Source organism: Cornus florida, unplaced genomic scaffold, assembly GCF_030987335.1.
Source record: "Cornus florida cultivar Cherokee Brave unplaced genomic scaffold, ASM3098733v1 CherokeeBrave_3.0.0_Hap2_Chr10, whole genome shotgun sequence".
NCBI classification, from domain to species: Eukaryota; Viridiplantae; Streptophyta; class Magnoliopsida; order Cornales; family Cornaceae; genus Cornus; species Cornus florida.
In genome coordinates, this window is record NW_026775580.1 from 91,516,864 (window position 1) to 91,587,460 (window position 70,597).

At 35.5% G+C, this 70,597-nt stretch overlaps 3 protein-coding genes across 11 annotated transcripts; 1 reads left to right on the plus strand and 2 right to left on the minus strand.

Annotated features, from left to right (window-relative positions):
• The first annotated feature begins 11,984 nt into the window (after positions 1–11,984).
• Positions 11,985–16,487, plus strand: LOC132280188 (uncharacterized). Of its 5 annotated transcripts, none has more exons than XM_059782338.1 (4): positions 11,985–12,321; positions 12,550–12,685; positions 15,598–15,852; positions 16,082–16,487. In XM_059782338.1, exons 1-3 carry the CDS (start codon positions 12,076–12,078, stop codon positions 15,627–15,629), a joined length of 414 nt encoding a protein of 137 aa, XP_059638321.1. In that variant the 5' UTR covers positions 11,985–12,075; the 3' UTR covers positions 15,630–15,852; positions 16,082–16,487. The 5 variants fall into 5 exon arrangements, 3 of the variants coding, with proteins under 3 accessions (XP_059638321.1, XP_059638320.1, XP_059638322.1); XM_059782337.1 differs by having other exon boundaries at positions 11,986–12,321; positions 15,647–15,852; XM_059782339.1 differs by having other exon boundaries at positions 11,987–12,321; positions 14,562–15,852.
• A 1,300-nt stretch (positions 16,488–17,787) lies between these two features.
• On the minus strand, positions 17,788–19,517 carry LOC132278125 (E3 ubiquitin-protein ligase ATL42-like). The gene is made up of 3 exons (XM_059779943.1): positions 19,394–19,517; positions 19,224–19,288; positions 17,788–18,704 (listed from the first exon to the last, which is right to left on the minus strand). Exons 1-3 carry the CDS (start codon positions 19,515–19,517, stop codon positions 17,838–17,840), a joined length of 1,056 nt encoding a protein of 351 aa, XP_059635926.1. The 3' UTR covers positions 17,788–17,837.
• A 2,376-nt stretch (positions 19,518–21,893) lies between these two features.
• LOC132280189 (uncharacterized) lies at positions 21,894–37,795 on the minus strand. Of its 5 annotated transcripts, none has more exons than XM_059782341.1 (11): positions 36,662–36,983; positions 34,871–34,953; positions 34,688–34,765; positions 33,876–34,321; positions 33,678–33,756; positions 33,128–33,544; positions 25,752–25,849; positions 25,573–25,610; positions 25,387–25,466; positions 22,510–22,770; positions 21,894–22,240 (listed from the first exon to the last, which is right to left on the minus strand). In XM_059782341.1, exons 2-10 carry the CDS (start codon positions 34,883–34,885, stop codon positions 22,522–22,524), a joined length of 1,500 nt encoding a protein of 499 aa, XP_059638324.1. In that variant the 5' UTR covers positions 34,886–34,953; positions 36,662–36,983; the 3' UTR covers positions 21,894–22,240; positions 22,510–22,521. The 5 variants fall into 5 exon arrangements, with proteins under 5 accessions (XP_059638324.1, XP_059638323.1, XP_059638327.1 ...); XM_059782340.1 differs by having other exon boundaries at positions 25,387–25,469; positions 36,662–36,981; XM_059782344.1 differs by lacking the exon at positions 22,510–22,770 and having other exon boundaries at positions 25,387–25,469; positions 36,662–37,795.
• Positions 37,796–70,597: the final 32,802 nt, after the last annotated feature.

Consider the following 70,597-nt stretch of genomic DNA (forward strand, 5'->3'; position numbering starts at 1 on the left):
TGGCGATTAAATTTTCTACTAAAGGTAAAGATAAGATAGAATATAGGCTATATTACTTCTATTATTTTTTCCTTTTTCAACAATAAATCCCTATCCCATAATATATTATTACACAATGGTCAAGTCATATTAATGGGTGGGTCATGATTTGTAGCTGTTATGGCCAATATATTTATGTAATTATTATTATGTATTGTAATTATATAATTAAAAAATATATATACATATATATATATATATATAGATTACATATAGTATAATTTGTTCTATTTCAAGGACCGAAGTAAAACGCAAAAGTTCCACAAATTTAAAAACTGAAACCGAAATTATGCTAGCGAGGAATCAAAACGTTTCAGTTCTATTTCAATTCGTCGGGTTTCACCGACTCTTTATGTATCATTAGGTTTCGTTTGTGTTGAGGCTAAAATTCGCGCAGTCCGATACGATACCGTTTTCCTGCAAGGAAGAGAGGAGAAGATCGATGAACCTTGACGGCACCGGTGTGGTGCCTGCCAAAAGCTCTCAACGATTAAATTAGTCACGGAGGTTTAAAAAGAAGGTAGGGATTAATAATAGTTTTTACGTCGTACCTTCTTTAATGGCTTGGTGCCCTATTTATGGCTGTCGATTGGAATCAAAATTGTTCCGCCGATGTCGATGGTTGATCTTATCTCCCGCTTGTGTGAAATCATGGGAGATTTGTTGCCAGATTTGTCGGGATATGATTTAATCATTTTGACATCCTCCAGTTATAATAGGATTATTCTTACCTGTTGAACCACGTCAAATTTCATTATCTTTGATAATGAAATCTAATCAATCTTATCGAGGGTAGGGTAGGTTTATATTTTTCCCTATCAGTTGCCCCCCATTCCCAAGCTTGCACGTCTAGCTTTGGAAATGTAATAAATAATAATAATAATAATTTTTTTTTTTCAACCCCAGTGAACAGTCCCCGCGGGTACTATTCGCGTGAATAGTAACTCATGATTTTTTTTCAACTCCTATGAACAGTACCCGCGGGTACTATTCATGTGAATAGTAACTAAGGGAATTTTTTTTTTTTTTTTAAATACCCCTGTGAACAGTACCCGCGGGCACTATTCACGTGAATAGTAACTCGGGAAATTTTTTATTTATTTATTTCGCACCCGAGGGAACAGTACTCTTCCTTCGATAAGGGAATAAATTGTATGAGTTTTACTCCTTTAATAAGAGAATTATACTTTACGAGTTTTCTCAGCTCGTCCCTTTAGTAAGGGAATTGAACTTTACGAGTTTTACTCAGCTCACTTCTTTAATAAATGATTTTTATTTACTATCCCTTATTGTAAAGAGATATTAATTACGGGATTCATCCAACCCGGGTCCTTGTAGTACAGGATATTCATTTATTATCCCTTATATTATGGGGATATGGATTACGGGATTCATTCAGCCCGGGTCCTGATAATACAAGATACTTATCCTTATAGTCTGGGGATATGGATGACGGGATTCATTCAGCCTGGGTCCTTGTAGTACAGGACACTCATTTACTATTCCCTTATAGTACGGGGATACGGATTACGGGATTCACTCAGCCCGGGTCGGACACTCATTTACTATCCCTTATAGTACGGGGATACGGATTACAGGATTCACTCAGCCCGGGTCCTTGTACTACAGGACACTCATTTACTATCCCTTATAGTACGGGGATACTGCACGTATAAACTAAAAGGAATTTTATTAAAGACCATCATTGCCTCAAGGCTTATTAAAAACAAAAAAAACATGTGACGAAGCTACCCTCCATTTAAAATGATTAACTAAGATACCCCCAGTCTTTATTGTGAATGACTTGATAAGGCTAATTCCAGCCGTGAGACAATTTCTAGTCGGTATACTCATCTGAATCCTTCTCATGATATGTGCTGTTGCTCTGGCTGAAAAAAGATTTCTTATATTTGGTATTATTTTCATCCCTTGCGAGAGGGGCTGGCCTCTTCTTGTCTTCTCCTTTCTTCTTTGCACTCATAGTGTCTTCAGCGTTGATGTGTTTTTGCGCTTTGACCAGCAACTCTATCATGCTGGTGGGAGGTTCTTTTGATAAAGAGAACAAGAATCTGGAGGTTTGGAGTCCTCTTATGAAAGCGGTCAAAGCTACCTTGTCGTCCACCTTTTCTATCTGCAACATCTCTGCGTTGAATCGGGTGATGTATTCCCGAATCGACTCTTCCTTTTGTTGCTCCACGGTAAACAGGTAGGTAGCCGGCCTTCTATGCCTCTGACCTGTAATAAAGTGGCTCATAAACTGCTTACTCAATTCTTCAAAGGTGTTGATGGTTCCTGGCTTCAACTTGTTAAACCAAACTCTCGCTGATCCCGTAAGTGTCGTGGGAAAAGCTCGGCACATGATTTCATCTGGCACAGTGTGTAAATGCATAAGAGCTTGAAAAGTTTCCAGATGATCGAAGGGATCTTTGGTCCCATCAAAGCTTTCAAACGAGGGCATCCTGAACTTGCTAGGTAGTGGACATTTCATAACGGCGGGGCTGAAAGGCAGGTTGGTCCTTTGTACCAGGTCATCTACCGCAGCATGACCTTTCCCTTTCATAGCCTGCATTACATCTTCCGTTTTCCCCTTGAGATCCTTGATCTGTAAGTCGATATGGGTAACTTTCTTTGTCTTTTTCTTAAGACAAAAGGCTATGCTTTCAGGAGGTCGGGAACTCCGTGGGAGAGATGGGTGAACCACTTCTCTACGTCGGGTTCCCACCTGGCTTTGTTCGACTTCAGTCTCATTTTGGGGGGGATGATTATCCTTCTCTTCAAGATTCCCATTACCTCCGTTTGGACTTGAGAGATCTTGTCCTGGAAAGTTTTGTTGAACTGGTGGAACAAGGTGTTGCAAGAGTATTGCATTTTGCTGGATCAACTGGTTCATACCCTGACTCAGAGTTTGAACCTGCAGTTCCGACGCTGCAAACCGTGCCTGGTCGTTTGGGACATCCAGGTTTTCACCCGACTCTACCCTTTGACCAGATCCCTGCGACGGTGTTCCTTCGGTAACCATACCGGACTACAAACTTATATACCCAACGAGTAATTAATTGATTCAAGGGAATCGTCGTTCCCACAAACGGCGCCAACTGTTGAGGCTGAAATTTGCGCAGTCCGATACGATACCGTTTTCCTGCAAGGAAGAGAAGAGAAGATCGATGAACCTTGACGGCACCGGTGTGGTGCCTACCAAGAGCTCTCCGACGATCAAATTAGTCACAGAGGTTTAAAAAGAAGGCAGGGATTAATAATAGTTTTTACGTCGTACCTTCTTTAATGGCTTGGTGCCCTATTTATGGCTGTCGATTGGAATCAAAATTGTTCCGCCGATGTCGATGGTTGATCTTATCTCCCGCTTGTGTGAAATCATAGGAGATTTGTTGCAAGATTTGTCGGGGATATGATTTAATCCTTTTGACCTCCTCCAGTTATAATAGGATTATTTTTACCTGTTGAACAACGTCAGATTTCATTATCTTTGATAATGAAATCTAATCAATCTTATCGAGGGTAGGGTAGGTTTATATTTTTCCCTATCAGTTGCCCCCCATTCCCAAGCTTGCACGTCTAGTTTTGGGAATGTAATAAATAATAATAATAATAATAATTTTTTTTTCAAACCCTATGAACAGTACCCGCGGGTATTATTCGCGTGAATAGTAACTCATGATTTTTTTTTCAACTCCTGTGAACAGTACCCGCGGGTACTATTCATGTGAATAGTAACTAAGGGAGTTTTTTTTTTTTTTTTTTTTAAATACCCCTGTGAACAGTACCTGCGGGCACTATTCACGTGAATAATAACTTAGGATTTTTTTTTTTTTTTTTTTTTTTTGCACCCGATGGAACAGTACTCTTCCTTTGATAAGGGAATAAATTGTATGAGTTTCACTCCTTTAATACGGGAATTGAACTTTACGAGTTTTACTCAGCTCGTCCCTTTAGTAAGGGAATTGAACTTTACGAGTTTTACTCAACTCACTTTTTTAATAAATAATTTTTATTTACTATCCCTTATTATAAGGGGATATTAATTACGGGATTCATCCAACCCCGGTCCTTGTAGTACAGGATATTCATTTATTATCCCTTATATTATAGGGATATGGATTACGGGATTCATTCAGCCCGGGTCCTGATAATACAAGATACTTATCCTTATAGTCTGGGGATATGGATGACGGGATTCATTCAGCCTGGGTCCTTGTAGTACAGGACACTCATTTACTATTCCCTTATAGTACGGGGATACGGATTACGGGATTCACTCAGCCCGGGTCGGACACTCATTTACTATCCCTTATAGTACGGGGATACGGATTACAGGATTCACTCAGCCCGGGTCCTTGTACTACAGGACACTCATTTACTATCCCTTATAGTACGGGGATACTGCACGTATAAACTAAAAGGAATTTTATTAAAGACCATCATTGCCTCAAGGCTTATTAAAAACAAAAAAACATGTGACGAAGCTACCCTCCATTTAAAATGATTAACTAAGATACCCCCGGTCTTTATTGTGAATGACTTGATAAGGCTAATTCCAGCCGTGAGACAATTTCTAGTCGGTATACTCAACTGAGTCCTTCTCATGATATGTGATGTCGCTCTAGCGGAAGAACGATTTCTTATATTTGGTATTATTTTCATCCCTGGCGAGAGGGGCTGGCCTCTTCTTGTCCTCTCCTTTCTTCCTTGCACTCATGGTGTCTTCAGCGTTGATGTGTTTTTGCGCTCTGACCAGCAACTCTATCATGCTGGTGGGAGGTTCTTTTGATAAGGGGAACAAGAATCTAGAGGTTTGGAGTCCTCTTATGAAAGCGGTCAAAGTTACCTTGTCGTCCACCTCTTCTACCTGCAATATCTCTGCGTTGAATCGGGTGATGTATTCCCGAATCGACTCTTCCTTTTGTTGCTCCATGGTAAACAGGTAGGTAGCCGGCCTTCTATGCCTCTGACCTGCAATGAAGTGGCTCACAAACTTCTTACTCAATTCTTCAAAGGTGTTGATGGTTCCTGGCTTCAACTTGTTGAACCAAACTCTCGCTGATCCCTTAAGTGTAGTGGGAAAAGCTTGGCATATGATTTTATCTGGCACAGTATGTAAATGCATAAGAGCTTGAAAAGTTTCCAGGTGATCGAAGGGATCTTTGGTCCCATCGAAGCTTTCGAACGAGGGCATCCTGAACTTGCTAGGTAGTGGATATTTCATAACGGCGGGGCTGAAAAGCAGGTTAGTCCTTTGTACCAGGTCATCTATGGCGGCATGACCTTTCCCTTTCATAGCTTGCATTACATCTTCCATTTTCCCCTTGAGATCCTAGATCTGCAAGTCGATATGGGTAACTTTCTTTGTCTTTTTCTTAAGACAGAAGGTTATGCTTTCAGGAGGTCGGGAACTCCGTGGGAGAGATGGGTGAACCACCTCTCTACGTCTGGTTTCCACCTAGCTTTATTCGACTTCAGTCTCATTTTGGGGGGGATGATTATCCTTCTCTTAAAGATTCCCATTACCTCCGTTTGGACTTGAGAGATCTTGTCCTGGAAAGTTTTGTTGAACTGGTGGAACAAGGTGTTGCAAGAGTATTGCATTTTGCTGGATCAACTGGTTCATACCCTGACTCAGAGTTTGAACCTGCAGTTCCAACGCTGCAAGCCGTGCCTGGTCATTTGCGACATCCAGGTTTTCACCCGACTCTACCCTTTGACCAAATCCCTGCAACAGTGTTCTTTCGGTAACCATACCGAACTGCAAACTTATATACCCAACGAATAATTAATTGATTCAAGGGAATCGTCGTTGTGATACCCCTAATTTTAAAAGGATAGTCTCGGTATTTATTTATTTATTTTTATTGTATTTTTTTAATTGTTTAATTGATTATTTGACTAATTGTTTATGTGTTTAATTGAATTAAGTGTTACTTGATTAATTGGCTACTTATCTATGTGTTATTTGTATTTTGTCTAGGTGTTATTTGTATTATTTGTTTAATTAGATTGTGTGCTTAAATGATGTATTTGATTAATTGTAAATTAAATGATTAAATGTTTTATTTTATTTTATTTTATGGTTATGGTTAGTGGTAATGGGCTAACTAATTGGGTCCCATGAACTACTTGGATAGGAGGTTGGATGGGTATGGATAATTACCCATGGATAGTTATATATGTATATATATAGATATATATGTATATACATATATATAAAAAGGAAAGTAATTTATTAATATTATAGTAACTTTAGTATTAATAAATAATCTGATGTATATATTTTATATATTTATATAATAAGGATATACATATATTTTATATGTAACATGTTTTAAGTTACCTTTTTTAATATTATGGTAACTTTAGTATAAATAAATAATCGATGTATATATTTTATTTATTTAATGAGGATATAGATAGATTATATACGTAACATGTTTTAAGTTACCTTTTAATATTATGGTAACTTTAGTATTAATAAATAATCTAATGTATATATTTTATTTAATTAATAAGGATATACATAGATTATATACGTAACATATTTTAAGTTACCTTTTTAATATTTTCATTTTTTTTATTTTTCTTTATTAAGTTGACTTGGATTGGAAAAAGGAATAGGGTTATTATTTAGCCTATAAATACACAACTATAGGTTGAAAAAGGAGTGGAACATGTAATATATTCTAGAGAGAGAGAGAGTTAGAGAGAGAAGGAGAAAGAGGAAGGAATGAGGAGAAAACCCTTTAGAGAGAAGATCAAGGAAGAAGAAGTTTAACTTTCAGTCCGAAAGTTTAAGGCAAGTTCTTCTTCTATCTCTTTCCCTTTGATTCGTGTTTCTATACATGCCTAGGAAATTCCAGAATTTATTAAACACATAAAATTAAATAATTATGCATGTTTAATTGGGTTAGAACATAGGTTTTATGAAATTGGTTCAAATATGTTCTTGTGTTATGAATTGATAAAATGCATGATTTTGATTTGATTTCTTATGTGAATTTTTACATGTTTAAATTATGTATTTTTCATATCTGTGGAATGATGGAACGTAGAAACATGCCTAAGATTCCTGAACATTAAATAGGGATTAGGTTTGGGTTTTAATAAATTTAAATAGACTTAATCATAATGATGCTTGCTATTTGAATGTTTTAAACAAACGAATGGATTTAATCTTTTAAAATATTTTAGCAATTGAGATTAAATGTGTAGGATGAATTGGATATGGAGAATCCTTATTTAACGGTATAATAAAATATCATCATATATAAGATTCAGTTTGTGTAGGACATATGATATAGGAAGTTTAAAGAAATAATAAGTCATTCCTATTATGTGATAACTTGATATCATATTTATCATAGTTATTTATGGAATATTTGATGTATTTCCTTAATTGTTACATCAATTGTTGGATTGTGTGGTATAATGCACCGGTATGGGACGGTGGCATTCTAGGGATGGATTAACTTATTAGTTAAGTCCTACCTATTTTATATAAGGGAATGGATTAACTAAAATGTTAAGTCCTACTTATATTTAAGTCAGGTCAGCTGAACAAGTTGAATGATTTATCGATGATTAATTTATTATATAAGGGAATGGATTAACTAAAATGTTAAGTCCTACTTATATTCAAGTCAGGTCAGCTGAACAAGTTGAATGACTGATGGAGGATTAATTTATACTGGATAGGATGGTTACTAGATTATATATATATAAGTATGGTGCCATAATATGAGCTTGAGTCTCAGGATCAATGGTTAGGGCGCGTATATCGCCAGGGATGTGTAGCTAGATATAGTGTAGTTGTGTACCCTGGTAGGTCTAGGTACTCATGCCCACTATATGTGCGTTTTGCATGTTGCCTACTATTCAGGTTGAGACAACCCTATAGTTTAGTGAGGTTCCTTTAGTGTGTATATATATATATATACGGACTACTAGTTACTGTTGGATTGACTAGGATGTATACGTGTATCGGATCTCTGCTTGGACTGTAGTAGAGTAGAACTTGTTTGTGGGCCTGACCCACTATTATTTTTCAGGTGTTCGTCACGAATAGAGGTTGTTCGTGCTGAGTAGGGATCAGTCTACTTCATTCTTCCGATGCTACATAGGAGTTCCTTTATGATTCAGTTTCCTGTTTTAGATTACTGTCATTTGTTTAGTTTGGATTTTCTAGGGGTCCACACAATATGGATTCCCGAGTTGTATTTTGGAGGATCAGTTGTATCAGAAGAGTTTATTAATTAATGGAAATATATTATGAGGTTTATTATTAGATTATCATTTTAGTTTCTTGTCAGCATTTTATTTATTCTTCTTTATTCTTTTGTACCCTTTGTTCGTTTATTATCAATTTGTTTTGATATCCTCGGGTATTCAGGCATGGGCCTGGCCAACCCGCATTCTGAAATCCGGGGGTATCACAGTCATTCTCACAGACGGCGCCAACTGTTGAGGCTGAAATTCGAGCAGTCCGATACGATACCGTTTTCCTGCAAGGAAGAGAGGAGAAGATCGATGAACCTTGACGGCACCGGTGTGGTGCCTGCCAAGAGCTCTCCGATGATCAAATTAGTTACGGAGTTTTAAAAAGAAGGCAGGGATTAATAATAGTTTTTACGTCATACCTTCTTTAATGGCTTGGTGCCCTATTTATGGCTGTCGATTGGAATCAAAATTGTTCCGCCGATGTCGATGGTTGATCTTATCTCCCGCTTGTGTGAAATCATGGGAGATTTGTTGCCAGATTTGTCGGGGATATGATTTAATCCTTTTGACCTCCTCCAGTTATAATAGGATTATTTTTACCTGTTGAACCACATCAGATTTCATTATCTTTGATAATGAAATATAATCAATCTTATCGAGGGTAGGGTAGGTTTATATTTTTCCCTATCAGTTGCCCCCCATTCCCAAGCTTGCACGTTTAGCTTTGGGAATGTAATAAATAATAATAATAATAATTTTTTTTTTTTTTCCAACCCCTGTGAACAGTCCCCGCGGGTACTATTCGCGTGAATAGTAACTCAGGATTTTTTTTTCAACTCCTGTGAACAGTACCCGCGGGTACTATTCATGTGAACAGTAACTAAGGGAATTTTTTTTTTTTTTTTTTAAATACCCCTGTGAACAGTACCCGCGGGCACTATTCACGTGAATAGTAACTCAGGAAATTTTATTTTATTTATTTATTTATTATTTTTTTTTTGGCACCCGAGGGAACAGTACTCTTCCTTTGGTAAGGGAATAAATTGTATGAGTTTCACTCCTTTAATACGGGAATAGAACTTTACGAGTTTTACTCAGCTCGTCCCTTTAGTAAGGGAATTGAACTTTACGAGTTTTACTCAGCTCACTTCTTTAATAAATGATTTTTATTTACTATCCCTTATTGTAGAGGGATATTAATTACGGGATTCATCCAACCCGGGTCCTTGTAATATAGGATATTCATTTATTCTCCCTTATATTACGGGGATATGGATTACGGGATTCATTCAGCCCGGGTCCTGATAATACAAGATACTTATCCTTATAGTCCGGGGATATGGATGACGGGATTCATTCAGCCCGGGTCCTTGTAATACAGGACACTCATTTACTATTCCCTTATAGTACGGGGATACGGATTACGGGATTCACTCAGCCCGGGTCGGACACTCATTTATTATCCCTTATAGTACAGGGATACGGATTACAGGATTCACTCAGTCCGGGTCCTTATACTACGGGACACTCATTTATTATCCCTTATAGTACGGGGATATTACACGTATAAACTAAAAGGAATTTTATTAAAGACCATCATTGCCTAAAGGCTTATTAAAAACAAAAAAACATGTGATGGAGCTACCCTCCATTTAAAATGATTAACTAAGATGCCCCCAGTCTTTATTATGAATGACTTGATAAAGCTAATTCCAGCCGTGAGACAATTTCTAGTCGGTATACTCATCCGAGTCCTTCTCATGATATGTGCTATCGCTCTGGCTGAAGAACGATTTCTTATATTTAGTATTATTTTCATCCCTGCGAGAGGGGCTGGCCTCTTCTTGTCCTCTCCTTTCTTCCTTGCACTCATGGTGTCTTCAGCGTTGATGTGTTTTTACGCTCTGACCAGCAACTCTATCATGCTGGTGGGAGGTTCTTTTGATAAGGAGAACAAGAATCTGGAGGTTTGGAGTCCTCTTATGAAAGCGGTTAAAGCTACCTTGTCGTCCGCCTCTTCTACCTGCAACATCTCTGCGTTGAATCGGGTGATGTATTCCCGAATCGACTCTTCCTTTTGTTGCTCCACGGTAAACAGGTAGGTAGCCGGCCTCCTATGCCTCTGACCTGCAATGAAGTGGCTCACGAACTGCTTACTCAATTCTTCAAATGTGTTGATGGTTCCTGGCTTCAACTTGTTGAACCAAACTCTCGCTGATCCCTTAAGTGTAGTGGGAAAAGCTTGGCACATGATTTCATCTGGCACAGTATGTAAATGCATAAGAGCTTGAAAAGTTTCCAGGTGATCGAAGGGATCTTTGGTCCCATCGAAGCTTTCGAACGAGGGCATCCTGAACTTGCTAGGTAGTGGACATTTCATAACGGCGGGGCTAAAAAGCAGGTTGGTCCTTTGTACCTGGTCATTTACGGTGGCATGACCTTTCCCTTTCATAGCTTGCATTACATCTTCCATTTTCCCCTTGAGATCCTTGATCTGCAAGTCGATATGGGTAACTTTCTTTGTCTTTTTCTTAAGACAGAAGGCTATGCTTTCAGGAGGTCGGGAACTCCGTGGGAGAGATGGGTGAACCACCTTTCTAAGTCGGGTTCCGACCTGGCTTTGTTCTACTTCAATCTCATTTTTGGGGGAATGATTATCCTTCTCTTTAAGATTCCCATTACCTCCGTTTGGACTTGAGAGATCTTGTCCTGGAAAGTTTTGTTAAACTGGGGTTGCATTTTGCTGGATCAACTGGTTCATACCCTGACTCAGAGTTTGAACCTGTAGTTCCAACGCTGCAAGCCGTGCCTGGTCGTTTGGGACGTCCAGGTTTTCACCCGACTCTACCCTTTGACCAGATCCCTGCGACGGTGTTCCTTCGGTAACCATACCAGACTGCAAACTTATATACCCAACGAGTAATTAATTGATTCAAGGGAATCGTCGTTCCCACAAACGGCGCCAACTGTTGAGGCTGAAATTCGCGCAGTCCGATACGATACCGTTTTCCTGCAAGGAAGAGTGGAGCAAGGAAGAGAGGAGAAGATCGATGAACCTTGACGGCACCGGTGTAGTGCCTGCCAAGAGCTCTCTGACGATCAAATTAGTCACGGAGGTTTAAAAAGAAGGCAGAGATTAATAATAGTTTTTACGTCATACCTTCTTTAATGGCTTGGTGCCCTATTTATGGCTGTCGATTGGAATCAAAATTGTTCCGCCGATGTCGATGGTTGATCTTATCTCCTGCTTGTGTGAAATCATAGGAGATTTGTTGCCAGATTTGTCGGGATATAATTTAATCCTTTTGACCTCCTCCAGTTATAATAAGATTATTCTTACCTGTTGAACTACGTCAGATTTCATTATCTTTGATAATGAAATCTAATCAATCTTATCGAGAGTAGGGTAGGTTTATATTTTTCCCTATCAGTTTGAATGGAGGGAATTGAAGGGATCGTGAATGAAAGGAAATGACATGTTGGAAAAAAGTTAATTGCTTTTGGATGAGTTCAAATAATAATAAATAAATAAAAGAAAGAATAGGCTCCTTATTCATCCTGTTCTAATATTTTTATAATTCTAAAACTCCTCTCAATAATTTTTAAAAAAAATTATTAATCTACTCATATCTTATTTATTTAAAATAGTACATAATAATTTAATTAGTATTTGTTTTTTCAATTACAATAAAAATTATTGCTACGTAGTATCTTTTATTTTCTCTTCTCTGTAACTAAACTAAGCCTTAAAAAAACCTCTACCGCTCGTCTCTCTCTCTCTCTCTCTCTCTCCCCAAAACCCTAGATGTAAGAATGGCATCAAGAGATCTCATCACAAGCCACTCGAAGCTCCTCTCTCGAATGGCTGTTCGTTCCCTTCGCACCTTCGCTTATTCCGACTCCAATTCCGAATCATATATTCCAACTAACAATTCGGATTCGGACTCGTGCTCCAAACAACTTCCTCACGCTGAAGGTAAGAAAAACAGAGCATTCAATCGATTCCTAAAAGAAGGACCAGCATATCCCTGCAAAGATGATGATCAACACTTGATCAATGTAATTATTTGACTTGAATAAGATTGCCCTTTGCTGCGTTCTTCGCATAGTATATATAACAATTTTTTGTATTTTTTTTTTTCTTCATAGTGTTGTGGAAGACTTTTGGTTTACCTTTAAATTTGGTTTGGGCTTGAATTTGGATATTCTGTAGGAGTTCAAATTCAAATGGAAATTACATCTTCATCTGTCATATCAGATTTGGCTGACTAATTCTTGCATTGTTAGCCGCAAATGATGATGAGGAACACTTGCGACAGCCGGCAATGGTTTATAAACTTAGAGCCTGATGCAGTTAGAGATGTTGTGAGTAATACCTTTTTTACTAATGAAGCTGGTGATGCAATCAACGGTGAGGGCCCAGGTAAGTGTGTTTATGATGCATGTTCCCTCATTTTTCATAACTTTTCCATTCGAATGATATAATTTTGTTACAAGTTATGTGATCCAAAAGCTCTATTTATAGCTTATGAGCTTAGAGCCTGATGCAGTTGTATATTTTCATTGTTTTAACCTCTACTTCTCTGTTCATTTGCATTATCCTCGTAATATGGTGCACAATTTTTTTTTTTTTTTTTTTTTTAATATTTGTCATTTTTAAAAAAAAAAAAAAAAAAATCCATTTTGAATTTGGGTAGGAGCATCCTATAGATTGATACCCCATATTTAAAGAGATAAAAGGAAAAAGAAAAATATGGAGGGGGGAATTTGTAAATCTTATATCTAGGTATCCTAGTGGGATTCAAATGAATACGTAAAACATGGATATTATTTGTTCGGAGATTCGGAGATTTGGTATGTTCAATCTATAGTTGTTACATAACAGTACTTACATTTTTCACAAAATTCATCTTCGATTCTTAATTAGTTATGACCAAACCTGGACTGAGAACAAAACTCAAGTCATGGTCATGATAAGAGCATGAATTTGAGGTTGCAGTTTACAATTATGAAAAAATTGAACCAGAAAGCAATGCAAATATTAGTTGAAGTTACATTTCTTATCCATTATTGAAGTGCTAATGCTGCTGCTTCTTATTCTTCTTCAATTTTTTTTTTTTTTTTTTTTGGTGATAACTAACATATCATAGAATAGCGCTTGAACGCATCCCAAATACAAATCTCACAGCCAAAACAATATGCTATTTCCTCAAACTATCCTTAAAAATCATCGTATCCTCTGCAAATTTATAATTTCAACCATTTACAGTAACAACTAACAAAATAAGAATAGAGAATTTGAGTGCCCAAATAGGAGTCTCCTCCCCATCAAAAGATCCCCTATTACTCTCTCTCCCAAATACCCGACCATGAGCAAAGAGGAGCAACCATCCAAGCATCTCGAGTTTGCTTCCTCATTGTACATCCTCTCCAAGCTGTAAGCATGCTTTAGGTAGAATTAGGCATGACCAAAGAAACACCAAAGCAGACAAGAATAAAGCCCCATTCCAGTCACCGGGCAATGCAAGAGTAGATGGTTTACCGACTCTCATCCATCTTACGCATACAACACCAATTGACGATCAGATACGCAGCCTACGCCTTCTCCGGAGGTTATCTATTGTCAGAATCCTCCATAAAGTTCTTCACCCAAAGAAAGCTACCTTTAAAGGGGTTTTGGGGTGCCAAATTGCCTTCCAAGGAAAAAGGCAATCCCTCCATGTTCAATAATCACTTATAAAGGGCGAACCTCAAAAGTCAAATCTCCAATGAGAAGCCACTCCCATGCCCACTCATCCTCCTCCCCACTACCTATCTACTGATTGTACAACATCCCCTGGAGCTCAACAGAGTCCTCCACCTTCCAATCTTGGGATGGTCTTATGAATTGTGTTATACAAAATCAGTCTCCTGTTATGAAGGCAATAGCAATCGGCTATTGCAGGAAGTTTATGTGCTGCAATCCGAAACAGTCTCAGAAAAACCACCGGAATGTGAGTGCATGCATAAGATGCCCAGTGAGTGTTAAAGAAGAAATAAAAGAGGACATTAGAAAGAAATAAAAGAAGAAAAAGAGCAAATGAATTTGTTCCGAATGATGATATTAATATCATTCATGGAGAGGATAAGGAAAGGTCAAATTGCAATCATTTATTGCTATAATTCCAGAACATCAGTTCCATGCTTGTCGTTGCTAGTTTTAAAAAATGAAGAAAAAAGTCCGTAATGAAAGCATATTGCCCAGAGTTTGAAATGGTTTTGAAGATCTAATTCAGTTTGAATTTTTGCATTGTGTTTAGGTATACACCCTGCCTAATTGTACAGCGTGGCTATGCCACACAGGCGACACCCGAGCGGTAAGGACTTTACATGATGACTACTACGTGGCATGAGGCAAGTGGAGTGCTAGTGTATTCCAGCTTAGTGTAGAGAAATATACAGTATTGTAGAGAGAGTCGGAAGATTTTAGAATATTGGAGAACATGTAAATATGTAGAGAAGTAGAGAAGAGAAGATTCTAGATGAGTAGGGAATTTTGTTGAGTTTGTAAATACGTAAAATATGTATGAAGTTAAAGAGAGTGGTGAGGAGGCCTATAAATAGATGACTAGTGTCATATGTAACCAACAAGTCCTAGAGTGTGAGTTGAGAGCCAAGTGTCATTTGTAACCAAGTTCTAGAGTGTGAGTTGAGAGCTAAATAGAGAACTTGAGCTAGCCTTGTACAAAGCATTCTTTGTAGTAATAGAAGTGTTCATTCCTTGTACAAAGCATTCCTATACAATATGATTAACTGGTTTATAATTACATGTTTAAGCAGCAAATTTATGTTTTGGAGAGTTGTCCGATTAATTTACCAAGAGACGGTATATTTGCATGTATTTGGCGTCCGCCACCTGTTGGTTGGCACAAGTTAAACGTTTCTGGGTTTTTTAAGGAAAATCTTGGTGGGACTAAAGAAGCTTCTTGTGGAGAAGTATTCCGAGATTGTAAGGGAATGATTTTGGAAATTTCCATAAGCCACTTCCTGATGCAACGTCTAGAGATGAAGTATTCTTACTTGGAGTGCATCATGGGATTGATGAAATTCTCCGAAGTAAATCAGAAGTAAAGGAAATGATATTTGAGATTGACCATAAAACAATTGTCAAGGTGCTAAATGATGAGAAGCGTATACCAGTGGAGTATTTAGAACTTTTTAATTACGCTTTTTGTATAAAGTTTGGGTTTATTCTTTAAATTTAGATTTCTGTTTTCAATTATATTGATATAAAAACTATTGTTTTGCACAAAAATTATTGATATGTTGAAAATTTTTGATGTTTATCACATAAAGTTTCTACATCCTCAAGGAAATGCTATAGCTAATAGAGTTGCGTATATAGCTTCACGTTTGACCTTGGGAGTTGGGACAAAGTTTTCCGAAAGGCAAAAAAGGTTTTGAGACACAAGTCATGTGTGATCAATTGAAGATTCCACGACATGAGATCTATCCGAAAAAAGGAATTGAAGCTGAAGAATCATCGGATAACGAATCATCCAATGGCGAATCGTCTGATGAGGAATTGTCTTTAGACAAATCTGAAGTCAGGTACTTTTACTTTACTTTTTAAAATGTATTTTAAATTCCTGAAAAGAAAAAGTTATTAGGCGTGATCTTTTGTTGTTCACCTGGCATTGAAAACAAAAATAAATAATAGGGGGAAATTTAAATGGGCTCTATTTCATTAGTATCAAAGTAATCCTAGTAAGTTTGTGTTTTCTATATATTATAAACTCTACATAACGACAATTACACTTTTTTCTGCTATTTTTTCTAGGTTTTAGGGGCAACATGGTATTTGCTGTCAGTTGACGTGCTGGAAATCATACTGCAAGAGGGATTGCAAAAAAGATTCTGGCCCTACAAAATGCCGCCTTAATTATTTGGAATGTGATGCTCTTGACCATGAGGATTGCAAGAATTGTGCAAATTGTAGAAATTTTATTAAGGGTTGGATCCCGAGAATGTTATCAAGTACGTAATATTTAAAAAAGCAGTGACAAAAATTGTGTGGTCTCCCCAAAGTTTCTTGAAAAGTAAATTTTTTATTGTTTGTGATTGGGTTTCCAAAAATTTAGGAATGTTTTATCCAATGGGTATCACTTGCATCCACAAACACTTCGTTGTTTTTATTTCATTACTATTACTAAATATTAGCGTCAGTTCTCTGTGGATTCTGTAAACATTTTATTCTAATGGGGCTCAACCCATAATTGAAATCTTAGTGCTTAGAGATAAAAATGGAAGAATATTAACAAACCAACTTGGTGAGATTGATTTTTCAATCCTTGAAGCTGGTCTAATAATCTCTCTCATTACCTGTTCCAAAACCTATATAAATTTGTTATACATATAAGGCATGGACCATTTGTTCCGGTGAGAAGACCGAGCATCAACGACCCAATGGTAGTGACCAAACCAGACGGTGAAGATGAAGAACTTTGAATTCCGTCAAGAAAAAGATGAAGAGCTTCAGTGACCCATCATCTCCGGCGAGTTGCGGACCCTTGCCCAGATCAAGTGTCCATTATTACACAATGGTCAAGTCAATATTAATGGGTGGTCATGGTTTGTCACTTCTATAGCTCTTATGAAAAAAAAAAAAAAAAAATTATTCAATGTCCAAATTTAGAATTAATGAATTATAAGTTTTCAAGGTGATATGTAATTAATGTATTGTTTTCTTTTAAAATTATTAATTTGTCTTAGTTTAAGGGCTAGTTTGGTATGAAGAAATGAAATAAGGTAGGAATAAAATTAACTAGGGAATGAAATGAGAACCCATTCATTCGTTTGGTCATGACTTAAGAAGGAAAATTAAACTATTTATATATATATAACTATGCGTAAATATATATTTTCGATGTATATTTGGAAATTAAAGAAGAAATATCAAGAAAAAATTGACTTTTGTTGGATCTCCTAAGTAAAGCCATTTTTAATGTTATTTTGGGCGAATTACAAAAAAAACGCTTGACTATTACCCATTTGTAAGAAACCCCATTGTGAATGTTTTTGGCAAGAAACTCCCCTAAACTATGAGAAATGGGTGATTTAACTTATCTCCGTTTAACAATCTTGTGAGACAATTTTTTTTGAACAAATTACCCTTACATTTGGGTTAGTAGCTTCAGTTGGGTCTTCACCAAAAAAATAAAAAAATCTCCCACACTTTCTAATAACTGTAAGAAAAAAAGAGAGCAATATATATTTACCACCCATTAATCAACCAAATGGAGCGCAGTTCAATGACCTAGCTTAAAAAACAATATATCCCTTAGAGAGAGAGAGTGCTTCGGAGTTTTTTGCGAGCAGCATACTGGAGATTCCTGTGTGTTCATTTTCGTCGCTGTCATGAAACAGGAAACCAAAAAAAAAAATAGTATCAAATAGTAACACAAAGGGTTTGTTGACTTGGATCACAATAACAAATTTATGAAATTTAAGAACTTCAATATAACATTATGGATTTTGTGCGTAAAACTTGCATAGTGTTTCTACTAAATCTATTTATTACAAAAGTTAAAGTGAAATCATGGAAATGTGATCAATATATGATGAGTTTGAAACAAGCTTGAGATGCACAGAACAAAATTACACATCGAGTGTCTTGTGTTGCGAGACTGTTGTGTCCTTTCCTCTCTATTGGCAAACCATTGAACTGTTCTTCTTGCAATTGGCAACCAAAGCCTCCTCAATCTTTCCTCCTTGACATTATTTTCAGGAAGAGAAGTGTCTCTATTACTATTTCTCATGCCCAACTCTGTGAATCTTGGATGAACTGTTATATCTGACATCGATCTGTGTGTGTTGGGATTCAAAAATCTTGATGTTTGACTTTGATATATTTTGGACTCCAAAGTGTTAGGAAGATCTGAATCAGTTTGGTTGATTTTATTGACCCTGCTCTCAAACACTCTCTCCCTCTCCATCTCCTCCTTGATCTTCAAAATTTCTGTGTCTTCAACCCCACTTGGTGTCGCGGATTGATCATTATTTACATCCAAGGAAGAGAATCTATTGCTTGACATAGCATTAAGGATCTCCGAATTCAGGCGCATGAGGTCAGAAGAACTCACACTGCTCCATCTATTCTTGAGGACCACATCAGACATAATGATCCTGTGATTGAACTTATGTAGAGCTTTTTCATTTTCGTCGCTGTCACAATCTACTTGGATGGGAAATTCTTCTTCTTTCTTACCCTTTTCAGATTTCCTAAAGCTGCTTCCAATGCTAAATCTCGAAGAACCATGATGGTCTTCCTCTCTCTGGACAAAAAGCTCCATGGTTGAGTACACGAAGTATGTAAGGTCATCAGCACTGACCTTAACCCTGCAAAGAGGACAGCTTGAGTGCTTCTCCAGCCATTGTCTTTGAACTTGGATATGTAAGGGTAACTTGGTCAGAAAAAATTGCCTCACAAAATTGTTAAATGGAGGTAAGTTAAATCACCCCCTCCTCATAGTTGAGGGGATTTCTTGCCAAAAACATTTACAAGGGGAATTTCTTACAAATGGGTAATAGTCAAAGGGTTTTTTTTGCAATTCGCCCTATTATTTTTGCTCCGTATTTTTTTTAAGTGATCCTCTTGTTGGAAATTGAATGATTTTGATGAAATGACCATTCCGAGAAAGGAGGGGAATGAATATTCCATCTTTAAAATTACTTTGTGAATGAAATTAAAAGCATTGCATTCCACTTTATAAGGAAAAGTGCACGAAAAACCCCTGTACTATGGGAAAATCTACAACTAACCCCTTGAACTACCAAAAATGCAAGAAACCCCCCTGAACTATGCAAAAAAGTTACAGATCACCCCATCCGGTGACCAGCCGTCCAGTAATGAGCACGTGAGAATCACGCGACAAACAAACTGAGTTTTTCGGCCAATAATGCCCTTCCATATATATAAATACCAAATTGTCCTCTAACCACCACCACCACCGTCTACGACCACCAACATAACCACCACGAAACCCCCCTGAACTCATGCCAAAACACACCGTTAAACCAAATCAAACCCACCACCATCACTACCATCTCCATCGGCATCTCAACGGCACACCATTAAAACCAGTACACAAACCGACTACCACCCCAATCCCGCCACCCATCTCTGCAAACCCAAAACCACCACCGCACATCACCCTATTCCAGTAACCAAATGACACATCAAACCCATAACCACCACCACGTTCAACCAAAAGCATCACCGCTCCTCCACCCAAAACCTCCACAATCACCACTCATCCCCATCACAAAGCCAACACCAATTGGAATATATATATATATATATAGTTTGGCTTTGGTTGTATCATCAGCTTCGGCTCTGATTCTCTCTCTCTCTCTCTCTGTGCAGAAAAATGAGGCCCAAAGACAGGTCGCTGTGGATAATTGAGGGTAATGTTGTCTTTTGGCTTTTCCAGCATTCTATTGTTAGTTCAAAGGGGTTAAATGCAACAATTTGTTAGTTCAAGGAGGTTTTATGTAGTTCAACGGAATTAGTTGCAAAACCCCAATAGTACAGAAGGATTTTTTGCACTTTTCCCTGCTTTATATTATATAAGGGGAAAAGTCTGAAAAACATCCCTATAGTTTTAAATTTGTGCGAATTACACCCCCATAATTTAATTTGGGTCAGAATTCCGAAAAAAAATAGATATTAGTTGGTCATGTGCATGGTACATAACCATTTTAAACCCTTTATTCCCAAAATTACCCTTCTAATATTTCTTTACTACCCTTAATCATATATATATATGATTGTACTGATTTTTCCTGAAGTATGATTCAATTGATTTTCCTTTCGATTAATTTATTAATTTGTTATTAATATATTATATATAAAAAAAAATGTATTTTTTTAGGAAAAAAATGTATTTTTTTAGGGTAAAAATTTGTAAATCGAGTATAATAAATTTCATTATAAATAGTTAAGTTTCATATTAATGATTCCTTACTTTAATACAATAGGTTTTTTTTTTTTTTTTTTTCATAATTGATACTCACACACGCATGCCACTAGGGGTGTTCAAAAAATCCAGTAAACCGAAAACCGGACCGGGCCGTACTGAATTGGGCGGTTTGGGCTAGTTGTATAGCCGTTTGGGCTAATTGTATAGCGGTTTGGTCCAGTCCTGGGCCCAAAATTATGGAACCGTAATTTTTCGGTCCGGTCTTGGTTTAGGGTCGTGCTGGACCAGACCAGCTCGAACCGAACCGTTATTATGTTATTTTTTATGTATATACATAAAATCATATCCTAAACCTAAATCAAGTAAAGTTCTCACGTGCTCCATTTATTTCTTTTATTCTTTAAATTTCTTAATTTCTTTAAAAAAAAGTCAAATTTCTCTTTTCAAATATATCTCAATTTTCTTTCCTTTATTTCTTCTTAAAATTCTTCTTTTTTTTTTTTTTTTTTTTTTTTTTTTTTTTTTTTTTTTGCGTATTATATCAATGTTGGTTGATTTTTTAGGAAAAAAAAAAAAAACTTTGCCCCCTTTAAATTAAAATAAAATAAAAAGAAAATCTACCGAAACCGACAAACCGAACCGAGCCGAACCGATTTTTCGCAGTTTGGTTTGGTTTGGTTCAAAATAGTGGAACCGTTATAAATAGTTTAGTCTCAAAATACAATCAATCTGGTCCAAACCGGACTGTGTGCACCCCTAGATGCCTCTTTGGAGGCTAGAATTCTTGACATTCCTCTGAAAAGTAAGGGCCAATACTACTAGGCCCGTTGGTAATACAATAGGATTCTTAATAGGCATACGCAAACCCAAATGATTTAAACCTATAATAAACTCACACTAATTCCATTTTTAAGCTTATACCCTTACTATTGTAAACATTGACACTCCTTAATTTGTCAAAATAAATATTAATAATAGATTTTTATTTTAATACAATTTAGGGTACTAATCAAATATATAATTATATAATCTTATTAAAAAAAATTAAAATATTATTAACTACAATATTGTATTTTCCTTACTTTTTTTTTTTTTGAATTATATTACACTCCACTAACATTGCACGTGCGCTTTACGGGTGTGATAATAAATTGTATGATAATATTGGGACATCCTAATTCTAAAATTAATACTTAACAAATTCTACCAAAAATTGAGTGATTCAAGCTAAAGTAACAATACAATTAATAAAAAGATATGAAAAGGCATAAAATGTCATAATTTATTATTTTTTAGAATAAAATGTCAGAATTTGTTCCTCCTATTTATTATCGTGGTCATAAATCATAAATAATTAATTGAAGAAAAAATACATAAATTTCAATTATTCATCCTCAGTTAGGCATAAAATGTCATAATTTATTACTTTTTAGTACATAAAATGTCAGAATTTGTTCCTCCTATTTATTATCTGCGTCATAAATCATAAATAATTAATTGAAGAAAAATAAATAAATTTTAATTATTCATCCTTGGGCATAAAATGTCATAATTTATTATTTTATTTCTCAAATAGTCCAATGAAAATTACTAATTCATGATCATATACAAGTAACCTTTATGCTAGACTCCAAATACAATCAATTTTAGTCTTCGGTTAAGTACATGAAATTAACAAACCGGAACATGCATTTAAAATTGTTTAAATATTTTATTGAGTTAGTATGAACATCAAACAAATTTAACAATTGAAAACATAGAGTTACAAGACTAACTTACTAAGGCTTCCTCTCAGCCAAAGTTGAGAGATTAGAACTCAAATAAATAATAAAATAACAACTATAAAACACGGCATCATGAGTAGAAGAAGGATCTTCTGTATTTTATTTGTCACTTGCATAAGCCTCCCAGCTTTGCTTCTTAAGAAAATGCACGGCCTTTAGTGCCCTTATAACAGCTTCCATTTACAATTCAAACAGTGGCCAAGTCAACCCCCAGTGCAATCATGAGTCCATTGACTACAGTAAGACAGTATAATTTTCATTATCCATAAAGATCCAATCCAAACAGGTAATAATTCAATCACCAAAAATTCCATATGCACACTAATCAAATCAAAATCAAAACATATTGTAGAAGTAATTATTTGTAAAAGCTGAAGATAGGGCAGGAGGTTATGCCAAAGTTGAGTTGTCGATCATACAATATTGATCAACAAATGAAACTCAAGGAATAAATTTGAAATGAAATAGAAAAAAATTCAGAAGGCAGGAAAAGCAATCAGTACCTTATTTGCCAATCATATGCAAGTTAACCTCTTCTTGATTGCTAATGCCAAGGAGGCAAACTGATTTCTTGATAGAAGATATGCCGCAGATACTCTCATTGCTGGGGGTCTAACAGTTCTCAAATATCTAAAACCTATAGGAATAGTAAGCGTCTTTTTTTTATCCATGAGCGGGAATGTAACGTATGACCGTGACGAAGGCATAAAAACAAGGGGCCCATATTCGATGAATGTTCTTCTAGTTTTACATGTGACTGAACTCTGTTAAAAAATACACAAAAAGCTTACTAGTTAAGGCTCGAGGCATACACTAAAGCGGTCTCCTGGAGCCCAAGTGCAAGACACAATACAAGGCAAGAGACTGATCAAAGGGGCATGTATGATAATGATGCATATTAAAGATTAATTTTTTAACAGATTATTGAACCATGCAACACATACTAATCAATATCAAGATAAAGAAATCTTTCCAACATTTCAATGATGTGCATAAATCATATCAAAATAATAATTCTCTAAAAATGGGATTTTTAACCTATCAAACTAAGAGGACCCGGTAAATTGATGTTGCATAAATCATTTCTTAGGCTTATACATTTAGTAAATTAGATGTGATTACAAACGTAAAACAATAAAAAAGCTATGATCAAGTAAACATTAAACATATATAATCATGTTTATTTAGAATCAAAATGAATGCAATTAATGTAATAAGTCAACCATAAATCTATGAATCTGTCAAATATATCATAAAGTCGAACTATATGATCCATTAAATATGATCGTGATATTATACAAAACATTTTAATTTAATGGTCATTAAATAAAGGACGTAAAATGCGTGAGTTTGAGGGCTTGGGCTTGGGCTTGGCCTTGGCCTTGGCCTTGGGCTTGGCCTTTAGTAGGTCGAAGCACTCTTAACTGAGCCTTGATAAGCCTGGGGCTTTTTTGGATACCAGGCACACTTTTAATGTTGATCAACATTCCCGCTTTGTTACTTTATCCAAGAAAAAAAAAAAAAAAATTAATGAAACAAACAAGTACACATACCAAGGTACCAATGTTTCTCTAAAAGTGAGTCTCAACTCATTGAATGTTTGGCATTTTACTGTTGTAAGGACTTAATTGGTAATATTGTTGAAATAAAGAAAAATGGAAGAAAGACATCCTCAACATCCCCGATTTGCTACTTCTTTATCCCAAAAAAGAAAAAGAAAAAAAAATACATTTAATGAAACAAGAATTACAAGTACACGAGGGTACACAAATTTCTCTAAAAGTGAGTCTTACTCATTTAATGTTTGACATTGAATTGTCGTCAATAGGCTATCACACATAGAACCTTTGGATTAAATGAGGTTGGAAGGAAAACAAAACACACGACGTTTGGTGCTCATATATAGCCAAAGAAATTTGCTAATTGTAGAAGTTATATATATATTTTTTCCAGAATTTCAAGCAAATTGTATAAAACAATAAAATGTAAAAAGTGGACAAGTCCACCGGATAAGATCTCTAAGTGAGAGACCAGGCCCAATTAGAAACCATCACTTACAAATGGGAATAGGATACAAAAAAAGCCCAAAACAAACCCAAGCCCAGTAACAATTCTCAAGCTGACCTCAAGTCAAGAGGCTTCCTTGGAGGATGGCAGGAGGAGGGGGAGAGACCCCAGCTGAGCAAAACGCGACAAGAATGGGGTGAATCTTTCAAAAACCCACCCATGAGCCTCTCTATGATGGAGGAACAGATTTGGTCCAAAACATGGTTCAGGGAGGAGATCTTGCCTCTAAAAACGCAAGCATTTCGTTTGATTTCCCGTGGTGGGATGACGCATTTAAAGACCTATCAATATTGAACTCATGATGTTGGCTGACTTAGTAGACTTCGTAATATGCTACCCACAAATAATTTTATGGTGTTCTTTTATCAACAAAATCATATAGAACCATCGCTCTGAAAGGTAGAGGAACATGTATATGGTTTATAGATGAAAGGGGTCAGAATTAGCTTGGTTTGGGAAGTGATCGATTGCTAGATTGTAGATACAAAAACTTTTCTGCACTAATGAAGTAATGCAACCCTAAGGTTACCTAGATTCAGATTATTAAGAACAATTTTTTGGGGTATAAATAAAAAATTGTGGAGAATATCGTGGAACAGCTCTTAATAGACAGAAGACCAAATCTGAGATTATGTAAAATGCACCTCTAGCCTTGAAAGCTTCATGCTTTGATTGACTAAAAAAAAGGGATATAATAGAGGATGCAGAAATGTACGTAAAAGTATGAAAGTAAAGAGTAGATTCAATAATATTGTAATGAGAGCCTGGAATAGTCAGGACTACGCAAATCGCCACATAAGACACTTCCAAAACCCAACTGAACATACGGGAAGAAAGAGAGTAATGCAATATAAGATGAATAGAGGGAAGAAGAAGAGTAGAGAGAGGCAGCAAAAACATTTGGAATTTTTCCTATCAACCCAACCATAGTTTTTGGGAATAGGTAAGAAAAAGATAACCCACGAGATCATCACCCTCGTTTTCCAAACCTCCAGTGCTAAGATCCTATGTAGGTAGAATCAATGCATCATATAACCAACCACACGTAGGTGATCCTCAAATGACACATAAAAAAGCTGATAATATAGTAGCATCATCCTCGGATACGAGAAACACCAAAAATGCGTGTTTGCTAGGTCGGGAGGAATGATAAGTGGATGGGAGAGATATGAGTTGCTCAAGTATTCATGAATATAATTCTTAACAGCACACCAAAAGATTAAAATTTATACTTCAAAATATGTGAAGCAAGAATTTACCATCCCTAATGAGAAAAACATCAGCAAGGAAAAACTACTGTCTATGTCTCTTACCTTTTCCTTGGAAAAACTGTTAGACAGTGAGGGAGGTGGCATGCAGAGATCCTTTGAATAAGACCTCAATGTTAAACTCTCTTCTGTGTAAAACAAAAACATAACAAAATCAGCCTAGTTTAATGGATTTTTTCTGGAAAATTCCTTTGAAGCATGAGTCACTTGAAGTGGAAATCAACCAATCACCTAATTCTTCCGTTGCCTCTTTGATACTTTCACTTTCACTACAGCATTTTAATGTCACGAAAAAATAAACATGCATTAGAATACTAAAGCTTTTTCACAATCAAATAACCTAAAGAAAGAGAGATAAGAAGATACAAAATTTTCACTGATCAACTGAACAAAGTAATTAGGTGCCAAACCAGTCAATGTCACTTAAATCAACATCTTTGTCGTTTATAACAAACCCAGCTCTCTCAAGCAGCGCCTTAATGTCGTTGGCCACCTTTTCTTTTGGCATCTATAAGAAAACATTAAGGGAGTAACTTTGTGGAAGTGTTGGGTCAAAACTTAAAACATGAGGAAACTGGTAGTAATACGAGTTGAAAGACGACCATTTTCATTCAAAAGGAAAAACAACTAGCATTCACAACACCCCTGTGGTTTGCCTCTTTGACACCCAGTTCTTTCATAGTGACACCTCCTCAGGTTCGCTCCATTAAACAAAGACACTCCATGGACGCTCTGGCACATGGTAAAATGACCTGAATGCCCTTTTACTTGTGAAGTGACATTTTGAATAGTAAAATTACCAATTAACCCATTCTAACTAATTTTAAATGTCCAAAATAACCTCTTCATCTCAACCACCTACCCACAATGCTGCCACCACCACCACCCCCACCCCCACCCCCACCCCCACCCCCACCCCCACCCACCACCTCTTCTTTCTTCTCTTCCTTCTCTCTCTAAAACACATGCATTGCAATCCTCTGCAACCACTACTCCATGGTCGAACCATCAAGGTCCAGACCACCCTCAATCACCCCCAATTGAAGTCTTCACCATTCAAGATGGCCCCATATAACCCCTTCACTGACAAAACAAATAACTAATGAACCAATGAAGGCAAGTCATGCAATTTCATCAATTTCATTCCACCAAACACCTTCTCTAAAACCTCCCTATGCCTTCCCTTATCAAGAAACAAAAAGTTCTCTCAAAATGACACCATCTTCACCATCAAAACCTTGAACCAATCACAACCAAAACACGAAAGAAACGAAAATTCTCCAAAAATTGACGCCATCTTCACCATCAAAACCATAAACCAATCACAACCAAGCAATAATCATGAAATACGGTAGATGTGGCTCGCCAAAGCCTACATCCACGATGAAGTTCCGGCGAAAGTATTCACTATGCAAAAATCTGGTAGGTTCAAGTCTCAACCCCCAAACCCTAGCTCTCGCTCTATGTTCTACGATTTTCAGTGTCTATCTATATCCCACTCCAAACCCTAAACGCTCATTATGTATCGGGCTACAAGAGGGTACTAAACAGGGTATAGTTGCGACCCCAGAACCAAACTCAGGCCACATCACAGATTCTAAGTAATTGAGTTGTCAATAGTGGTATAGGCTAGGGTTTCAAAGGTGTGTAGTGGTTGGGTGGTTAGTGTGGTGGAGTATGGCAAAGGGAGTGATGGAGGTGGGCGGTTGGAGTGGTGGAGGTGGACAATTGAAAAAGAGAGTGAGAGAGAGAGGAAGGGTGGAGGAGAGAGTGTCCCAATTGAAATGTGTATAGAGGGATGGTGACAGCTGATTGTGGTGGTGGAGGAGAGAGAGACCTAACTAAGGTGTATAGGGGTGATTGTGGTGGTGGAGGAGAGAGAGACCTAACTAAGGTGTATAGGGGTGTTTGCGGTGGTGGAGGAGAGAGAGACCTAACTGAGGTTTATAGGGGTGTTTTTGTCTGCCTCGGTTTCGAGGTTGAGCAAAGCTTCAATGGCGGACGAGTTGGACTCAACTGAGTTGGGGTTTGGGTTGGTACGTGATTGATGCGAAGCTTGTTTTAATGGTGGTAGTGGGGTGAAGGTTGCGGTGGTGAGTGGGGAGAGAGAAAAAGAAGGGGCAGGTGGTGGTGGGTGGCGATGGTGGGTGGTGGTGGAAATGGTCGGTAGTGGGGTAAGCTGAAAATGTGAGAAAAGCATTAAAAAATGGGTCTTTTGGTTTTAAGGGCTGTAGACAATAAAATTTTAATGGATTGTGGTTTTGACAAATTGACCCATCAAATATGGGTTTAATGTTTAATTAAGTTATTTAATTGCCCAAGCTTGGTCCACTTAATTATTTAATTAGTCCGGCGCAGATGATTAAATGAAAAAGATATTTATTCCTAATAAAATATATTTGGAATAATTATTTTTAAGGATAATTATCATAATATGACCGGCCCGGCCAGTTATAATTTTGTTCTTATCAGGAAAGAATACATGTCATCATCCTATTCAAGAAGCCTATAAATAGAGGCATGAAGAAAGAAGGAAAAGGGTCCAGAAATTCAGAGACTCAGAAATCCAGAAGATCCATAAATTAAGAGACTCAGAAATCCAGAGTGCCGAAATCCCATAGAGAAATACAGAAGCTCTGTCAACATTCATTCCCAATACCCAAACCTGAAGACGAAATGCAACAAGCACATCAAATTGTGCCGTTCTTTATCAATTCCACGGTGATCAACAACAAGCACATCAAATCATGCCGTTCTTCATCCAAATTCCACGGTGATTCAAGATCAAGCTCGTGTAGCCCTTGAATACCAACAAAGGAGATCGAATTAGAGGACCTTATTCTTTGTAAAGAATATTACAGAGGATTGTACTCCAATTTTTTCAAATTAATAAAATTCTATTATTTTTGCTCCCTATTTTGTTCTTTATTTGCAGAAAACAAAATTTGTGTATACAAATTTTTGGCACGCTCGGTGGGACATCCTCTGCCTCTCATCTCTTTCTCCTACATCAAATCCTCAATAAATTCATCGTTAGACTCTATGACTTCCAACAAGATTCAGACGAAGAGCAAGAATACCCCCAAGGACATCGCAGTCGTAACGGACAACATCATTACCACCACAAAAGGTGGCAGGAAGGTTGCAACTTCGTCAAGTGGTACAAACATCTATGCAAGTTCAATGATGTGGAGCATGATCAAAGCATCTGTTCCTGCCAAAAGACAGCACGATGCAATGAGAATCAATTCCGCCAAATCTGCCAGAGTAACAACTCAAACTCATACTGCCTTCACCTCGCTGGGGGCAAGGAGGAAGGTTCCTACAACCTCAAAGGTTGCTCCAGTCACAAGTTCAAGTTCAAGGCTGGTCCACCTAAGGCCAAAGATTTTTTCTGACTCCATCACTATGCTAGTCATGATGATGAGTACTACCTCGTATGAAGAGCAATTGACGAGTATGGCCAGTGCAATTGAAAGATTACAACACTTTCTTAAGGAGCAAGATCTGAAAATTGTCTCGCTGACAAAAAAAGTTAAAATTGCGTGACGACAATACTGAGTCAAGCAAATGTCGAATTCCTCATTCTAATTCCATGCCAGAGATCACTCTAATTGACAATAAAAATGACATGTCCGCCAATCCAACAATTGAAGCTGCCTCCGTCACCTCACTTTCTGTCCAACAACTTCAAGACATGATAATGAATTACATAAGAGAACAATACAGTGGCGTCCCTCAAAGTGCTCGCATGCCTTGCACAGAAAGAATTGACATCTTAAAAATGCCAGTTGGATATTAACCTCCAAAACTTCAACAGTTTGACGGAAAAGGCAATCCCAAGCAACATGTCGCACATTTTATAGAAACTTGTAGTAATGCTGGTACAGACGGAGATCTCCATGTCAAACAATTCGTTCGTTTCCTCAAAAGGAATGCATTTGATTTGTGCACAGACCTCAAAGCTGGAGGTATTGATAGTTGGGAGCAGATGGAACGAGAATTTCTCAACCGTTTCTATAGCACTTGTCGTACTGTAAATATGCTGGAGCTTACAAACACAAAACAGATGAAGGGTGAACTCGTAGTTAACTACATCAACCGTTGGCGAGCTCCAAGTCTTGACTGCAAGGATTGTTTATCTGAAATTTCTGCAGTTGAAGCATGTATGCAAGGCATGCGCTGGGAGCTTCTTTACATCCTACAAGGGATTAAGCCTCGCACATTTGAAGAGCTTGTTACTAGAGCCCATGACATAGAGGTTAGCATAGAAAATCATAGTGCTAGAGAAGATGTTCCTGATATATCCAACAACCTTCAAGAAGATGAGAAAAGTGAGTCCGAAGAAGAAGACAATATACTTCTTAACTCGAATGACGAAATAGATCCATCTTTCATTATAAGCATCATCTCGAAAGACTTGCATCAAGAAACGCACCATACTACAACAATAACTTCAACCAAAAGTGCAAAATCACAGGGGGCATTAAGTCAAAGAAACTAAGAAGAAAATTCTCAAAGTGACGACGAGATAGTCCGTGCCCTCCAGTATAAGCTTGGATTGTTGTCTTATTCTTGCAAAGTTTAAGAACAATTAAAGTTGAAGTACTCCCAGATACGAGCCTAAACTGTTGATGACACTCCTTTGACAAGTGTTTAAACTGTCTACCTAGAACAAAAAAAAAAATCAAAAACTCCTTGACACAAGTATAAACTGTCTACCTAAAAAAAAATCAAGAACTCCTAGATACGAGTTTAAACAGTCACCCAAAAAAAAAAAAAAAATTACATTCCTTGATACGAGTTTAAACTGTCTACCTGGAAAAAAATCAAGAACTTCTTGATACGAGTTTAAACTGTCTCCCAAAAAAACAAAATGACACTCCTTGACACGAGTTTAAACTGTCTACCTTAAGAAAAAAATCAAGAACTCCTTGACACCAGTATAAACTGTCTAACTGAAAAAAAAATCAAGAACTCCTTGATACAAGTTAAAACTCTCCCAAAAAAAAAAAAAAAAAAAAAACTGTTTGACACGAGTATAAATTTTTTTCGGAAAAAAATTGAACTACGTGATAACTTGATCCCTGTTCAAGGTACGTAGGCATCTTGAAGGCCTGTTCCAAGTGCATTCCACCAAAAAAAAAAAAACTCCTCAAAGTTGCAAAATGGAAAAGTGTGCTCGTCACGAGATATCAAAAGGACTAGTCACAATTAATCAACTTGGCTTACTGTCAAAATATTGTTGTCGCTCGTCATAAATTTTCAACTTGGCTCGCTATCAAGATGTTGTCACTCATCATGCGATATCAAAAGTGCTCGTCGCACCTGTCAACTTGGCACGCCACCAAAGTATAGCTGCAAAGAAAATTTTAGTCCGTCGCCAAATTATACCTGCAAGGAAGAAATTTGGCCCGCCACCAACGTGTAGTTGAAAAGAAGAATTTTGGTCTATCGCCATAATTGTAGCTACAAAAGAAATTTTGATCCGGCAAAGTGTAGCTGCGAAGAAATAAATTGGTTTGTCGCCAGACTGTAGCTGCCTAGAAAAATTTTGCTCCCCGCCGAAGTATTGATGAAAGAGAAATTTTGCTTTCCACTGAAGTGTCGCTGAAGAAAAAAAAAATTATGCTCGCCGCTAAGGTATTGTTGAAAGGTTGATCCGTCGGCAAAATGTCATTGCAAAGGAAAAAGATCTTTGCCTTTCCATTAAGCTGTTGTTCAAGAAAAAAAATTTGCTCGAGGTATTGCTGAAAGGAAGAAGTGGCTTTGCATGCCCAATGAAGTTAAGAATTTAATATCAAGTCCAATGGATTCTTCGTTAATCTGATCAAGACCAAAGTTGGTGGGTTCGCATGTAGCCTTGCGTGTCCAATGAGATGAACAATGTTCATTGTCAGAATCAAATAATTGAATGCATGTCTAAAGAGATGAACAATGTTCATTGTCAGTATCAGGCAATTGAATGCGTGTCCAATGAAAAGAACAATGTTCATTTTCAGGATCAGGCATTTGAATGGCATTGGGACTGAGAAGTGAGTCAGATACACTTAATGTGGTTCCTTGGCCTCTTTGACTACTTTCGTTTTCTAAGATAGTCATCTTTTGCTTTGTAAAACACTTGAATACCACCATATTGTGACAACAAATTTGAAGACTCCATCGGTGTTGTCTAAAAAGAGGAATTCCATTTCTGCTACAGTTGACAAATCAAGTTGCTATACCCAATCAAGCCGTTGAAAAAAAAAAGAAAAAAAAAAAAAAAAAGGTGAAAAAAAAAAGCGTAAAAAAAGGAAAAAAGGAAAAAAAAAATGCGTGAAAAAAAAATAAAATAAAAAGAGAGAGAGAGAGAGAGAGAGAGAAAAAAAAATGCTTGAAAAAAAAAGGAGAAAAAAAAAAAAAAAAAAAAAAAGAGAGAAAAATCGTACTAATTATTTGTTCGAGCAGAGGCCACAATCTAACAAGTCTTCAGAGGCTTTGGAATTGATGTCTAACCCTACAGCATGGATAGGTATATATAGATATTAAAATATCTTCTATTTGTACTGGGATTTGTATAACTCAGATCAAATGGGAAAGTAAAATTATAATCCAAAGTTAGATAGGAAAGCCTTTTATAATTCAAAGACCAAGTTGGATATTTCAAGTCTCACTTGAAAAAAGAGACAAGTCCTATCAAACATGGGACTCGAAGTGGAGGCAATTTGTAAACACTAAAATTTTAATGGACTTTGGTTTTGACAAATTGACCCATCAAATATAGGTTTAATGTTTAATTAAGTTATTTAATTGGCCCAAGCTTGGTCCCCTTAAATTATTTAATTAGTCCGACCCAGATGATTAAATGAAAAGGATAATTATTCTTAATAAAATATATTTGGAATAATTATTTTTAAGGATAATTATCATAATATGACCGGCCCGGTTATAATTTTGTCCTTATCAGAAAAGGACATATGTCATCATCCTATAAATCTAAGAAGCCTATAAATAGAGGCATGAAGGAAGAAGGAAAGGGGTCCAGAAATTGAGAGCCTCAGAAATCCAGAAGGTCCATAAATTGAGAGCCTCAGAAATCCAGAAGGTCCATAAATTGAGAGACTCAAAAATCCAGAAGCTCTACCAACATTCACTCCCAATACCCAAACTTGAAGACGAAGAGCAACAAGCACATCAAATCGTGCCGTTCTTTATCAAATTCCACTGTGATCAACAACAAGCACATTAAATCGTGCCGTTCTTCATCCAAATTCCACGGTGATTCAAGATCAAGCTCGTATAGCCCTTGAATACCAATAAAGGAGATCGAATCAGAAAGCCTTATTCTTTGTAAAGAATATTACAGAGGATTGTACTCCAATTTTTTCAAATTAATAAAATTCTATTATTTTTGCTCCAGATTTTGTTCTTATTTGCAGAGTACAATATTTATTTGTGTGTACCGGGGCAAAGTGGTCTTTTGGTTTCTCTATTTTTTTTTTAATAAAAGAGCATTAAAAAATTAGGGCAATTTAGACATTTCACACATTTTTAATGTGGAAAAGCTAACGGGAGGTGTGACTTTCAAAAACATTGCCAAGTTCTATCTGGGTGACAGAGGCAAACCACATGGGTCAGTGTAATTTTTAATAGGTATAAATATCATAACCAAATAAATCTCTACACAATTTCTGGCAGAAAAGAAAAAAAGTTTAATTCTATGCATGTTGCAAACAATATGAGAATTACAATAAATCGCAAGAAACAAGCACAAAAACCATAAAAAACACGGATCACAACTACTTACTTCACTTTGTATTAACCGCCTGTATTTTTCAAGAGCAACACCAGCCTTCTCAAACACTTCGAGCAACAGTATTCCCCGTGTCATCGCTGCCTTAATATCGTTAAGCGACCGAACCAACTTACCAATCTTATTAATTCCGAGCAACTTGCTTTCATCTTGAGTTAGTCCTACAATCTCTTCAACCAACTTATCATTCTTGTGACTTCCGATCAATTTGATTTCATCTTCAGTTAGTCCTACAATCTCTTCAATGATGCTTTTGCGTATTGACATGCTCAAAGGGATTAACTTTTCTCGAGCAACCATCAGTAGAGTAGCCATCTCAATAAGTTCTCCCTCCATAGCATAATGACTAAATATTTTATCAACCTCCTTTGTGTTCCATGCCAGCAACCTATTAATTTCTAATAGTACCTTCTGCCATATTTAACCATAATAAGCAACAAACAGAAAGGAAAAAAAAAAAAAAAAAGATCAGACCTCTCAACCCATTCAAATGTATAGAAAGTAAACACTATTTGTAATACACATAAATTTTGTCTAAACAAACCATTTGAGGCAGACAAAGAACAACGATCAACTTGAAGATAGATTGTTTTGGGGTCCAATCAATCAAGGATCGATGATAACTGCATCAACCACATTAAAAATCCAATCAAGAAAAAGGGGAAAGAATTAAGTAGTTAAGAATGATGTATTAAACCTTGATAAGAAAGAATAATTTTATATTATAATATCTGTCTTCTACCTTACTGTTTCAAGTGATACGTTGAGAGGAAACAAGTCGCCCCTAAATTCACCCTCTATGGTTCTGACATCAGTCCGAGCTCCATGGCAAAGTAATGTCGCAATCATTTCATATGATAAACTATTAGCTGCTAAATGCAATGGATATAATCCATTGTTAAAGGGAATATTGAGATCAGCGGTGAAACCAGTCTCCCCTCTGAGAAAAGCAATGGCACAACCTATTATGCCAAACTGACAAATGTGACGCAAAATTATTGGTGGGCAATATTTAGCTTGATAATCAAATGATTCCTTCTTTCTAACTTCTTCTGTTTTTGGTACTTCTCTTTGAAATAGCTCCTTCATAAAAGAGAGAAATAAAGGTTTGTCATCATACCAAACAATCTCTGTCAATGTTTCTATGACATCACGACCAATTTCTTCCTTTAGATGAGCATATCCAAACTGTCATTATTTGAACAACACTAACATCAACACGTGAAGACAACCACAATAAGATAATAGCGCTTATCATTAAAATAAATGTACGAACATTAATATAAGTAAGAAAAAGTAAGCCCCGATCTTCTGCTGTAATCTCCTATGCTGTAGTGGTGCCATAGGGTTTTTCAACACAATTACACCTGTTTTCAACATATTTACATCTACTTATTTTTATTGCGTTGAGAAACAGATGTAATAAGTTGAAAAATCATAGTTGAAAAGCAGATGTAATGTGTTGAAAAACCATCAGCACAGCAGAGGAGATTATAGGTGAGGATCTGAGTGCATGAAAAGGGAATGTGAATGTATTCAAGTTTAAGTAGACACCTCAGACATCCTTGCCCCAATTACAGTATCTGCTCTGAATTCTGACCTCCTTAAAAGGCGCTCCAATATCAGAATAACCTTCAGAAGGAAAAAAAAAAACATAATCGATTGGAATCCCAACATTCATCGAATACACAAAAGGGTTTATGCACTTGTGTATAAAAAACATAAAAGCTCGCATACGAAACAAGAGGCCATTACTGGCCTAGTTGATAGAGCAACCAGCTCCACGAGCAGGTGTGCCCGAGTTCAAATCCCCACTCCACCTAGTTTGCGAAGGAAAAAAAAAAAAAAAAAAAAAAACAAAACAAAACATATGAAACAAGACAAACTTAATCCCTACTACTCACGCCTGTTAAGGCTACATAAGCCGACGCTATGTATTTGCTAGAATCAGATCTATACCAAATCAAACTAGGTAGAGAATATCTGAATCCAAAAGCACAAATATTTCCAATAGAGATGAAATGCAAATTGATCCAATATAGTCAGGGGCATAAAACTTCTGCACAACAATCATACAATTTCGGAAAAAATATTGAAACAAATACAGGCCAACGAAGAGATATCAGAGACCAAAGGAACGCCGATATGGGTGTGGCGGACTAGTTTTGATCTGGTGGCAGTGGTGCTCATGAAATTTCAGCACAACAATCATACAATTTTGGGAAAAAAAATAAAGAATACTGCCCAACGAAGAGAAATCAGAGACCAAAGGGGACACTGATATGGGTGTGGGGGACTAGGTTCGATCTGCTGGTGGTGGTGCAGTGGGAGCGAAGAAACCCACCTGGTGCACAAGGTCGATCACTCTTGGGGGAGAGGCACGTGAGATAGAAGCTGGGGATGTAAGTTTTGAAATAAAATAAATAGCCACCTTTTATGAGCTGACATACTCTAATGAGGTTATTTTTTCCAACATAAAAATTTGGGGGAGAAATCGTCCCCTTCAAGGAGGGGAGGTCAGCTTTGCAGTATATATCCGATTCATTGTTAGGGTTGATAAGTCGGGTTTAAATATAGTTCAGGATCGCCTCAGGTTAGGCTTCGAATTGATCCACACAGTAACTCGAGCTCCAATCAAAATGAAATGGGGTTATTACTTTTCAAACCAAGCTCGGACCAAATTGCAAGTTAAACAGCCTGCCCAAAAACTTTGGAACTAGGCTCGAGTTTGTCCGAATTGGGCCCACCCAATTTGCACCCCTAGCTATATATACTATGGAAAGCTAAGTGACCTCAGTGAAATTTAGATATTTGATCGGTAATTAGTTGGTTATTAACAAGTGAAACTAATAGAGAGTGTGCTCTTACTACTACCTTTCTTCGTGATTATCATTACAACCTTTCTTCTTCTTGATTAATTACAACGTACATAGGGATGGCAAAGGGGACAGGAGTACCTTCCCCCTCCCGTTTAAGTCTCCCCACCAAACCTGTTTAGCAAAACCCTCCTCTCACCGTCCCATTTAAGTTTCACTGCCCCACCCCATTTAAGTTTGAATTTACTGATACACTAACATATAATCAAAATGAATGATCAAGTATGCGTTCTGTGAGCTTAAATGATAAGTGAACTACTGTAAAAATAAAGGAAATATATAAATGATATGTGTTCTGTTAAAGTAATTTTATGAGATCAGAATCATTAAATCTGTGTAAAAGATAAAGGAATTTCATAAGATCGGATGTATATTCTGTTCTAATTGAACCCTTAGATCATAATCAAACACAAATATCTGAAAAATAAAGATTTACCCATTTCTCAAGTAATAAATTGGTGTAAATCTATACGCCCTTTAGACATATAATATATATACAGCCACTGTCAGTGTCCACCCACAGAGTAAGTTCACTGAGTTTTACTTTATGTATACCACACGCAGCAAGTTCACTAAGTTGTACTTTGGTTATACCACACACAGCAATGGATCTTTAACTTTGAAGAAAAAAAGAAAAAGAGAGAGAACTGACCGTAGGCCGTAAAACCAGTGGGTGGTCAGTGAGGTTGACGAAGCCGGCTTCGGTGGCAGGCCGTGAGGTATGAGAGAGTGAGGGTTTTTGGTTATCTCTATCTAGAACGGCTGTACCCTGAAGCGATGAGATATCGGTACCTAAGCGATGAGATATCGGTACCTATTAGTCTATTACCATATCGTGTGTGTGCATATGTATATATATATACACATACACACATATGTATATCTATATACACGGGGTAAATTATCGTGTGGGTGTACATATGGGTAAATTAGACAGACTTCCTTTGAGTTCTGGGTAACGAAAGACTTCCGGTCCGGATGAAGTTTATCCGAACTGGACACGTGGCCCAATCACACGTGGTTACTTAATATAAAATTAAAATGAATATTACCCATCAATTCCCGGGTATAACCCGTTCTTACTCTCCATCCCCAATTTCCAGAACTCTCCACGTCAAACTCATCGTTTTTTTGGCTTGCTGCATCTTCAATCCCCAAAACAAGAACCACCCAATCACAAAGTTGGCCTGCAAACACAAAATTCAGCCACCCATGGTAATCAACACCCAAATTCAAACTCCAACAACCAAATCAAGCAACCAAACAGCAGCCCCAAACCACCAATTCGCAACCCCAATCATCAATTTAGAGCACCGTGACTGCCCCAGCCTCCATTTTCTTTCCCCAAAGCCTGAGATTTGTAGAGCTCGAGCTTGCCGTCGGCTACAGTTCGAGGAGCAAAAAGGCGACGGCAGTTCGAGGAGCATCCATGTAACTATCAGCCATGCTTGATTCATCGCCGGACTGAACTTCGCAGGCCAGTCGCCGTCACGCGCACACGCCCCGCTTCTTCTCCGGGCAACGAGGTCTTTGTCAACCTCTCCATTCTCTGCGCTGTGAAGTGGGCGACTGTTCTCTCTTATCTTGTCGTCTACCTGCCGGGATTTTCGGACTCGGCCATGGCTCTGCCGAGTCAACTCGGTCTCCAACACCACTCGATTTATCCTCTCCATGCTCTTCTTAGGCCACCTCGGCGACACTGGACTACACCACCGACCTCAACTCCGGTTACTTCTTCGCCAACAGCCACCAAACGAGAATCGGATCTAAGGCAACCGAAGGTGAAGGACTTGAGAGGAGGAAAGATTGATGATGAAATGATAAACGGGTTATACCGGAAATTCATGGATAATATCCATTTTAATTTTATATTAATTGCAGCGGCGTGCTGTAATGTGATTGGGCCACGTACCCAGGTTGGATGAACTTCATTCAATCCAATCTGGGTTGGACCCAAGTATTATCGTTTGTGGTCAATGACACTTCTCTTGTTTTGTTTTGGATACCAAATTTTATAAAATAATATTTTTTTTTCCTTTTCTTTTATAGAATAAAAATTATATTAATTTTTTTTAAAATTTGTCATAATTACGGAACTTTTCTTAAATTTTAAAAATTACTCTAACCTATTAAAAACAAATCTTGTGACATGGGCCTCCCTACCACTAGTTCATGACGAAAATTCAATTTGCTTCCAAACATTTTGAATTCTATCTCACTCCTAATCTATACATACATCCATATATGTATGTAAATCACCTCTTAAAATTCAAGTATACCTTCTCCAACACCATATTGCAACCCAACAACACAATGCTATAATTAATGTCTGTAAGAAGATGACTTATGAAGTTGAAATTATAGAAAAGAAAAAAAAAATGTTTGTTGCGAGGGTGGTGTGTGTTACAAGGTTTAGTTTTTAGGGGATGTCCAAGTAATTTAAAAAATGGTAGGGGAGATCCGTGTAATTATGGTAAATCTAGAGGAATTCAATGTAATTCGCCCTATATTATAATATAAGGGCATTACTAACTTTCATATTTTTCAGCCACCCGTGAACGAGTTTAAGAGAGATTAAAGTAATAAACGCTGAAATATTCTTCACATTTGTAATTTGTTCAAACATCAAGGGAGGTCAGTGTAATTTATCACACACACACAATATTGTTCAACAATGCAAATATTCTTACTCACCTTAATTGTGATACCCCCAATTTTCACACATAAGTTGATCAGACTTACACACAAAAATCGGGTGATATCAGAGGCAATAGATAATAAGCAAGCACGAAGTACAAAATGATAAAAAATAAAAAATAAAAAAAAATTAAAATTAAAAGCAAAAAGAAATTACAATAAATGATAATAATCTTCAACCATCCACAAAATCGATAAATGTTTAAATCTCCAAAAATACAACTTGGGAATCCCGTAAAACAAGGACTCCTAAATCCATATTTAATTGTGTCCAAATTGTTTTACCACTTTAAGTGGGTATTCGCTTTTTGAAAAACGTTGCATTGGTTACGTATTGGTAAATTATATCGTACATTAAATAATGTATTGGTTATATATTTTATCTCAATTGTTGTAACCAATTTGGATAATGTTGTGTTGATTAGGTGTTGGGTGAATAATTCTAAATAGTTATATAACGTGTAACGTGTTATTTAAATATTTGTTATAACCACTTTTTGGACAATATGGTAGTGGTTGGTCGATTTTACCACTTTAGTGGAAAATACGTGTTATATATTGTTACACGTAATTAATATTAATAAATGGTTAAATTAAGTAATAAGTTCCAAATTATTTTGTGCTAATACGTTAATTGTGCAATTAATTTCATAATCTAATTTATGGTTTAATTATATGTGTTGATGTCCTTGTGATCTATAAACATGATCTACGGTTATATTATTTATTATATCTCTAATTTATACCTTGTGGATGAGATTAATGGATGTATGTGATGTAATCATTGAGATAACTAATAAGATAGACTCATTGTTAAATATGGTTTTATATATAACGAAATCATTGAGATAGCTAATGGGACAGAGCCATAATTTTTTTTTCTTCGGGGGACACATTATACACTAAATACATATAAATTAGTATTTATGGAGTATATATACATAAAGAGACATAGGTGGATATATATAGAGATTGATATTTTTGGGATGAGATAAATTAATAAATTACATATATATAATATAATGAAACAATTTAAGAAAAAACATTTAAGGAAACATATATAGTGTATAAAAGAAGGAGGAAATTCAGGAGGGCATTTTTACACATTTCCAACATATATATACATATTATAGGAATATATATATATATATATATATAAGGGAAAGAAAAAATATAGGGGGGGCACGTGCCACCCGTTCCTATACTAGCTCCGTCCCTGAATAGCTAATAAGTTAGGCTTCATGATATTTTATGTCATTGTTAGACATGTTTTTGATGATTCGATTTATAAGTGGACTGGCTAATAAGTCGACACGCTACTTGTGCTGATGAGCGCTGAAAAGTACGTATTTAAACCCCTTAAGCTCGATTATTTTAGGACCTTTATCTATCTTATTTTCCTGTTTTAGACTAATTTCGTGTTATTGCCCTTTTCAAGCGCTTATCCCCAAAATAAGTCAATTCAGCCAAATTAGAGCATAAAAGAAGCAATCTTAAGCTAAATGGAAGAAATGATCAAAAAAAGGAGCAAAGTGGTGGAAAACAGCAAGTTTCGATCGATCAGACCAATCTTCGATCGATCTCACAGTGATCGATTCAGCCTCACCAAGATGGATCAAACCCCTTGTCCTTATCCTCAAGAATTTCTATCTTCGATCGATCCAACTTTCTTTTCGATCGATCCAACTTCTTTGATCTTATCCCTACCTACCTCTTTTGTCTTTTTCCTAAAATATCCCAAAAATATCTCAAGCTTGTCCTGTTCCAAAAAGGCGCCACCAAGGTTTAATCGATCTAGCCACACTTTGATCGATCTAAACATTCTTCGATCCATCGAATCTCCTCAAGTTCGAAATAAAACTGAGTCCAGCTCATTAAAAGATGGCTCATAGTACAATCATTGAAGGAGCCCTAATACACGAGACCTGACCATTAGGTGTGACATTGGAGCGACCTATATAAGGATTTTGAGCCGTTTTTACACAAGAGATACATGTGAGGGGTGGAGACACACAATAGATAATCTACAAGAGAATAGAGGAGAGAGCTTAGAGATTAGAGAGATACACGCACCATTTGGGAGTTCTTCCATTTATATAGGGTTTTCATTAAGGAGAAGAAGATCAATCTTACCATGGAGATGGCCCTTGAGGGTTGGATGACTACATCAATGAGTGGCTAAACATCTTTTTGGGGCTAGAGTTAGCCCTAAGCATGCCTTCTAGATCTTGATGTTTTGTATTATGAGGGGATTTGTGTTGTAATCTTGTATCGACATTTGATTTATATATGAATCTTGTTTCTACAATGATTTATGTTGTTTAATGCTTCCAATTGATCATTTCATTCTATTCATATGTCTATGTATACTATAATAGATGTTTATGTATTTATCTCTTAGTTTTGTGATATTGATGCATGTCTATGTGTGTTAATGCTATGAATCTAGAGATTGTCAAGGTATGGTGCTTTAATGGAATACTCTTGTAGCTTGTTTGATGGTTCATACTCATATTTTGATGGATTGTGCCTCTACCTTAGTTTAATTAGTTTAATTTGCATGTCCTTAGTTTAGTTGTAGTGTAGTTGCCTTTATTTTATTAGATAGAAGGACAATCCATACTTGTTGTTTGATGTTCCATGCTTATGAATGCAAGTAGTATAATTCTTTATTTTGTTAAAGTGTTGATTGCGAGCTTAAAGGAAGGAATAATGACTTGGTTTGATATATTGTGTTATTCATTAAGTTGCTTAGACTATATATACTTAATTAGTCATCCATGCTTGTTGATTCAATCAATCACACATTTTGGTGTTGCAACATATATTTCCCCTCATTCATTGCACATTGAGTATCAAGAACGGTGGTGTTTAGTGGTGACCTATAAATCCCAAGATCCATCTCTCTTGTTTTCTACCCTTTACTTACTTTAATTGTTTTGCATTGAATTTATTTACATTGTAGTTTAATTAACTAATCAAACCATCTTTTGATCACTCGACCTACTAATCCAAACTTGTTTCCATATTAACATTGCCCCCAATCCCTTGGGACGATCCCTACTCACCCTAACTATATTAGTAGTTAGAGGTAGTAGTGACACTTTATAAATTCAAACTTGGCCACTCTTTAACACATTTCAATTTGGAGTGTCTCAACGACAAAGCACACCAACCATTGTTAGATATGGCTTTGCTTATTGATGATGTTATATACATTTATGTATATGCCCTGATACGAGTTGATTCGTGGCCTCCGGATTAGTAGTTAGGACTGAGGTGTATATTGCCGAAAAGATAAGTAACTGAATATAGGAGATCTGTGTGCCTGATATAAGGGGACTCTTAACCACCCTGTGTGCGAATTTTCATAAGATATCCACTATCCGGTTGAGTCTGTCCCATATTGCAGTGAGCATCTTATTGTGTGTGTGTGTGTGTGTATATATATATCGACTATGTAGCTATAATGTGAGTTTGATTAGGGATGTATCGTTTATCGGTTCTCTATTTGAATGTAGTGAAAATAACTTGTTCATGTGTCTAACCCATACTTATTTTTCAGGTGTTCATCAGTTCCAACCTTAGAGGTGGTTCGTGCTGATCAGAGAGCATTCATTTTCATTCTTCCAGAGTCATTGACATGTGATATTAACCTTGTGTAGTTTATTTAGTAGTCTTACGACATTTATATTTTAGTTATAGTATTTTCATCAGGGGTCCATGAGACGGGTTCCTAAGTTGTATTTTGGAGACTTATTAACTATTGGTATTAGAGGTTTATTATTCATCAGTTAGTTTTATTTTGGCGTTATTATTTATTTTATTATTTTCTCTTGTATTATGTGCTTGTTAATTACCAATTATTTTTTTATATCCCCGAATTTTCGAGTGTGAGCCTGTCCAACCTACACGTGGAAATTCGGGGGCACCACACATGATCAAATATCACATGCCCTGTAGTCCCCAATATTAAAATGCCATGGAAACAGGTACAAATGGCATCAATGAACATACATGATATAAAGACTAATAAAACTTATTCATATTAACATTTTATTATTTACAGCCTACTACAGCTTAAACAGTCATCTACTCACATATATGAATTCATACTCAAATATTAAACAACACTTCCATAAGATCAAATATAAACCATATACTAATCTCATGAAATAAGATATATAGATGGGAGTATAAATGTCAAGTATTCTAAAAACATGTTTCATCTCATAACCACAAGGATACCTCCATGAGTATACCATTTATAAAATTACTTATACTCATGATTTAGAACATTAAAGTATATATTAGTTATAACAAAAAATGATGAAAACTCTTACAACTCAAACTATACAATCACAACATATAGCATACTAACAAAAAAATAAATAAAAAAAATAAAAAACACTAGTTAAAAGTTATACTACACCATCCACCTCACTCTAGGATAACAACCTAGAAAATTCGAAAATAAAGATGTTTCAAATCCAAAATAAAATGGAAGGTTATGTTGGCAATGGAGTCCACGAGCTTTTCCCCTTTAATGACAACACCAACATTCAAAAGGAAATGATGAGCGCTGAATATTGCATATTCAAGCCCCTAAACGTGCGTATGTTAAGACCTTAAGTAGTACTTCTATCTAGTTTTAGACTGGTATGAGTTTATTTTGCTTTTGTAGGTACTTTCCCAAAGAAATGGATAAAACCTAGATTTTATAATGAAAAACTGATATCGAAGCTTATAGAGTTGTCATCGATCATCTAAAGCAAGTTTAGAGTCAAAATGATAATTTTGAAGAAGTTTAAGTGCCAAAACTCGAACACAAAGTTCCTAACTCAAACACAAAGTCAACTAAAGCAAGAAAAACAATGAAGTCCAAAAGGCTCGAGCAGAGGCTCAAGGTGCTCGATGATGAGTTCACGTTTTATACATTTTTTATCCCCAAATATATATTAGTTAGTATTTTATTTTTATTTATTTTAATTAATTAGTTAATTAGTCAAAGACTAAGCCATAATCCATTTACGGTTGGCGTGGACTATTTATGTAATGACCCGGTGTGATACCCCCGGATTTCCGAATGCGGGTTGGCCAGGCCCACGCCCGAATACCCGAAGATATCAAAACAAATTGATAATAAACGAACACATAGTACAAAAGAATAAAGAAGAATAAATAAAATGCTGACAAGAAACTAAAATGATAATCTAATAATAAACCTCAGAATATATTTTCATTAATTAATAAACTCTTCTGATACAACTGATCCTCCAAAATACAACTCGCGAATCCATACTGCGTGAACCCCTAGAAAATTCAAACTAAACAAATGACAGTAATAACTGTCTAAATCAGGAAACTGAATTATAAAGGAACTCCTATGTAACATCGGAAGAATGAAGTAGACTGATACCCGCTCAGCATGAATAACCTCTACTTCTGACGAACACCTGAAAAATAATGGTGGGTCAGGCCCACAAACAAGTTCTACTCTACTACAGTCCAAGCAGAGATCCGATACACATATACATCCTAGTCAATCCAACAGTAACTAGTAGTCTGTATATATATATATACACACTAAAGGAACCTCACTAGACTATAGGGTTGTCTCAACCTGAATAGTAGGCGACATGCAAAACGCACATATAGTGGGCATGAGTACCTAGACCTACCAGGGTACACAACTACACTATATCTAGCTACACATCCCTGGCGATATACGCACCCTAACCACTGATCCTGAGACTCAAGCTCATATCATGGCACCATACTTATATATATATAATCTAGTAACCATCTTATTCAGTATAAATTAATCCTCTATAAGTCATTCAACTTGTTCAGCTGACCTGACTTGAATATAAGTAGGACTTAACATTTTAGTTAATCCATTCCCTTATATAATAAATTAATCCTCCATAAGTCATTCAACTTGTTCAGCTGACCTGACTTGAATATAAGTAGGACTTAACATTTTAGTTAATCCATTCCCTTATATAAAATAGGTAGGACTTAACTGATAAGTTAATCCGTCCTTAGAATGTCACCGTCCCATACCGGTGCATTAAACCACACAATCCAACAATTAATGTAACGATTAAGGAAATACATCAAACAATCCAGAAATAACTATGATAATATGATATCAAGTTATTACAAAATAGAAATGACTTATTATTTATTTAAGTTTCCTATATCATATGTCCTACATAAACTGATTCTTATATATATGATGATATTTTATTATACCGTCAAATCAGTATTCTCCATATTCAATTCATCCTACACATTTAATCTCAATTGCTAAAACATATTAAAAGATTAAATCCATTCGTTTGTTTAAAACATTCAAATAGCAAGTATCATTATGATTGAGTCTATTTAAATTTATTTAAACCTAAACCTAGTTCCTATTTAATGTTCAGGAATCCTAGGCATGGTTCTACGTTCCATCATTCCACAGATATAAAAAATACATAATTTAAACATGTAAAAATTCACACTGGAAATCAAATCAAAATCATGCATTTATCAATTCATAACACAAGAACAGATATGAACAAAATTCATAAAACTTATGTTTTAATCCAATTAAACATACATAATTATTTAATTTTATATGTTTAATAAATCCTGAAATTTCCTAGGCATGTACAGAAACACGAATCAAAGGGAAAGAGATAGAAGAAGAACTTGCCTTAAACTTTCTGATCGAAAGTTAAATTTCTTCTTCCTTGATCTTCTCTCTACAGGGTTTTTCTCCTCCTTCCTTCTCTAACTCTCTCTCTTTCTCTCTCTCTAGCATATATCACGTGAATATTTCTAACCCCCTTTTACAACCTATAACTATATATTTATAGGCTAAATAAAATAACCCTAACCCTTTTCCCAATCCAAGTCAACTTAAAAAAAATAAAAAATAAAATATTAAAAAGGTAAGTAAAATATGTTATGTATATAATTTATGTATATCTTTATTAAATAAATAAATTATAAACATTCCATTATTTATTAATGGATTATCCAATAATACTTAAATTAACATAATATTATAAAGTAACTTTAAACATAATACGTATCAAATCTATGTATATTTTTATTATTTAAATATAAAACATATACATCAGATAAAATATTACTACCCAGGTTACCATAAAAGTAATTAATAAATTACTTTCCCTTTTATATATATTAAAAAGGTAAGTAAAATATGTTACATATATAATTTATGTATATCTTTATTAAATAAGTAAATTATACACATCCCATTATTTATTAATGGATTATCCAATAATTCTTAAGTTACTATAATATTATAAAGTAACTTAAAACATAATACGTATCAAATTTATGTAAATTTTTATTATTTAAATATAAAACATATACATCAGATTAAATATTACTACCCAAGTTACCATAAAAGTAATTAATAAATTACTTTCCCTTTTATATATATTAAAAAGGTAAGTAAAATATGTTACGTATATAATTTATATATATCTTTATTAAATAAATAAATTATACACATTCCATTATTTATTAATGGATTATCCAATAATACTTAAGTTAGTATAATATTATAAAGTAACTTAAAACATAACACGTATCAAATCTATGTATATTTTTATTATTTAAATATAAAACATATACATCAGATTAAATATTATTACCCAAGTTACCATAAAAGTAATTAATATATTACTTTCCCTTTTATATATATGTATATAATATATATCTATATATATACATGCACAACTATCTATGGGCAATAATCCATACACATCCAACTTCCTATCCAAATAGTCCATAGGACCCAATTAGTTGGCCCATTACTACTAACCATAACCATAAAAGAAAAATAAAATAAAATAATAAAAGAAAAGAAAATATTTAATTTACAATTAATCAAAACACCATTTAAGCACATAATCTAATTAAACAATTAACACATAGACAAATACAAATAATACATAAACAAATAATCAAATAATCAAGTAATACCTAATTCAATTAAACACATAAGCAATTGGTCAAATAATCAATTAAATAATTCAAAATACAATTAAAACAAATAAATAAATACCGAAACTATCCTTTTAAAATTAGGGGTATTACACCCGGTCATTTTCCTTCCTTTCATTTTTCTCAGATTTTTACGGATATTTTTTTTTCCGTTGATCTTTTCTTTTTTGAATTCAGTTTCTCGTCACTTAGTGTTGACTTGAGAGCTCGAGAATGGTTTTCGAGACTCTTTCTTTTGAATTGACAACTTCCGTTAAGGACCGAGTCATTTTCACATTTTTATTTTTTTTTTACACTATTCACTTTTCGTCTTTTCTCGTTTGTCACTTTGTTAGCACAACCTCACTTTTCATGTTCAGAGTTGAGTTTTGACTTCATGAGTTTTCATTCCAGTTGATTTCCTTGAAACGCGTAGCTTTACTTTTGGAGAAAAGCTTGCCGGTTGTGTTCTTTTCCGTAGGGGGTTGATGAAATGATTCTTCAGAAATATTTTTATTTCTTGGGGTGTTTTTTACAAATATCTTTTTGAATATATTTATTTTAGGGGTTTTTAAGAAAATATCTTTTGGAAGATATTTTCATTCTGGGCTAGTTTTGTAGTTATCGCTTTTTATAGACCATTGTGCAATTAATGAAAGTTATTGCAAAATGCCTTATTTTGAGCCTGGATCCTCGTACATGATTTATTTTCACTTTTCGTCGAGTCGCGTACTCTTAGAATTGTCTCTGGTCGTTTTCCACAGTTCTCGGGTTTCTGACCCTGATTACCGCCAAACTTGTTTGGGGCATATCTTTCTGCTCGGGATTCGGTTTTCAACGCTGTTTTTTCTGTTATTTATTTTTTCTTATTGCTATTCTTTATTGTTCATAGTGTTTTACCGTTTGAGCATGTCTGCGCAAATTCCATTTTTTCGGACCTGGCGGGGCCCGTTCGGGACACTTTTTAAGTTTGTCTATAAATAGGGGGTCTAAAATGAAAAAGTCATATGTTTTTTTCTTCTCACCTCTCTTAGCGGATTCTATGGCAGCCCAAGGGGCTGCTACCTTCTATCTCCTTTTTTGAACCTCCTTCCTTTAGTGAAACACCGTAGTGCCTTAGTGTTTAATGTTCGTTTTGGCGAGGCCTTCGATTGCAACCGATTGGAATTCCGTTTTAGCCATTTTTTGAGTTCAGGTTTGAATCCAAGTTTGGATTTTGGTATGACCTCCTTAGTGTTTAATGTTCACCTTGTTGTCCCCGATAAACCCCGAAGTATCGTCGGATTCAAGGCGGTTTCCATTTGGTGGCTTTTGAGATTTTCATCTCAAATTGACGTAGGAGATGTTATAGGTTTATATTTTTGTTGTCTTACATGCTATTGATGCTTATACAACTTGTATACATGTCTTTTTATTAAATCTAGAAATTTAATTTAATTATTTCTTTGTATAAGATTCAATTCACATGATTGTCTATAGCTTGGAATCAAATTGTGGTATGATATTAAATTAAACCTAGATATGTTCATTAACATATTTTAAATTGGGTGGACTTGAATAAGTATTGAGACTTTTATTTAATAATTTTCTTTTATAAAAATTTAATTCACATGGTTGTAACTAGCATGAAATCAACTTGTAATGTGATATTAAAATAGGCCTTGGTATGTTCTTTAACCTATGTTAATTTGAGGACATTTGAAGTTGTTTAAAAATTTAGAGGAAATTAATTAATTAGCTTAATTAATTTTATTTTAAGTGTTCTAATCACTTAATTTGATTTTTGATGTGAAATATGTGATGACCATACTATGTCCTTTAATGTATATTAATTAAAGGTTATTTGGAATTGATTTGAAATTTAGAGAATTTAATTATTTTGTTTAATTAAATTCTATCTAATTGCCCCATGGATTTAATTGTGTTTTAGAAGTTATTTCTATGTTTAAATCATGGACTTAGACTTGTTGTATATTCACTTCGTTATGTTTTGAGCATTTGATAACAATGTCGTTATATTTATATTCATGAGAACATGTTCCTTTATTGAATATATTGTTGTCTTGTGTAATGAGTTTCATACTTTGTATTTGACATTTTTCATGTTATAGTTGTTATAGACTTAGAGCATGCATTGTATGTATTTCCAAATTTCGTTGTGCATGGTAGATAGTTTATTACCTTGTATATACATGATGTTATATACGTTGTTGCGCAACTTGTTGATTTTGGAAACTTAGGACGTCGTTGTTAAGACTACGGCTAGGGCATGGTTCTAGTATGGGGGATTGTCCCTCTATAAGTCTAGTGCTCACATAGGGAGGTTACTCGTGAGCTAGTAAACCTAAAGTAACCACGTTGCCGATCTGATCCAGCGTGATATCCAAGTATATCCACTTTTGTTTGATTTTGCACTTTAAATTCCAAGTTGATAACTTTTTGGTTTATATTTTATTACATTGTTTTGGGAGTTCCAATGTTGGTTAAACATTATGGATATAGTTGATTACTTTTAACTTGTGCTTTGGTGCATGATAGTTCATTTTTACTTACTATACTTGTGTTTTGTATATTTGCTGCTGAATATCTTGTGGCGTTGTACCGCATGCTTTTGTGTTGTTTAAATTGCATGAATGGTGTGGTTTATGCTAGAAATGATCTAAGGTAACTTAGGATGCTCCTTGAGTCTCACCTTTGACATAGACATTAGGTGGCATGACCGCATGAATTGATATTATCAACTTAATAAATTTGTAAAACGTTAGGTCTTTGCATGTTCATCTCCTACGAGTAGCTTTATGTTACTCACCTTAAAGTTATCGGGATTTTTTTTATTTTTTTTTTATTTTTCCAGGTACAGATACCTTGATTCGGAATGCATAATATCCCTAGGTCATGTCATTGAATTGAAGTTCATTTGAATGTATTCTTGTTCACATGCAAGTGTTAGCATGTTGGAGTTTTACTTTTGAAGTTGTAATGCTTAGCAAGGTTCAATATGCCGTTTTTTCCTTATGGTATGTAAAGTGTACTTAGATGCATTATTTGGAACCTATTTGATATGTATGACAAGAGGCCAATGGCCATAAACTTTAAAGTCAAAACTGGGAAAGAAATCAAAATATCGAGCTTTGATTGCTTCTGATAGGGTTACTAGGAGTAAAGTGGGGGTTTCTGCCCTAACCTCGACTTCTAAATGATTGGTTCTGGAGTGTGAGGGGCTTAAATAAGCCCCAAAGACAAAAGGAGGTAAAAAATTGGATATCTAAGGAGGCCTCTCAGGTTTGTTTGCTTTGTTGAAACTAAGGTGAAAAAAGATGCTTTTGATTCTATTTCTAGAAGATTAAGATTTAACTAGGAATGGCTACATAACTATGATGCTCATGACTATGGTAGAATTTGGATTGGCTGGAACCCTCTTGTTTTTTCTGTTCAAGCTATTGATGTGAAAATTCAGAGTATGTTACTCAAATTGAGAATTATAGTGACTGGAGAAGACTTCTTTTGTACCCTGTGTATGCTTTGAATATGGCTAAGGGTAGGAAGGATCTCTGGGATTCGATACGACAATATTCCAATATGGTCACTGGTCCATGGTTGGCTATGGGAGATTGGAATGCCATTAGATTATGTAGGGACAAGAAGGGTGGGAGAAAGGTTCCACAGAGACTATTAAATGAATTCAATAACTATTTGGTTCATGCTGGCCTAAGTGAAGTGCATCCCACTAATGGTGATTGGTCTTGGTGTAATAGGCAAAAGATCTTTAAGAGAATTTTTGTCAAACTGGATAGAGTTTTCTTGAATGAGGCATGGCTGGATAAATTACCTGGTACTAAGGTGTTATACATAGCTGCAGCTTGTTCTAATCATTATCGGATGTCTATCCATATTTCTAAAGATTTTGCTGCAAGTCCTAAGCCCTTCAAAATGTTAAAAGTATGGTGTCTACAAAGTTGTACTTATTCAATTGTGTAGAAAGCTTGGGATAATGTGGTTGGTGGTAACCCCATGCATGTTCTTTTGAAGAAATTAAGATTAGTGAAAATTGATATTAAGGAGTGGAACAAGAATTGTTTTGGAGATGTGGGGGAGAAATTAATTAAGGCTAAACATCATCTTGACCAATCTCAGCTGAATCTGTTGAATGCTCCTACTAACACTAATTTTCAAATTGAGCAAGAAGCTAGAGTTGATTATCAGGCTGCTGCTATGGATTAAGAGGTTTTGGTTGCCCAAAAGTCTCGAATTCTTTGGCTGAAAGATAATGACAGATGTACAGGCTATTTTTACAACAAAATGAAATAACATAGGAACTTCAATGCTATAATTGCTGTGGAGAAAGAGACTGGGCAGACTACTAAGGATCAAAATTAAATCAGAGAATGGTTTGTGGAGTTTTATCAAAATTCGTTTTCCAAAAAAACTGAAAGTCTTCCAGAGGTTATTACTCTTGTTAAAAAGCTTAAAGTTGAAGAGGTTGAGGCTCTTGACAGGATGGTTAATGTTGAAGAGATTAAGGGAGTTATCATGAGTTTTAATCCAGATAAATCTCTAGGTCCAGATGGATTCCTTGTTCGGTTCTTTCAAACTTTTTGGTCAGTTGTGGGAACAGATGTGATTGCTGTAGTTTAATCTTTTTTCAGTACCAGTGTTATGCCTATGGGTGTCAGTAGTTGTTTTCTTACTTTAATCCCTAAGGTATGCAATGCTAAGAAGCTTGGTGAGTTTAGACCTATTGCCTTATGCAACCTGTTGTACAAGTTCATTACTAAAATTATGGCTAATAGACTATCCGTGGTTCTATCTTCTTTGGTTGGTCCTGAACAAAGTGCCTTTGTGAAAGGTCGAAGAATTCAGGATGCATTGATTTTGGCTCATGAAATGGTTAAGGATTTTAAAGGTCCTAACCATGCCTCTATGACTCTTAAGGTGGATATTAAGAAGGCTTATGATTCAGTTCCTGGGGTTTTTTGCTAAAGATTCTCAAGGGGTATGGATTCAGTGAAGCATGGATTGCTTGGATATCTAATATTCTTACTTCTATTAGGTACTCTGTCTTGATCAATGGTTCCCTTCATGGTTTTATTCAACCAGGTAGGGGTCTTCGTCAAGGATGTCCCGTGTCCCTTCTGCTGTTTACTCTAATTACAAACATCTCACCTCTATTATCAATAATACTGTTTAAAGGAAGAGGCTGTCTGTCACTCACGCTGTAGCTCAAATTCATCCAGTGCTAAGTCATGTCTTTTTTGCTGATGATCTCTTGATTGCCTGTAAAGCTTCAGTCTCTAATGCCAAAATCTTGAGAGATTTGTTCAAGAAATTTGAAGATTTAACTGGCCTGCAGGTCAGTCCTCAGAAAAGTAGTATTATCTTCTCTAGAGTGGTGAGGAGAAAGCAATCTATATTGAGAATTCTGAACTGCTCTGAAGATCATTTTCCCATCAAATACTTGGGATTGCCTCTGTGTTCTATTGGTTTAAAGAGAGCTCACTGTCAAGGCTTAATTGATAAGATCTCTATTGGATCAATTGCTGGTGCACTAAGTTATTGTCAGTTGCTGGTAAGGTGGAGCTTATTCGATCAACTGTGACACCTATTTTCTTGTATTGGTGTAACACTTACAATATTCCAATCTCAGTGATTAATCAGTTGTAGAAAATGTGTAAAAATTTCCTGTGGGGCAGTACTGATCATTCAAAGAAACTACATCTTATGAGCTGGGATTTGATTACTAGGGAAAAATCTGAAGGCGGATTTAGTTTAAGGAAACTTGTGGATATTCAAGATGCTTCTAAAGTTATTTTAACATGGGATTTTTTGACTAGCGAAGATAGGTTGTGGGTGGCATGATTCAAGAATAAATACACTCCTCACTCAAATTATTAGACTGCTATTCCGAAAATCTCTCATTCAGTTATTTGGAAATCTGTGGTGGATAAGAGAGATATTATGTTGGAACATGTTAGTTTCTGTATTGGAACTGGTTCAGTTTTTTCTTTTCAAGATCCCTGATGTAATGGTTTGACAGTTGCTCAGAGGTTTGGCCATAGAGTGCTAAGGTCTTTAAATGTTCCTCGAACAGCTGTTTTGAACATTTTAATGAGGAATGGTGGTTAGGATTTGAACAGATTGCAAGGCCAAGATTTACAGCAGCTTAGAGAATTTATAGGTTTGGTGGTGATACATACTGATATGAATAAACTTCTATGGGATAATGGCAGATTTTCTTATAAGAAAGCTTGGTTGGCTATTAAAAATCATTCAGCTGAAGTGGACTGGTAGCAGTTTTGCTGGGAAAAAGCTAGATCGAGATGGTCAATAGTGAATCTTTAAAAAAGAAAACTCTGTTTGGTGGCTAGATGTACATTATGTTATAGTGCCTTGGATACAATTGATCACTTGTTTATTGGATGTTGCTTCTCACAGAAATTCTGGAGATAGTTAGTGAGTTGTTGCAATGGAACATGCTCCAGTTTGATACTCTTGTGTCACTCGAGGATTTATTTCATTGGTATAAGGATCTCAGTTCTGCGGGCTATCATAAAACCTTGTTTGCTGCTGCTATGTGGGGTGTCTGGCATGAGAGAAATGCAAGGTTGCATGGAAATCCTACGTATCTAAAAGCTGTTGCTAGGAGTCTATTGCTGGAGGTGTTGGATATACACAACACCTCAATTTCAGAACTTTTGCTTGAGATTCTTTTTGATTTAATGTGCTTGGGCAGTGGATTATTTTCCATTGATTCGTTGTTTTGTTTGTCTATTCCGTGGTGGATATATGTATCATTTCCTACATAGGTGTGCTTTCATTCTGGGGGAATGCCCTTTGTGCTCCTGTACATTTTTTTTCTTTTCTTTTTATACAAACACCTTTATGAAAAAAAAAAAAAAAAATCAAGTTTTGCCTTTAAAATGTAATTTTTCTAACTTTGGGGGTTTGGCATGTAATTTTGAGTAAAAGATATGTAATGAGGATATAGGCCATTGTAACACATTTTAATATGTAAATTACATGTGTGGGCATGTATTTACAACTTTAAAGATTTATTTTTGGACCAATTCATGATGGGAATTGAGGCTTGGGTTAAGCCTCAACATTTTTGGTATATGACAGGTCTTTCAGCACTTTTTTGAGTCATTTCAGCCTACCGAAAGGTCATTTTGGTCGATCGATGGCTTTTGGGATTCATTTGAACAATAAAAACTCATTTTCCAATAGTTTCGCACTGTTTGGGTCCATTTCGGTCGACCAGTTCTTTACTTCGGTCAACCTAAGTGATTTTTCTTCATTTTTTATGATTTTTGGTGATTTTGGATCCATTTCGGTTGACCTAAATGGCCATTTAGGTCGACCTAAATAGCACACACTTAACTGCCCTTCAGTTTTGTATCAACTTTGTTCCTCTGACTTCAAAAGGTCATAACTTCTTCATTTCTAATCCAAATAGGGTGATTTTTGAGCCTAAATTCAAGGATTTTGAGTCAGTTTTCCAATGGTATCAATTCCATTTTCAGATTCAAATCAAAATGAGAGTTATTTATATTTTAGTGAGACAGTGTCAGATTTTATTTAAATCGGGAATGGGAGTCTTGTGGGATTCTTGGCCAAAGTTCTTAGAACCTCTTGGAATGTTATGAAATGATTAGTTTAAGTTGTGTGGACCTCATTTGACTTGCTTAGAGTCAAATCTCCCTTCTTATTTATAAATTGACCATTTTGCCTCTTGATTAATGGATTTTTGCTTGTTTTGACTCTCGTTTGCTCTTTCATTCTCTTTGAGTTTTGTGACTTCATGGAATGTCACATTGTTGTCTTATAGATGATTTATATCTCTAGAGACTTTGTTTTTATCTTTCGCTTTCGCATTTCGGACCCGTTATCAGGTTAACTTTTGGGTCATCACAGACGCACCGGGTTGCAAAACTTGGGCCGTCACAAGTGGTATCAGAGTACCTAGGTTTGAATGCCTTGGACGATGGGTTTTTGGTGCATTTCGTGCTTTTGTTGATTTGCTTTAATATGCTCACATACTTTTTGATAACATGTTTATGTGCTATATGTGGCATGCCGTTTGTTTAACATTATTTTATTCTAATGTAAAGAGCATGACATATGATGTATGCTAGATTAGATTTGTATATGCATAACTGTGTTGCATTTTTGGCATGACTTGGGATTAGTCATAGGATGTTTGAGTTGATGTTGAGTTGCATAGCGAGCTTGGCACTTGGTGTCGTAGCAGATGCGTTTGGTTTTGTTTAAGCTCTTGTAAGGTGAGCCATTAGGCGTAGCTGTAGTGCTAGATTTGTTGGTTTTGGGCTATGATGGGGTTATGGACCTCTTAGGATCCTTGGTTGTTCTAGATGATGCCTTTGAAATTGTAATTTTTGTGGGCGGGTGCATGGCACTGTCATGCTACCGTACTGGCTAGCTACAAGTGCAGTTCGGATGGAGTCAACGTTAGTTTTGTTTTGATAAGCGTAGTCCTTTTGATCGATAATGATGATAGTTATTTTGGGGATCAGTCGTAGTGATTGATTTGGTTGTTGTCAAGATGACTATAGTTATCATTTTCTTTGAGTTCTCTTGCGTGATAACGTTTTTGGGATCAAGTCGATTGATTAATGTTTCAGGTAGAGAGAACATAGCATTGTTAGTGTCACTTGTAGTGTCACCTTTAGATTCAGAGATGGATTGTTAGAGTTTTACCGTTGTGGTAAGGGCTCACGTTTGTTTTGAGATAGGTTATTGTCGCATTGGTTTTTGGAGTCAATTTATGGCTAGGACTGGTCTTTCCTTTTACCTAGACACTCTAGGACAAGATGTCCATATGGTTCATTGTTGCATCATTTTATTTTCTGCAGTTTCGTTTACAACCATGTTGGTAGTATGACTTATAATATTGTGATGCATGAGTAGGTGGAGGTGTGTCTACATTTGCTTTCTTATTGTGTGGCATTAGCATGCCTTATTTATATGTTTAGAGATGCCATGTTATTACTGTGCTTTAATGACGTGATTTTGTGCTTACGTGGAAACGTATTACATGTATCTTTGATTTTATCTATGTGAGTAGATTTACTTACTTGGTAGTTGCATTTCCTTATTATTTGCATGACTTTTATGTTTAGTTTTCTTTTTTTCGTTCCCCTTGGTCGCACGTAGTGTGTATGCGGGTTTCCATAATGGTTTCGTTGTGAAATTCCTTGTAGAGAAGTTGTCATATTTGTTTTGTCTTGAGCTATCCAATTCCCTAAGGTAGGAAGAATGCTTCATTTTCGTGTTTGTCGTGTTGACACTTGTGGGAGAATAGGGTTTCTCCTCTTTTTTTGGGTTCGTGTTAGGGACTTCACAAGGGGTGAGTCTCTTCTCTTCATCGCCTTGTGCACAGTTTTGGGTTGGTCAGTCCGTGAGGATCACCATTGTTGTCTTAAGTCCTTGGTGAGGATTTGATAGATTTTGGTCGATTTACTTCTATGTAGGGGGTGAAGTCTTTGACCTTATTGTCTTTCATTCAGAGATGGAGTCGTGGAGTTGTCCTTCTTAGGACTGATGGTTTCTTTCCTTTGTGTCTTTCCTCGGGGAGTTTTTGCTATGGTTGTTGAATGAGTTTGATATGCTTGATGTAAGTGGATTGGTGTGAGATCGTTTTACAGGGACTTGTATCTATTTAATTGAGGATTTGGTTGATTTATTGTGTGAGTTTGATGCTGTTTAAAGATATTTTTTAGAGACTTGTTTCAGTTTTGGAGACCTAGATGTGGTTGACACTTATGAGGAGTTTTAGAGGATTGTTGTTGGATATGGCTTGTTTATGGAGTTTTTTCGTCCTAGTTATGACTAGGCATAGTTTTGAGAAATCGTAGTTCCAGTGGTTGTTTATGGATGGAAATCGAGAAATTTTGATTTAGCTTGGTGATGCTAAGTGCGGTTTCGAGAGATTCGTTTTGTAACCTTAGTTGTTTGGATTTTGATGTATGTGCCACGTTGTGGACTTATTTTTCGAGGATTTAGTTATCCATGATAGGGATGTGGATCCGATGTTTGATTATGGTGTGGTCTGGTAGTTGATATGTTTCAGGAAGATATGAAGGACTTTCGATGAGATGCCTTGTTGTGAGGTTCATTTTGATTTTTGGAGGTGCTGATTTGCTTGTTAGGCTTTGGATTCTTGATTGATGTTGTTAATAGGAGTATTTTGAGATGTTAGAGTTGTTGGTTTTGTTATATTGAGGATTTGAGGCCTTAAGCATAATGGTGCCTATGACATTATTGTCAGAGTTTGGGATTGGTCGGGATGGTTTGGAACGTCTTTAGACCATATTCTAACTCTCATAGATGCCTGGTTCCCACATTGCTTTTAGCCATGATCGTTTTGCAACATTGATGTCATTTGTATCGAGAGGTTTCATGGGTAGACTTAGTCGGGGTGGATTATGAATTAGTGCCTTATACTGTCATGCTACCGTACAAAGTTGTGTGTTGTGAGTGAGTGCTAGTTACCGTCGATGTTACCTTACTGACGAGTAAGTGTGGGCGGACACTAGGTACTGTCTTTGCTACCACATATTTGAGTACGTCGTGGGCGGGTTCTGGTCACTATTCGTACTGCCACGTCGTCTTTATTCAGTACCCTAATTTGATACATGGTTATTTTGGAGTTCTTTTGGTGGTTATTTTTGGTTCCTTATGATGGTTCATCAAGAGGGACGCCTACGGTTGTTGTCTTCTGTTCCTTTGTCTAACCTTGGGTTCTATGTATGAGTTTCGACTTGTCGTGTGGCTGTGTGGTCACTTTTCTTTTGAGAGGTTGTCCTGTCATGAGCACGTGGGTGCGAATAGGTTTGTATGTTGTCTTTTAGTTCTGGGATTGCTTTCGTAGCATGTTGTGTGGGATACTCGGAGATGTACTCCATAGTTATCTTGGTTTCGCCTTTTGTTTTGTTTGGGCCGAATTTCGGGGACTAAATCCCTTTAAGGTGGGAAGGTTGTAATAACCTAGTCATTTTTATTCCTTTCCGTTTTCTCAGATTTTTACGGATATTTTTTTTTTCTGTTGATCTTTTCTTTTCTGAGTTCAGTTTCTTGTCACTTAGTGTTGACTTGAGAGCTTGGGAATGGTTTCCGAGACTCTTTTCTTTGGATTGACAATTTCCGTTAAGAACCGAGTCATTTCCACATTTTCATTTTTTTGGACACTATTCACTTTTCGTCTTTTTCCCATTTGTCACTTTGTTGGCACAACCTTACTTTTCATGTTTGGAGTTAAGTTTTGACTTCATGAGTTTTCATTCCAGTTGACTTCCTCAAAACGCGTAGCTTTACTTTTGGAGAAAAGCTCGCCGGTTGTTTCCTTTTCCGTAGAGGCGTGGATGAAATCAGAAACATTTTTGTTTCTTGGGGTGTTTTTCATAAATATCTTTTGGAGATATTTATTTCAGGGGTTTTTAAGAAAATATCTTCTAAAAGATATCTTCTAAAAGATATTTTCATTCTGGGCCAGTTTTGCAGTATTGTATAATTAATAAAAGTTATTACAAAATGCCTCGTTTTGAACCTGGATCCTTGTATGGGATTCATTTTCACTTTTCATCGAGTCACATACTCTTGCTCGGGACTCAGTTTTCGATGCCGTTTCTTTCGTTGTTCATTTTTTCTCATTGCGGTTCTTTTTCGTTCACAGTGTTTTACCGTTTGAAAGCGTCTGCGCAAATTCTATTTTTTCAGACCCGGCGGGGCCCGTTCGGGACACTTTTTGAGTTTTTCTATAAATATGGGGTCTAAAATGAAAAAGTCATATTTCTTTATCTCTCTCCCCTTTCTTGACCGGATTCCATTGGGCTGCCACCTTCTCTCTCCTCTTTTGAACTTCATCCCTTTAGTGAAACACCGTAGTGCCTTAGTGTTTAATGTTCGCCTTGGCGAGGCCATCGATTCAAACCGATTGGAATTCCGTTTTGGTCATTTTTCGAGTTCGGGTTTAAAGCCAAGTTTGGATTTTGGTATGACCTTTTTAGTGTTTAATGTTCACCTTGTTATCCCTGACAAAACCCCAAAGTATCGTCGGATTCGGGGCGGTTTCTATTTGGTGGCTTTTGAGATTTTCATCTCAAATTGAGGTAGGGGATGTTATAGGTTCATATTTTTGTTGTTTTGTATGCTATTGATACTTATATAACTTGTATACATGCCTTTATATTAAATCTATAAATTTAATTTAATTATTTCTTTGTATAAGATTCAATTCAGATGATTGTCTGTAATACCCCCAATTTTTAAAGGATAGTCCTGGTATTTATTTATTTGTTTAATTGAATTTTATTTTATTTTATTGATTATTTGCTTGCTGGAATGTTTGAATTAATTGTGATTTTATTTAATTGTTATTTAATTGATTAATTGAGTATTTTCATTTTTATGTTAATGGGTTGTTTTAAATTGACTTAATTTAATTTATTTAACTTGATTGGTTTAAATTAAATGTTTAATTTTTCACGGGGTAATTATTTTATTTATTTAAATTTAGGGTTTTAGGATTTATCGTAGGCCAACTTATAGTCAGAGTTGGAATAGGGTTTGGTAAATTGAAGCATATATATACATGTACATACCGGGGTTTATGGTTTTAGAAAACATAAAGCTACGTCTATATCACCAAGGGCTGCTAAGAAACAGAGCGTGAACTTGGGGAATTGGCAGAGCAGTTCAAGGAAGACTACAGAAACTGTGGAATTAGAGTTTCAAAGTCTGAAATTCAAGGCAAGTCTCTGTTCTTCTCTATCCCTTTCATTTGTGTTCTGTGCATGCTTAGGAAGACTCCAAGGATTAAACTAAGTTGTAATTACATCTTTTAAACATGTTTAATCAGAATATTGAAGCATTGAATAAATCCGGTTTCAATTGTTTTAACAATTCAGTATTGAATTTTGTTATCGTTGCTTTAAAAGTTGATGTTTAATTCAATTCTAAGTTGTATAATTTTGCCTTATGATCAATCTGGGATGAGGATGGAACCTTAATACATGTATTAAAACTGTATTCAGTGTCGGGAAACCACCGGGGTCGGAGAAGAAAAGTAGTACAAGGGGAAACGGCTCTTAAGGGTGTGAGAGACGGCTCCCAAAAGGAGGGAACCGCCTCCCACAAAGCTAGAGCCGGCTCTCTAGGGTTGAAAGCCAACAGCCTAGAGCCGGCTCCCAAGGGTGGGGAGCCGGCTCCCCTTTAATGGAGAAGGCTCTTCAAGTTTCAGAGCCTTCTCTCTCTTTTGTTTTTGTGCATACTGAGTTTGAATGGACTGTTTGGCTGAGACTGAGTTTCTGAAACTGTTTCAAGGCTACTGAATGATGTAATACACTACTTAAGACTTATATATGAATTGAGAAGCAAGCTTATAACCAGGAATTTGGGATGGAATTAGCCTAGGTTTCAAAGTAAACCTGTATGGAGTAAGGTTAAACATAAATTGGTAATTGCTCATTGTTTTAGTAAGTTGGTTTCTCTGCATGTCTTGGAATTATAAATCATGTTTTGTAGCTGTGTTATAAGCATACTGTTGTTTAATAATATGCATGCTTAGTGGGGATTAACTGATGATTAAATATGTTATCAATTGTATCGATTATGACACTGTTCGGAGGAGTTAAGTGTATAGTTTTACTTTGCCATACTAATGGACTGTAATTGGGATTCAAATACTTATATTGGATGCATAAATTGGTTATATATACGTTAAACTGTATTTGTGCTTCCTTTGGGATTGGTTGATGACTATTTAATACTGTATTATCAACCGTATTAACTGGAGGATGGTATATACCGGTATGGGACGGTGACATACTAGATATGGACTAGATTAAATACTAAGTCCCATCCAACATGGATTAAGGTATGGATTAATCATATAGGTTAAGTCCATCACCTACTTGTGTCATATCAATTGAGAATTGAATGACCTACTTTGGTTTCAGGATGGCTTGGTTATACATATATCAGACCACTACACAGATGGATAGTATTTTGTATTAGGAGGAGTACGGACTTTATATATATATTATATGGTACCGTGGTATGAGCTTGAGTCTCATGACCATGGTTAGGGTGCGTATATCGCCTAGGATGGATAGTTGGACAGATGTGTTGTTCCCTGGTAGGTCTAGATACACATGACCACAGTATGTGCGATTTACACGGTATCTCTATTCAAGCTGAGACAATCCTTTTTGGACTAGTGAGCATCCTAAAGTGTGTACTATATACATATATGGACTATTCTAGATATTGTTGAGTCTTCCTAGGATGTATCTGTGTATCGAATTACTGTTTTGATTGTAGTAGATCAGGACTTGCATGTGGGCCTGACCCACTTCTTTATTTTTCAGGTGCTCGTCAGTTCTAGGGTTAGAGTTTGGACGTGCAAAGAAGATACAGCTATTCATTCCTCCGATTATGTAAGAATCTTCTCCATGTTAGTTTTGGATTTTATTTTGATTGTTTTTCAGTATCTTTTGGAGAATTTTAATAAGGGGTCCAATGGATGGATTCCCGAGTTGTAAACCTATGGAGTTTGGGATTGAACAGTTTTTAATAATTATATTATTTTAAGGATTTTCAATTAGCATTCTTTCAGTTTACTATTATTATTATTATTTATTTCATCTTGTATTCTGTGTTTAATTACATATTAATTGTTTGATACCCTCGGGTTTTGGGCCTGGGCCTGATCAACCGGTGTCTCGGATCCGAGGGGTATCACATTGTCTATAGCTTGGAATCAAATTGTGGCATGCTATTAAATTAAGCCTTGATATGTTCATTAACATATATTAAATTGGGTGGATTTGAATAAGGGTCCGTTTTGTTTTAGGCGTTTTATTTTTGGCTAAAACAGAAACAATGTTTTTGCTTTATGGTGTTTTGGAAAAAAATCGGAAGCATATTTGGGAACGATTTTTTGCTGTGAAAATGTCAAAAACAGAAACATGCAAAACATGTTTGGTAGGCCACGCGTTTCAAGAATTTTGAAAACAAAACATGTTTGATCACTCCAATTATTACCAAAAAAAAAATAAAACAGAAACAAGAAAAACATGTTTGGTTATCATTGTTTTTAATTTGTTTTTATAAATTTAAGTATATTTATAAATTTATTTCTATATAAATAGTCATCATATTTTTAATAGATGTGGAGAAATTTGAACACACAAACACACACACACACACACAGATATTTTAATTTTTGCAGTAACCTATTTACAAGTTGTTTGCAATAACTTGCTTCAATTTTGTTATCCTATTACTTATACAGTCGGACACAATATTAAAAATAAAAACAAAACCCGACTGCAAGCATAAGTTGAATAGAGTGTATGCCATTTACAAGTGCTTAAATATTCAACCAACAAATTTATTTAACTTGCAAGTCATTTACTGTTTTTTTAGCCTTCTTAAAGTGATGAAGTACAATAATTAATACAAGTTAAAATATACAAAGACAGTATTTGAAACACTAATTTGCAACCACTTGTTTTACAATTATACCAAGGTAATAACATCTATGCTATGAAGGTAAATAATAACCATCTGTTCTAATATATATACTGGCAACAAAGCTCTCAAGGTAAATAATCACTTACAAACACTGTGTGAGAGAGCAAAATGCATAATCTAGTGAGTTATACAAATGAATATTACAAAGATGATACAACTGAGTAGTGAAAATACATAATGCAGAATGCCATTTTTGAAGATTACAAAGGTGATACAAGTGAGCTAGCCTCATTAATTACAAGGATGACGCTGGAAATACAGAATGAAGATTACAAGGATGATACAACTGAGCAGCATCCAGAATGCCACTTATGAGGTCTTTAGCTATGGAAATGCCAGGATGAAAAACTTGAGATAGCATCCTTGATGCACAACAATAGCAAAGACTTTTCTTCAACCAAAATGCATCATCTACCTTTAGAAACTTGCAATATGGAAGCTTTCTCAGTATTTTGAGAAGATGACCTCAAAATGAATTTGATCATAGCAGCCCCATTACATAGCAACAACCATATGCAAAAGAGGAGTACAACAGTATTACCCAATTGTCCACATAAAGTTATGACAACAATGAATTATACCAAGTATGATAAATGCCAACATTTTGTAATATTCTCTTCCATTTTCACTGGTTATGAAACATTTGAAAATTGCCATTAAATATGTGTGAATCACATAAAATTTGAACAAGTATAAATAATTAATGAATAAAATCATAATGTCAGAGGTGGAATGATGAAACTAATGACAATATATTCCCCAAGTATTAAAAGATCAAAAAAGAAAATCCCCATAAGGAAACCTTAGAACCAATAGGTAATCTGATTGACTGTCCCTTGAATTTGGATGGCCACAATCACATTTTACATGGCATTCAAACAGGCCCTCAATTTGTCTCCATTAGTACACAGTGGTGTCCCTTTATTACCTTGGCTATGTGGTCCATGCCATGATTCCTAATCTTACACCTCTTTTGTTAGATCTTTAATCTGTTCATAATAATAATAAAATTTCAAAAGGAACAAGTTTCTTAATCTACCCCAATTACTCTTCAAACCTGCTAATAGAGCCATTCGATAGCACCCAAAAATGGTGAATTATCCCACTAAATCTACCCCGATTACACTACACAATTCATATAAATAATTTCCAAATTAGCAAAAAAATTAAGTATTAGTGCTTCTATATTTCTCATTTTGTCTAATGTCTTCAGACTAAGATCAAGAGAATTATTGGACTTTAAATCACTCTGAAGACGTGAAATTCCTAAATAAGAATAGAGCAATGGAGTTTCTGATAGAAAAAAACATTAAATCTATTTTGTAGCAAAGATGGCACTATTTTGACTTCTGTACAACAAATTTTCAGTATAATAATTTTTAATATGAAGGCAACCGAACAACAATGACACTATGAGAATTATCTTTAAGCATGCTTCACTTAAGAAATTCAATTACACCTTGAAATAAGCTTTTAGGGAAGCTCTTCACATTAGATGTTTTTATGTAATTTGTATTATACTTGTAGGTTTTCTTTGTTGTTTAATACATTAAACACCATTGTTATTTAATCTATTAATTACCAAACCCATCTGTAACTCTTTCCAATTTCCCAATAATGGGTATACACTAGCAGATTTAACAACTGACGTGTAAGCATTCGATATCATACTCTGTTTTCTCTTTCTTCTCACTTCGCTCTTACATCAAATTTTATCCAACCAAGTTACTGAGTTCATTAACATTAAAAATGTAAATATAAACACACCATTGAGTCTTAAGCTCAAGTTGTATCTTTTCATCCTTCCCACGTCGAGGTTAAGGGTTAGAATCTCATTTTGGCACAGTGGGTCATATGTAAACTTACTTTCTCTCTCTCACACACACACAAACAAAAACCTTGCATATGTATATATGTTCCAATCATTAGAGTGCATGTCTTTGGCAATGTGTTACATATACTATGTCAATGTTAAGGGTCAATTTGAGATTCACATACTATATATCAAAATTGTACTTAATTTATTTTCTTTGCAAACATTCTCTCTCAGCCAAAACCAGAGAAAAAGTAAATTCCCGTATATTACAATAACGATACCATATATATATATAAATTAATGCAAACAAATATTTCAATTTCATTCCACTTCCTCTATTTACAATAAGATAAAGAAATCCTAAAACTTTATTTATCTTATGGAAAAGATTTCAATTCTATTCGGTTTCCTCCTATTTAAGTAGGATTAAATAGATTAAAAAACTTAGTGGATAAATAGATTAAATTTTTTTGTTTATCTTATTGCAAAGATTTTCTCAGCAACCAAACAGAGGAATTTCCTAGCACTTAAACAATAATTTTAACTCTTTTGAACTAATTTCAATAACTCTTTTGGACTAATTTCAAGAATCAAGACTAACTTAGCAAAGATAAAAAAATAAAAAATAAAAAACGCTGGAAAATGGTAAGGGCTAGGGCTAACACACGCTTGGTTCGGAGTTTGGAGAGCTTGCCGTTGACGATGAGGGCGTTGGCGTCGGTGGTTCTAGTGGACGGACCTCGAACAAAGAAGAAGCAGAGAAGAAGGCGATAAGTGATTTCCAGGTGATCGATGAGTTAAGAGATCGACGCCCTCTATTCACGAAGACAAAATTGAACAAATCGAAACCGAAGAACATTTAAAAAAACATTAAATCGAATGTCTAGGGTTTCAAAGGCTCACACTACTTTGAATTGAGCCTCTTCTTCACATATCGCAGGTTGCCTCCAAAATCGCCAGAGCTTACTAGCTTAGGGCTTCATAGGAGAGAGAAAATTTCGGGCCAAATGGACTACAATATTTTAACTTTTGCTTTTATACGTGGGCCAAAATGTTGCAAGTAGTTTAATTTTGTTTCGACTGCTACAATTGTGTTTGGCCCGCTACAGTATTGAAACATCTAAAAACACCAAATTCTTATTTCACGTTTTGGGCCTAATTTGTGAAATGTTTTGATACTGTTGTAATACCTCTAATTTTAAAAGGATAGTCTTGGCATTTATTTAATTGTTTAATCTTTTATTTAATTGTTTAATTGCGTGTTATTTTATTGGTTATTTTAATTGTGTGTTTCTTTTATGGTTATTTACATTTGATTTTGTGTTAATTAATTAATTAAAGTGTTTTGTTTTGTTTTATTGTAAATTGTTTAAATTAAATTGTATTATGATGTTTTATTTGCCTTATTTGAAAATTGGTTTCATTTAATTAATTTGGTTTAAATTAGAATTATGTTTTTCTATATTTTCATGCATTAGCCGACATAGGTTATAATTTAGGTTATTCTTGGGCCGATTAAGTGTTACATTAGGGCTCACATTATATAAGGGTTAGCGTTGGATTACTAAGCCTATAAATATACATGTACCAGTTCTACCTAGGGTTTTAAAACAAAACCCATATACGTAGTAAAATACAGAGAGCAACAGTTGTGGTTTTAAAAAAACAGAGAGTGGAAACTTGAGAGCTTACAGAGAGGGATCAAGGAGGGAAGCTAGGGTTGTGGGTTTTAACTAAGACTAAACCAAGAGTGACGGAGGTGGAACAACAGTCGGAAACTTCATCGAAAAATTCAGGAGACGACAGTTTAGAGTTTCAAATCTGAAACTTAAGGCAAGTCTTTGTTCTATTCTTTCCCTTTAATATGTGTTCTGCGCATGCCTAGCTAGATTCTAGGGGTTTAACTAATGATAAAATGAAGTAATCGTGCATGCTTAACGGACTGAAACTGAGAGTTTTATGGTTATATATACTTGTGCGTGATTTCATTATTTTCTTGGATCTTTGTGTATGATTTGTAGTTTAACTTGAATCTTTGCCTACTAAAACACTTAAAATAATTTAGTATGGACGTATGAGACTTAGGTTGAAGCTTAGGGGCCTTAACAATGAAGTTTTAGGGTTTACAGAGGCTAAACGGACGAAGAAGAAGACCCCAGCACTAACTGAGGCGCCTAAGTTCGCAACTGAGACGCCTAAGTTAGCAATTCAGCCCCTTTAGTTCGCAACTGAGCCCCCTCAGTTAGCAATTTAGCCCCCTCGGTTAGCAATTCAGCCCCTTCAGTTGGTAACTTAGGCTGCTTAGTTGTAACTTAGGCGGCTGAGTTGGGATTTTTGGTTTCACACGCCCAGATTTTTTTTAAAACCTATTTTAATTAAATCAAATGGGTTAAATGGATTGGGGAAGGTTCTAGAGTGTATAATACATCTCTTAGGCCTAAGGAATTGGACAAAATGGATTTGAAAATAATTTTATAAATTATTTAAAGGATGAATCAGTATAAAAGCATACAGCTTAGCATACTGATAAGGGATGGAAAGAACCAAATTGCTTAGTTAAATTTTGGGCAACATAATGGATTGTAATAAGATTATAAATCTTATATTTTGATGCATGATAGATCATTTTATGTTTAAAGTTTGAACTATGCATGTTCTGGATGTTAATTGTTGGAATATCAAATTCTCTAGTGCAATTACTTGAATTAATGCTGGGATTTATATTGCTGAAATTTTAAATACTTTTCTGCAATGATATGGATAATGGTTTGGATTGTAAATTACTAGCTTATTATGCATGTGTTGTAATTTACAAGGATATGGAGGATTGTATGCACCGGTATGGGACGGTGACATACTAGGGATGGTTTAGCTCAAAACGCTTAAACCTAACCTATCGGATTAAAGGAATGGATTGAAAAAATATTGAATCCTAATTGTGACTAAGTCAGATCAACTACGACTAAGTTGAATGGCTTCCTGGATTAATGGATGGTGGTTAAGTCATATCAACTGAATAAGTTGAATGACTAACTAGTTTGTATATTGTATGTCATCTTAATAAGTATTTGAATGACATACCCTGGTTTTGGACGGACTTTATATATATGTTTATGGTGCCACGAGATGAGCTTGAGTCTCAGACTCGTTGGTTAGGGTGCATATATGCAGTGGATGCGTAACTGGTTAAAGTAGGTCGAGGTGTACCCTGTTAGGTCTAGGTACTCATGCCCACCTTTGGGTACGTTTTCGCATGTTGCCTTCTATTCAAGTTGAGACACCTACTGTACTCCAGTGAATGTCCCTTAGTGTGGATATATATGTGTATAGACTAGATAGATATTGTTGAGCTATCTAGGATGTATCTGCGTATCGGATTACTATTTGGATCGTAGTAGAATAAGATTTGCATGTGGGCCTGACCCACTTTTTATTTTCCAGGTGTTTGTCAGTTCTAAGGTTAGAGCTTGGACGTGCAGAGCAGATACAGACACTCACTCCTCCGTTTACGTAGGACTACTCTCTATGTTTAGCTTTATATTTCATTTCAGTTATTTCAGTTTCAGTTTGGGATTTTATTAGGGGTTCACAAGGATGGATTCCCGAGTTGTTAAACTTATGGAGTTTTGGGATTATCGGATTTTAATAATTATAGTTTAAGGATTTTTAATTTAGAATTCTTTCAGCGTTATTATTTATTTTCTTCATTATTTTGTAATCCGTGTTCGTTTTAAAATACTTAATTGTCTAATATCCCTCGGGTTTGGGTCTGGGCCTGGGCCTGATCAACCCGCGTCTCGGATCCGAGGGGTATCACAACTGTGCAAAACAATCAGCCTACTACCAAACATGTTGCAAACCACTTTTTCAGCTACAGTACCCAACCTGCAACAAAAACACTAAAACAAAGTAGGTAACAAACAACCTCTAAGTATTGAGACTTTAATAATTTTCTTTTATGAAAATTTAATTCAAATGGTTGTAACTAACATGAAATCAAGTTGTAATGTGATATTAAAATAGGACTTGGTGTGTTCTTTAACCTATGTTAATTTGATGACATTTGAAGTTGTTTAGAAATCTAGAGGAAATTAATTAATTAGCTTAATTAATTTTTTTTAAGTGTTCTAATCACTTAATTTAATTTTTGATGTGATATATGTGATGACCATGCTATGTCCTTTAAAATATATTAATTAGAGGTTATTTGGAATTGATTTGAAATCTAGAGAATTTAATTATTTTATTTAATTAAATTATATCTAATTGCCCCATGGATTTAATTTTGTTTTAGAAGTTGTTTCTATGTTTAAATCATGGACTTGGACTTGTTGTATATTCACTTGGTTATGTTTTGAGTATTTGATAACATTGTCCTTATATTTATATTCATGATAACATGTTCTTTTATTGAATATATTGTTGTCTTGTGTAATGAGTTGCACACTTTGTATTTGACATTTTTCATGCTATAGTAGTTGTGGACTTAGAGCATGCATTGTATGTATTTCCAAATTTCGTTGTGCATGGTAGATAGTTTATTACTTTGTATATACATGATGTTATATACGTTATTGCACAACTTGTTGATTTTGGAAACTTGGGACGTCGTTGTTATGACTACGGCTAGGGCATGGTTCTAGTACGGGGGATTGTCCCCCTACAAGTCTAGTGCGTACATAGGGAGGTTACCTGTGGGCTAGTAACCCTAAAGTAACCACGTTGTCGGTTTGATCCGTTGTGATGTCCAAGTATATCCACTTTTGTTTGATTTCGCATTTTAAATTCCAAATTGATAACTTTATGGTTTATATTTTATTACGTTGTGTTGGGAGTTCCAATGTTGGTTAAACATTATGGATATAGTTGATTACTTTTAACTTGTGTTTTGGTGTATGATAGTTCATTTTTACCTACTATACTTGTGTTTTGTATATTTGTATATCGAATATCTTGTTACGTTGTACCGCATGCTTCTATGTCGTTTAAATTGTATGAATGGTGTGGTTTATGCTATAAATGATCTAAGGTAGCTTAGGATGCTCCTTGAGTCTCATCTTTAACATAGGCGTTAGGTGGCATAACCGTATGAATTGATATTATCAACTTAATAAATTTATAAAACGTTAGATCTTTGCATGTTCGTCTTTTACGAGTAGCTTTATGTTACTCACTCCAAAGTAATCGATATATATATATATATATATATATATATATATATATATATTTTTTTTCAGGTACAGATACCTTAATTCGGGATGCATAATATCCCTAGGTTATGTCATTGAATTGAAGTTCATTTGAATGTATTCTTGTTCACATGCAAATGTTAGCATGTTGGAGTTTTACTTTTGAAGTTGTAATGGTTAGCTAGGTTCAATATGCCCTTTTTGCTTTATGGTATGTAAAGTGTACTTAAATGCACTATTTAGAACCTATTTGATATGTATGACATAAGGCCAAGGGTCACAAATTTTAAAGTTCAAGTGTATGCATTTAAATTTCAAGTTTTGCCTTTGAAATGTAATTTTTCTAACTTTGGGGATTTGGCATGTGATTTGGAGTAAAAGATATGTAATGAGGCCATGGGTCATTGTAACATATTTCAATATGTAAATTACATTTGTTGGCATGCATTTACAGCTTTAAAGATTTGTTGTTGGACCAATTCATGAAGGGAATTGAGGCTTGGGTTAAGCCTTAACATTTTTGGTGTATGACAGATCTTTTAGCACTTTTTCGAGTCATTTCGGCCAACCGAAAGGTCATTTTGGTCGATCGATGGCTTTTGGGATTCATTTGAATAGTAAAAACTCATTTTCTTGTAGCTTTCGCACTATTTGGTTCTTCATTTCGGTCGACCTAAGTGATTTTCCTTCATTTTTTTTGAATTTTGGTGATTCTGGGTCCATTTCGGTCGACCTAAATGGCCATTTCAGTCGACCTAAATAGCACACACACAGCTGCCCTTTCGTTTTGTATCAGCTTTGTTCCTCTGACTTCAAATGGTCATAACTTCTTCATTTATAATCCAAATGGGGTGATTCTTGAGCCTAAATTCAAGGATTTTGAGTTAGTTTTCCAATGGTATCAATTCCATTCTCAGATTCAAACATTTCAGGATTTTGTTTATTTATATTTTAGTGAGATAGTGTCAGATTTTGTTTAAACCAGGAATGAGAGTCTTGTGGGATTCTTGGCCAACGTTTTTAGAACCTCCTGAAATGTTGTGAAATGATTAGTTTAGGTTGTGTGGACCTCATTTGACTTGCTTAGAGTTAAATCTCCCTTTTCATTTGTAAATTGACCATTTTGCCCCTTGATTAATGGATTTTTGCCCGTTTTGACTCTCGTTTGCTCTTTTTCATGGAATGTCACATTGGTGTCTTAGGGATGATTTATATCTCTAGAGACTTTTTTTTATCTTTTGCTTCCATATTTTAGACCCATTACTGGGTCAACTTTTGGGTCATTACTGACACACCGGGTTACAAAACTTGGGCCTTCACAATC

Excerpts from the sequence above, each read along its gene's own strand:
- LOC132280188 (XM_059782337.1), top strand. The coding sequence starts at position 12,076 with ATGGCATCAAGAGATCTCATCACAAGCCACTCGAAGCTCCTCTCTCGA. Across the intron at positions 12,322-12,549 it reads ATGATCAACACTTGATCAAT|CCGCAAATGATGATGAGGAA; the intron begins GTAATTATTTGA and ends TTGCATTGTTAG. Across the intron at positions 12,686-15,646 it reads AATCAACGGTGAGGGCCCAG|CTTCACGTTTGACCTTGGGA; the intron begins GTAAGTGTGTTT and ends TTGCGTATATAG.
- LOC132280189 (XM_059782340.1), bottom strand. Across the intron at positions 25,850-33,127 it reads GGCGGTTAATACAAAGTGAA|ATGCCAAAAGAAAAGGTGGC; the intron begins GTAAGTAGTTGT and ends GTTTTCTTATAG. Across the intron at positions 22,771-25,386 it reads ACAGTTTTTCCAAGGAAAAG|AGTTCAGTCACATGTAAAAC; the intron begins GTAAGAGACATA and ends ATTTTTTAACAG.
- LOC132278125 (XM_059779943.1), bottom strand. The coding sequence starts at position 19,517 with ATGCTTTTGGTTGAACGTGGTGGTGGTTATGGGTTTGATGTGTCATTT. Across the intron at positions 19,289-19,393 it reads CGGGATTGGGGTGGTAGTCG|GGGGGTTTCGTGGTGGTTAT; the intron begins GTTTGTGTACTG and ends GCATGAGTTCAG. Across the intron at positions 18,705-19,223 it reads GGTGGTTAGAGGACAATTTG|TTACCCTTACATATCCAAGT; the intron begins GTATTTATATAT and ends TTTCTGACCAAG.